At 43.7% G+C, this 70,986-nt stretch overlaps 5 protein-coding genes and 1 pseudogene across 6 annotated transcripts; 4 read left to right on the forward strand and 2 right to left on the reverse strand.

Moving 5' to 3' along the window:
* The first annotated feature begins 12,669 nt into the window (after positions 1–12,669).
* On the forward strand, positions 12,670–18,375 carry LOC124666605 (MADS-box transcription factor 5-like). Its single transcript, XM_047203947.1, has 8 exons — positions 12,670–12,854; positions 16,070–16,145; positions 16,657–16,718; positions 16,805–16,904; positions 17,109–17,150; positions 17,246–17,287; positions 17,802–17,941; positions 18,326–18,375. The coding sequence occupies exons 1-8, from the start codon at positions 12,670–12,672 to the stop codon at positions 18,363–18,365; spliced, it is 687 nt and encodes a 228-aa protein (XP_047059903.1). The 3' UTR covers positions 18,366–18,375.
* Positions 18,376–19,056: 681 nt separating this feature from the next.
* LOC124703506 (transcription factor MYB3R-4-like) lies at positions 19,057–21,162 on the reverse strand. Its single transcript, XM_047235717.1, has 3 exons — positions 20,756–21,162; positions 20,489–20,615; positions 19,057–19,794 (listed from the first exon to the last, which is right to left on the reverse strand). Exons 1-3 carry the CDS (start codon positions 21,160–21,162, stop codon positions 19,057–19,059), a joined length of 1,272 nt encoding a protein of 423 aa, XP_047091673.1.
* A 1,205-nt stretch (positions 21,163–22,367) lies between these two features.
* LOC124684856 (rRNA N6-adenosine-methyltransferase METTL5-like) lies at positions 22,368–27,498 on the forward strand. The gene is made up of 9 exons (XM_047219108.1): positions 22,368–22,434; positions 22,539–22,595; positions 23,032–23,129; positions 23,783–23,852; positions 25,781–25,829; positions 26,236–26,324; positions 26,413–26,460; positions 26,706–26,765; positions 26,917–27,498. Exons 1-9 carry the CDS (start codon positions 22,375–22,377, stop codon positions 27,025–27,027), a joined length of 642 nt encoding a protein of 213 aa, XP_047075064.1. The 5' UTR covers positions 22,368–22,374; the 3' UTR covers positions 27,028–27,498.
* A 1,216-nt stretch (positions 27,499–28,714) lies between these two features.
* On the forward strand, positions 28,715–40,881 carry LOC124703514 (annotated as a pseudogene).
* A 2,147-nt stretch (positions 40,882–43,028) lies between these two features.
* LOC124666613 (putative 12-oxophytodienoate reductase 4) lies at positions 43,029–44,513 on the forward strand. The gene is made up of 3 exons (XM_047203958.1): positions 43,029–43,191; positions 43,264–43,709; positions 43,930–44,513. The coding sequence occupies exons 1-3, from the start codon at positions 43,133–43,135 to the stop codon at positions 44,511–44,513; spliced, it is 1,089 nt and encodes a 362-aa protein (XP_047059914.1). The 5' UTR covers positions 43,029–43,132.
* An 827-nt stretch (positions 44,514–45,340) lies between these two features.
* Positions 45,341–47,960, reverse strand: LOC124666623 (jasmonate-induced oxygenase 4-like). Of its 2 annotated transcripts, XM_047203974.1 has the most exons (4): positions 47,491–47,960; positions 46,402–46,723; positions 45,541–45,801; positions 45,341–45,509 (listed from the first exon to the last, which is right to left on the reverse strand). In XM_047203974.1, the coding sequence occupies exons 1-3, from the start codon at positions 47,958–47,960 to the stop codon at positions 45,553–45,555; spliced, it is 1,041 nt and encodes a 346-aa protein (XP_047059930.1). In that variant the 3' UTR covers positions 45,341–45,509; positions 45,541–45,552. The 2 variants fall into 2 exon arrangements, with proteins under 2 accessions (XP_047059930.1, XP_047059922.1); XM_047203966.1 differs by having other exon boundaries at positions 45,341–45,801.
* Between the last annotated feature and the right edge of the window lie 23,026 nt (positions 47,961–70,986).

Here is a 70,986-nt window from a genome sequence, read left to right on the forward strand (position 1 = left end):
CATCGACACCAGACGTTAAGATTCCGCACCCGATTTGCAACGGTACGCAAATCAAGTTATCACACTGTTACATGCTACTGCATCATTACATGCATCTACTAGATTAGATCTTGGTGGTTTATTCGTTGTTGCGTAGGATTTTTTTATTTTCTATGCTACGAATCCCTACAACAACACCCTCAACATTTCATAAACAACCACATACAACATAGCATGAACAACACCTTTGAATTGGCATAAACAACAACTAGAACATATAAATCTAACACAGATTTCTGTATAAACAATAACATTCAACATAGCATAAACAAAACCTTCAACATGACATGAACAACAACTTCACATTAAGGTAAATAGACTAATGTAACATAGATTTTTTATGTAAACAACACATTCAACATGGCATGAACAATACCTTAACAATAGTATAAAGAACAACTTCACATAACCACGATATTCTTAAAGCAAAAAACAAAATAATGTAAGAGAGTTATGCTCCATGTTTGTTGGATGAAAACCACTACTTGGAAAAGGCGATGCTTTAGCATGCTTAAGAACTAGACAATGGACAAACGCTTCTCTAGGGCATACATAGAAGTCTAGGTAGGGCAACCAAGAAACTGAATTTCCTAGTAAGAAATCATGTTATATTTCAATGAGTATACAAGAGGGTAAACTATGATGAGCAGAGGAGGAGGGTATTGGCCGTGTTACTTCTTCTTCGTTGCTTCTTCACGTCATCATGATCGTCGCAGCCCTACCGAGAAGCCGCCCATCGCCAGCATTGCCATCGATAGAGATGGTAGAATGCGAGGGGACACGAAGAGAACGAGGTGGATTGCCGGGCCTCACTAGGCTAGCCCGATGTTTTGTTCGCTCGCGCACTGCGTAGACCCAGCGATTCCTTTGCCACCTAATCCATGTATGGCAAGTGGCCCAGGGTCCGATTTAGACCGGAATTTGTTTGTTTATGGTGCAAATGTTAGGGATTTCGAGAGGGAGGTTCAAATCACTAAATCTTTAGAAGTTTAGGGTTTAAAATGTACTTTTTATTTTTGTACCACTATGGTACACGTAGGATACACACGTTTTGTATTGCATGAGATTTTCTTGGCGACTGTTTGTTAATTGGTTGATGTTTGCTACTAAAACTTCCAGTACAGTGGGGCTCGAGTGATTCACAATCTAACATTTGGCACGGGCCCACCACCACGTGGTACTTTTTCCTTAATGAAATGAAGAAGGATGCCATTTTTCTTTTGGATGACAGCAAGAGGATGCGATTTTGACAAAAATAACCTAAAAGTGAAAGAAAAGCACAAACTGACCCTCTGGCCAAATTATTTCACCGGACTAACCCTTCTGTGTGGCGCCCTCCCCATCGGCGCCACACCTCACTATGTGGCGCCCATGCGAGCGGCGCCACACATCCATGCCGATGTGGCGTGGTCGACGCTGCGCGCCGTTGACCAGCCGACATGGCAGGATGTGTGGCGCCGCTCGCATGGGCCCCACACAGTTGTGGCGCCGATGCCATGGACACCACACAACTCAATTATATGTCAAAAACATACTGTAAGCCTAGATGCTTAGTCCTTAGCCGTTTTGGCGAGGCTGTTTGTGTGGCACCCATGGCATCGGCGCCGCATAGTGCAGTGTGGCGTCCATAGCATCGACGCCACACAAACAGCCTCGCCAAAACGTCTAAGGACTAAACGTCCGAAGCCCCTGGATGTTTTCGACATATAAGTTCAGTTGTGTGGCGCACATGGCATCGGCGCCACACAGTGAAGTGTGGCGCCTATGGCAAGGGCGCCACACATTAACTTGTGCTAAACCATGACAAGTCCTACCATATTTCAACAGTTTTGAATACAACATTGCACTCAACATCTATCAGACAACATAATGGTTCAGAGTACACATAAGATTCGATGACATCAAGGTTCGACAACATCAAGGTTCGAATTACAATAAGGTTCGATGACATCAAGGTTCGACAAGATCAAGGTTCATACAACATCAAGGTTCGACAACATGAAGGTTCGGCAACAAGAATCTAGCCAATTGGACATCACTGCATGGCGAAAGCTCCCTCCCCCTTCGCCTTCTTCTTCTTAGATTCTTCAGCCAGTTCTTCCTTCTCTCTTATGTCACGAACCAGCAGAACCACCTCGTCGAAGAAATGATGGCTCTCCTCCGTCTTTGAAACTTCCGCTTGAGCTCTTTCCTCCCTTATGCGCTCAGCCTCCTTAGCCACCTCCTCTAGGTGCATCCTATTGGTCCTTTCCCGTCTTAGTCGCGCAAGTAGCATGTTCTTCTGGAATTCGGCCCTCCATGCGCAGTCCCGTTCGGCCTGAAGCTTCTCATTCCTCTTCTTCTCGCGTCATAGGTATTGCTCATACTCCCTTTGCATACGGGCACGGTCGGCCATCTTCTTGTCATGCTCCTCCTTCTCCTTCCTCGCAACTTCTTCCTTCTCCCTCTTTCGCACCGTCCTCAAAGCCTCCTCCCAAACAGACTCCTCCTTGTCATTTCCCTCCCACGCCTCCTTCCCCTTGATGTGTTGAGTTACCATACCTGAAAACAAAAGTGAAAAAACCAAAGTGAGTCACGGAATTGGAAAATAGAAAGTACAATACAATTAATATATTGGAGACACATACGGAAAAGGCCCTGCTAGGTATCCTAGCATACTACCGACCCGACGTCCACCATGGCAACCTCTAGTAAGGCCTACATGAATCCTTGGTTGCCTTGGAGGTTGTCGCCATTGTGATTGATGACTTGGAGCTTGATGCCTTGGAGCTTGTTGCCTAGGACCATGTTGCCTTGGGGCTTGTTGGCTTGGAGCTTGTTGGCTTGGGGCTTGTTGGCTTGGAGCTTGTTGGCTTAGACCTTATTGCGAAGGAACTTGGCATCGACTTTCGTAGTTTGGAGTTTGTTGACTAGGACGTTGTTGGCTTGGAGGTTGATTTGAAGCTTGTTGGCTACTTGATTGTTGGCTTGTTCTAGCATCATTGCCCTTTGACTTCTTTCCGTTGGCTTCTTCTTGGTTCGTGGGTGGTGGACTCCTACCTTCAACGGGGGAGGAGCGCCAGTTAAGGTCAAGCTCCATATGAGCATCAACAGTCTTGGTTGCAAACAACTCCAAAGCCTTGTCTTGTGACTCGGCCACCGTCTCCTTGTAAACGGACCAACGTTGCTCGGAGTTGATACACCTTATCTTCCAACGGGTGTGCATTCCAAACCCCACATTGTGTCTTCCCTCTAGCTCAACACCATCATTTGGTTCATTCCAATTCAACTCAATCCTCACTTGTGCTACCACCTCGGCAAAGCTAGGGCTCTAGGTTTCCCTTCAAAAAAGCATCCTTGTCCACATGATGAACATGAACAATTCTTTCCACCCCCTAGTATAATGTGAACAACACATACATACATACATGTGTTCATTAGTTACCATAATCAACACAAATCAACCTAGGGTTTCTAGCCATACAACCTAGCCCTACAATTTCTCCTACTTCAACAAACCCTAAAATCCAACCAAATCTACATCCACCCTCAAATCAACCTAGGGTTTCACATCTAGGGTTTCACATGTAGATCCAACCAAATCCATCAATTCATTGGATGAAAAGAAGGGAAACAGAGGAGATTACCTCAAGGAATGGGTTGGGAACGATCTCCACAGACAGATCTGGAGAAATAGAAGAGATTTGGGGAGGGATTTGGTGGGTGATACGCGTACAGCACGCGTCCGTTGGGAACCCCAAGAGAAAGGTGTGATGCGTACAGCAGCAAGTTTTCCCTCAGAAAGAAACCAAGGTTTATCGAACCAGGAGGAGCCAAGAAGCACGTCGAAGGTTGATGGCGGCGGGATGTAGTGCGGCGCAACACCAGGGATTCCGGCGCCAACGTGGAACCCGCACAACACAACCAAAGTACTTTGCCCCAACGAAACAGTTGAGGTTGTCAATGTCACCGGCTTGTCGTAACAAAGGATTAGATGTATAGTGTGGATGATGATTGTTTGCAGTAAAACAGTAGAACAAGTATTGCAAGAGATTGTATTCAATGTAAAAGAATGGACCGGGGTCCACAGCTCACTAGAGGTGTCTCTCCCATAAGATAAATAGCATGTTGGGTGAACAAATTACAATCGGCAATTGACAAATAGAGAGAGCATGACAATGCACATACATGATATGATAAGTATTGTGAGATTTAATTGGGCATTACGACAAAGTACATAGACCGCTATCCAAGCATGCATCTATGCCTAAAAAGTCCACCTTCAGTGTTATCATCCGAACCCCTTCCAAGCATTAAGTTGCAAACAACATGACAATTGCATTAAGTATGGTGCGTAATGTAATCAATAACTACATCCTCGGACATAGCATCAATGTTTTATCCCTAGTGGCAACAAGACATCCACAACCTTAGAACTTTCTCGTCACCGTCCTGCATTAAATGGAGGCATGAACCCACTATCGAGCATAAATACTCCCTCTTGGAGTTAAGAGTAAAAACTTGGCCGTAGCCTCTACTAATAACGGAGAGCATGCAAGATCATAAACAACACATAGGTAATAGATTGCTAATCAACATAACATAGTATTCTCTATCCATCGGATCCCGACAAACACAACATATAGCATTACAGATAGATGATCTTGATCATGTTAGGCAGCTCACAAGATCCGACAATGAAGCACATAAGGAGAAGACGACCATCTAGCTACTGCTATGGACCCATAGTCCAGGGGTGAACTACTCACTCATCACTCCGGAGGCGACCATGGCGGTGAAGAGTCCTCCCGGGAGATGATTCCCCTCTCCGGCAGGGTGCCGGAGGCGATCTCCCGAATCCCCCGAGATGGGATTGGCGGCGGCGTCTCTGGAAGGTTTTCCGTATCGTGGCTCTCGGTACTGGGGGTTTCGCGACGAAGGCTTTAAGTAGGCGGAAGGGCAGCCTCGGGAGGGTCACGAGGGACCCACACAACAGGCCGGCGCGGCCAGGGCTTGGGCCGCGCCGCCCTGGTGTGTCGCCACCTCGTGGCCCCACTTCGTCTCTCCCTCGGACTTCTGGAAGCTTCGTGGCAAAATAGGCCCCCGGGCGTTGATTTCGTCCAATTCCGAGAATATTTCCTTACTAGGATTTCTGAAACCAAAAACAGCGTAAAACAAAGAACTCGGCTCTTCGGCATCTCGTTAATAGGTTAGTGCCGGAAAATGCATAAATATGACATAAAGTATGCATAAAACATCTAGATATCATCAATAATGTGGCATGGAACATAAGAAATTATCGATACGTCGGAGACGTATCAGCATCCCCAAGCTTAGTTCTCGCTCGTCCCGAGCAGTGTAAACGATAACAAAGATAATTTCTGGAGTGACATGCCATCATAACCTTGATCATACTATTGTAAGCATATGTAATGAATGCAGCGATCAAAACAATGGTAATGACATGAGTAAACAAATGAATCATAAAGCAAAGACTTTTCATGAATAGTACTTTCAAGACAAGCATCAATAAGTCTTGCATAAGAGTTAACTCATAAAGCAATAAATCAAAGTAAAGGTATTGAAGCAACACAAAGGAAGATTAAGTTTCAGCGGTTGCTTTCAACTTATAACATGTATATCTCATGGATATTGTCAATGTAAAGTAATATAACAAGTGCAATATGCAAGTATGTAGGAATCAATGCACAGCTCACACAAGTGTTTGCTTCTTGAGGTGGAGAGAAATAGGTGAACTGACTCAACATAAAAGTAAAAGAAAGGCCCTTCGCAGAGGGAAGCATTGATCGCTATATTTGTGCTAGAGCTTTGGTTTTGAAAACAAGAAACAATTTTGTCAACGGTAGTAATAAAGCATATGTATCATGTAAATTATATCTTACAAGTTGCAAGCCTCATGCATAGTATACTAATAGTGCCCGCACCTTGTCCTAATTAGCTTGGATTACCGGGATTATCGCAATACACATGTTTTAACCAAGTGTCACAACGGGGTACCTCTATGCCGCCTGTACAAAGGTCTAAGGAGAAAGTTCGCATTGGATTTCTCGCTTTTGATTATTCTCAACTTAGGCATCCATACCTGGACAACATAGACAACAGATAATGGACTCCTCTTTAATGCATAAGCATGTAGCAACAATTAATGTTCTCATATGAGATTGAGGATATATGTCCAAAACTGAAACTTCCACCATGATTCATGGCTTTAGTTAGCGGCCCAATGTTCTTCTCTAACATTATGCATGCTCTAACCATTAAATGAGTGGTAAATCTTCCTTACTTCAGACAAGACGAACATGCATAGCAACTCACATGATATTCAACAAAGAGTAGTTGATGGCGTCCCCAGAACATGGTTATCGCACAACAAGCAACTTAATAAGAGATAAAGTGCATAAGTACATATTCAATACCACAATAGTTTTTAAGCTATTTATCCCATGAGCTATATATTGCAAAGGTAAAGAATGTAAATTTTAAAGGTAGCACTCAAGCAATTTACTTTGGAATGGCGGAGAAATACCATGTAGTAGGTAGGTATGGTGGACACAAATGGCATGGTGGTTGGCTCAAGGATTTTGGATGCATGAGAAGTATTCCCTCTCGATACAAGGTTTAGGCCATAAAGGTTATTTGAAACAAACACAAGGATGAACCGGTGCAACAAAACTCACATAAAAGACATATTGTAAACATTATAAGACTCTACACCGTCTTCCTTGTTGTTCAAACTCAATACTAGAAATTATCTAGACTTTAGAGAGACCAAATATGCAAACCAAATTTTAGCAAGCTCTATGTATTTCTTCATTAATGGGTGCAAAGTATATGATGCAAGAGCTTAAACATGAGCACAACAATTTCCAAGTATCAAATTATTCAAGACATTTTAGAATTACTACATGTAGCATTTCCCGATTCCAACCATATAACAGCTTTAACGAAGAAGATTCAACCTTCGCTATGAATACTATGAGTAAAGCCTAAGGACATATTTGTCCATATGCAACAGCGGAGCGTGTCTCTCTCCCACACAATGAATGCTAGGATCCATTTTATTCAAACAAAACAAAAACAAAAACAAAAACAAACCGACGCTCCAAGCAAAGCACATAAGATGTGATGGAATAAAAATATAGTTTCAGGGGAGGAACCCGATAATGTTGTCGATGAAGAAGGGGATGCCTTGGGCATCCCCAAGCTTAGACGCTTGAGTCTTCTTAAAATATGCAGGGGTGAACCACCGGGCATCCCCAAGCTTAGAGCTTTCACTCTCCTTGATCATATTGTATCATCCTCCTCTCTTGATCCTTGAAAACTTCCTCCACACCAAACTCGAAACAACTCATTAGAGGGTTAGTGCATAATAAAAATTCACATGTTCAGATGTGACATAATCATTCTTAACACTTCTGGACATTGCACAAAGCTACTGGACATTAATGGAACAAAGAAATTCATCCATCATAGCAAAAGAGGCAATGCGAAATAAAAGGCAGAATCTGTCAAAACAGAACAGTCCGTAAAGATGGATTTTATTGAGGCACCAGACTTGCTCAAATGAAAATGCTCAAATTGAATGAAAGTTGCGTACATATCTGAGGATCACGCACGTAAATTTGCATAATTTTCTGAGCTACCTACAGAGAGGCAGGTCGAAATTCGTGACGAGCAAAGAAATCTGTTTCTCGCGCAAGCAATCCAAATCTAGTATGAACCTTAGTATCAACGACTTTACTTGGCACAACAATGCACAAAACTAAGATAAGGAGAGGTTGCTACAGTAGTAAACAACTTCTAAGACTCAAATATAAAATAAAAGTACTGTAGTAAAAACATGGGTTGTCTCCCATAAGCGTTTTTTTAACGCCTTCAGCCTAGGCGCGTAAAGTGTATATCAAGTGTTATCAAGAGACGAAGTATCAACATCATAACTTGCTCTAATAATAGAATCAAAAGGTAACTTCATTCTCTTTCTAGGGAAGTGTTCCATACCTTTCTTGAGAGGAAATTGATATTTAATATTACCTTCCTTCATATCAATAATAGCTCCAACAAGTCAAGAAAAGGTCTTCCCAATATAATGGGACAAGATGCATTGCATTCAATGTCCAAGACAACAAAATCAACGGGGACAAGGTTATTGTTAACGGTAATGCGAACATTATCAATTCTCCCCAAAGGTTTCTTTATAGCATTATCAACAAGATTAACATCCAAATAACAATTATTCAATGGTGGCAAGTCAAGCATATCATAAATTTTCTTAGGCATAACGGAAATACTTGCACCAAGATCACATAAAGCATTACAATCAAAGTCATTGACCTTCATCTTAATGATGGGCTCCCAACCATCCTCTAGCTTCCTAGTAATAGAAGCTTCACGTTCTAGTTTCTCTTCTCTAGCTTTTATGAGAGCATTTGTAATATGTTTTGTGAAAGCCAAATTTATAGCACTAGCATTAGGACTCTTAGCAAGTTTTTGTAAGAACTTTATAACTTCAGAGATGTGACAATCATCAAAATCCAAACCATTATAATCTACAGCAATGGGATCATCATCCCCAATGTTGGAAAAAATTTCAGCAGTTTTATCACACGCAGTTTCAGCAGTTTTAGCAGTTTCCGGCAGTTTTGCACGCTTTGCACTAGGAGTGAAAACTTTGCCAACACCAATTATTTTACCATTGATATTAGGAGGTGTAGAAACATGTGGAGCATTAACATTACTAGTGGTGGTAATAGTCCAAACTTTAGCTACATTATTCTCTTTAGCTAGTTTTTCATTTTCTTCTCTTTCCCACCTAGCATGCAATTCGGCCATCAATCTTATATTCTCATTAATTCTAACTTGGATGGCATTTGCTGTAGTAACAATTTTATTTTCAATATCCTTATTAGGCATAACTTTCGATTTCAAAAGATCAACATCGAGGCAAGACTATCAACCTTAGAAGCGAGAATATCAATTTTATTGAGCTTTTCCTCAACAGCATTTGTTAAAACCAGTTTGTGTACTAATAAATTCTTTAAGCATAGCTTCAAGTCCAGGGGGTGTGTTCCTATTATTGTTGTAAGAATTCCCATAAGAATTACCATAACCGTTACCATTATTATAAGGATATGGCCTATAGTTGTTACTAGAATTGTTCCGATAAGCATTGTTGTTGAAATTATTATTTTTAATGAAGTTTACATCAACATGTTCTTCTTGGGCAACCAATGAAGCTAAAGGAACATTATTAGGATCAACATTAGTCCTATCATTCACAAGCATAGACATAATAGCATCAATCTTATCACTCAAGGAAGAGGTTTCTTCGACAGAATTTACCTTCTTACCTTGTGGAGCTCTTTCCGTGTGCCATTCAGAGTAATTGATCATCATATTATCAAGAAGCTTTGTTGCCTCACCAAGAGTGATGGACATAAAGGTACCTCCAAGCAGCTGAATCCAATAGGTTCCGCGAAGAAAAGTTCAGTCCTGCATAAAAGGTTTGGATGATCATCCAAGTAGTCGATCCATGGGTTGGGCAATTTTTAACCAAAGATTTCATTCTTTCCCAAGATTGAGCAACATGTTCATTATCTAATTGTTTAAAATTCATTATGCTACTCCTCAAAGATATAATTTTAGCAGGGGGATAATATCTACCAATAAAAGCATCCTTGCATTTAGTCCATGAATCAATACTATTCTTAGGCAGAGAGAGCAACCAATCTTTAGCTCTTCCTCTTAAGGAGAAAGGAAACAATTTTAATTTTATAATGTCACCATCTACATCTTTATACTTTTGCATTTCACACAATTCAACAAAATTATTGAGATGGGCAGCAGCATCATCGTAACTAAGACTGAAAAATTGCTCTCGCATAACAAGATTCAAGAAAGCAGGTTTAATTTCAAAGAATTCTGCTGTAGTAGCAGGTGGAGCAATAGGTGTGCATAAGAAATCATTATTGTTTGTGGTTGTGAAGTCACACTACTTAGTATTTTCAGGAGTACCCATTTTAGCAGTAGTAAATAAAGCAAACTAAATAAAATAAATGCAAGTAACTAATTTTTTTTGTGTTTTTAATATAGAGAACAAGACAGTAAATAAAGTAAAACTAGCAACTAATTTTTTTGTGTTTTGATATAATGCAGCAAACAAACTAGTAAATAAAATAAAGCAAGACAAAAACAAAGTAAAGAGATTGAATTGTGGAGACTCCCCTTGCAGCGTATCTTGATCTCCCCGGCAACGGCGCCAGAAAAAGAGCTTGATACGCGTACAGCACGCGTCCGTTGGGAACCCCAAGAGGAAGGTGTGATGCGTACAGCAGCAAGTTTTCCCTCAGAAAGAAACCAAGGTTTATCGAACCAGGAGGAGCCAAGAAGCACGTCGAAGGTTGATGGCGGCGGGATGTAGCGCGGCGCAACACCAGGGATTCCGGCGCCAACGTGGAACCTGCACAACACAACCAAAGTACTTTGCCCCAACGAAACAGTGAGGTTGTCAATCTCACCGGCTTGCTGTAACAAAGGATTAGATGTATAGTGTGGATGATGATTGTTTGCGTAAAACAAGAGAACAAGTATTGCAAGAGATTGTATTCAATGTAAAAGAATGGACCGGGGTCCACAGTTCACTAGAGGTGTCTCTCCCATAAGATAAATAGCATGTTGGGTGAACAAATTACAGTCGGGCAATTGACAAATAGAGAGAGCATGACAATGCACATACATGATATGATAAGTATTGTGAGATTTAATTGGGCATTACGACAAAGTACATAGACCGCTATCCAAGCATGCATCTATGCCTAAAAAGTCCACCTTCAGAGTTATCATCCGAACCCCTTCCAGTATTAAGTTGCAAACAACGTGACAATTGCATTAAGTATGGTGCGTAATGTAATCAATAACTACATCCTCGGACATAGCATCAATGTTTTATCCCTAGTGGCAACAAGACATCCACAACCTTAGAACTTTCGTCACATCGTCCCAGATTAAATGGAGGCATGAACCCACTATCGAGCATAAATACTCCCTCTTGGAGTTAAGAGTAAAAACTTGGCCAGAGCCTCTACTAATAACGGAGAGCATGCAAGATCATAAACAACACATAGGTAATAGATTGATAATCAACATAACATAGTATTCTCTATCCATCGGATCCCGACAAACACAACATATAGCATTACAGATAGATGATTTCGTCCAATTTCGAGAATATTTCCTTACTAGGATTTCTGAAACCAAAAACAGCAGAAAACAGCAACTGGCTCTTCGGCATCTCGTTAATAGGTTAGTGCCGGAAAATGCATAAATATGACATAAAGTATGCATAAAACATGTATATATCATCAATAATGTGGCATGGAACATAAGAAATTATCGATACGTCGGAGACGTATCAGTGGGGGAGAGAGAGGAACCGCCGGCCTTGTTCTTGAGGGAAGAAGAAACAAAGAGGAGAATGGTTGGGTCGGGCTAGGGCGGGAGCGGGCGGTTCACTTAAGTGGATGAGTGGCGCCCTTGACGTCCATGCGAGCGGCACCACGCATCCTGCCACGTCGGCTGGTCAATGGCGCGCAGCGTCGACCACACCACGTTGGCATGGATGTGTGGCGCCACTCGCATGGGCGCCATACAGTGAGGTGTGGCGCCGATGGGGAGGGCTCCACACAAAAGGGTTAGTCTGGTGAAATAGTTTGGCCAGAGGGTCAGTCTGTGCTTTTCTTTCACTTTTAGGTTATTTTTGTCAAAATCGCCGCAAGAGGAGTCTGGTTTGCTAAATGAGATAGGGAAATCCAACTCGGCCCACATGTGCATACACTTATTTTATAATATTTTTAAATGTTAAAAATTTCCGCAATAAATTTTTGCATATATCTAGATATTCTATGTTCGAACATAAGTTTTTTGGGAAAAAAAGTATCCTATGTTCTGTGTAAAAAAGATAAGTTTTGATGTTCCAACATGGCTAGTTATGGAACATTTTTTGTACACAGGTCGCATAAAATGTTCTCTTTCCACTAAATATTGTGTAGGAGTATAGAATGTACGAATGTACATGCGGTTTTTTTAATTCTTTTTACATTTTTGAATTTTATTTTGCTTAATTTTTTTAATAATTGGTTTATATGCATGTATGACCCAAAACACCACCTCCAAAAACGTAGTATCTTTTTTATTTAACTTATACTTCAAGCGTATGTATACGGTCTAATCTGCAAAATAAGGGCCGAAGTGTAACAAAAAATAAAATGCAGGTCAAATTGTTGGCTCAAACTCATATACGTAGACTTTTTTTTCGTTCCTCACTTGGGAAATCAAACGGCTACACAAAATCTTAGAGCATCTACGTACCCCAAGACACAGGTGAAAGGGAAGGAGCAACCCCAAGACAGATAGACGTACCGTACGTGCATGTGTAGGGTAGCAACCACACAAAGTTACATCCATCTACTCATCCATCCATCTTAGCATATCATAAAGAGAGGGAAAGTAGCGCTGCTAGTCCTCGGCTTGGTAGTGCTATCTGAGTAGGGAGAAGGAGCAGGAGAAGAAGAGAGAGATCTAGAGAGAGACTAGGTCAGGCGAAAGGGCTGGCCGGCAAGCAGCTAGGAAGGAAGGATGGGTCGTGGTAAGGTTGAGCTCAAGCGGATCGACAACAAGATCAGCCGGCAGGTGACGTTTGCCAAGCGCCGGAACGGGCTGCTCAAGAAGGCGTACGAGCTGTCGGTGCTCTGTGACGCCGAGGTCGCCCTCATCATCTTCTCCACCCGCGGCCGCCTCTTTGAGTTCTCTACCTCATCATGGTAAATACCTATATCCCCGGCCCTGTAAATTAGTTTCGGGCCAGCTAGTTTCAATGCACATTTTTGCCCTAACAATGTCCGATTCAAGTTCCGTTAATTGCAAGTTTCTTTTGTCACTAGTATGTTGGTACTGATTTATGCAGATTTTTTTATCTGAAGCATTTCTTCTTTGGGGATTTGTTTTTGTTTGTTTCGGGAAGATCGATTTCTTGCATGTGGCGTTGCAATTGCATGCATCTGCAGAGGCTAGCTACTACCTAGATGTTAGCTCCTCTTATCTCTTTTGCTGTTTTGGGGAAGATTTGTTGGGTCTTTCCGTCATACATCGGCTGGGAGTGGTTTGCCTTTCCTCTTTTGGTGTTTATTATGTGAGTTTCAGTCGCTATAAGATGCAGTAGATAATATCCAAGTTCCTATATCTGTAGGCTAGAGGACTCTGGATTATTTTCTCTCTCTGTGTTGTTAACAGCATGTGCATAGATCAGAGCAATACGAAACTCTCTACTACTCCATACAAACTAATTTCCATTAATTCAACCAAGTCGGAGCCTTAATTTTGCGGATCTAATCTTGCGCTCTTCAGATCTGCACTAAACAATCCACCTAAGGAGAAGATCCGCACAAACAGAAACATTTTTTTCTCTCTTCTGGGGGAATCGAGCAAGTACTTTGGGAGTTCAGTTGCATCTTTATGCTTGAAGCAATACTAATTTTTTTTTTGTAAGCAAAATCTTAGCAAAGCACTACCGGTTATGCATTGATTACTGATTTACTGCTCCATTGGGAATCGAGTTCTTGATAGATCTAGTATCTGTCTGTCCAAGCTACATGGTATGTGTTGTTTCACTAGATTCTACTGTTCCATTGGGAACTAGCCATTCCCCCCTATTCTACTGTTCCATTGAGGCCTCTCTCTAGTCTCCAAACTCTTTCTCTCTCTACCTCTTGGCTGGGTTGCCAAGCAGGCACCGTACGTGCACGCGGCCACGGCAGAGGGGAGCCAGCTACTAGTACTACTGGGGAGAGGAAAATAATTGAAAAAACGTTATGCATCGATGTGCTCGTCATGGGTTATCCTGTCATCCCATGTTGTTCTTCGCATGTGAGTCCACCGATAGCCGTAGACATTTGACAGACAGCTCAAGTACTGGAGTAGCATCGACCGTCCAGTCCACCGGCCAATTTAGAGGCAACAGCAGGAAGCAAACGTGAAATGCGTTGAGAGGCTGCTGCTGCTGCTTTGCGTTGTACACCGCGTAGTACGTACGTACCGTGGTAGAGTGATGTCCTCCGGGATGTTGGGCTTTAGTGCTTTGAGCATGCATGCGTCATCATGTCATAATCGTATGCAAGAACAAGGACATGGATCGAGTCGGTCAGAGCGGGTTAATTGGATTCACCAGGCTGGAAAATATACCCCCTACAAGATGCCATGCGGCTAAATGCAAGAGGCAAAAAAATAAAAATACTCTAGTGTCAAATTTAAGTTCTGTTCTCAAAATGGTTCCCATTTTGTGAGTACTCTGTCCATTTAGGTGCAGTTTTATTCAAAATGTAACGTTTTACCACTGACATCCTTGGAAATGATTTAATTGATGTGTGAAGTTCATATATATGCTTAGATTTCTTAAAATACTTTCATAATATTAGGCTTGGAACATATTTGAAGGTAAACTTATATGCAACCGAACTTATCTAACTTTGGCTAGATACAATAATAGCTACTCCCTCCATTCCATAATTCTTAATAATATCATCAGGTTTGCTATGAAAAATATTTTCGTATTTTAAGATCTCATATTTTTCTAATTACCATGGTACTACAAAAACTAATGGCTAAAGATGCATTGGCGGTCGTAACACCATCTTTTATGAACTAGATGCTAGTTGAAGTAAAATATATATCATTACCTAAACAATTGTTCAAGATTAAGGAGAGAACCCTCCCTGCTGAAAGAAAAACATGTAAAGAACCTTTATGATATTTATATACCAGGCACTTTCGAAATGGGTATTCCTACCTTTATGATCCCGAACATTGACCATTTAACAAATTGATAATTAGTTGCATATTAATACATTATATCCAACTTTAGTCTAGAAATGGTACAGTTGGGTAGTTGCGCGCTTCTAGACCTAGGCCTCTTTGATACAGGAGGAGCATAAAACAAAGGAATAAGAAAATGTAGGATTTTGATTTCAGGATTTCGAAAACTAAAAATTCAAACAGGGCAAGCTCTTGGAATACTTCATCGGAAATTTGCGTATGAAGAGAGATTATGTGCAGGTTCATGTGCGAAAGGCAAATAAAATTCCCGTTGAAGTCTAAGTTTTTTTTCGAGAAAACGCAAAAACTTTGCATTTTGATTCATGATTGAAAGATTATGATACAAGCCGACATAGGCAACACTTGGGTACAACACCTACACACTAAGCCAGGGGGAGCAGCGCCGCTAGACCTGAAGCTCTGGCTGTTGCCCACAACTTGGCCTCCGCTTTTGTCATGTCGATCAAGCCACTGAGATCAGGCTGCCTTCCGTAACCACCAAGCTGCAAGCATAATCGCCAAGAAAGTGCCCTTGCGTGAGGTCGCTGGGAAGCACGGATAGTCGTGTCCCACCAATCCGCGAACTTGACCCCAGCTGCAGGGTGAAGTTCTTGCTAGTGTAACCTCTTGGTACAAATCTAATGGAATTGTTGTAGAAACGGACATCACAAAATGATCCAATTCTAAAAAAGATTGCTAAAAAACCCACTTCAGTGTTTCAAAAGTCAATACGATATTATTTTCTTTTGCATAAAAAGATATAGATGATAAACTAGGTGCTTGTAAAATTTCATGATGAAATATGTTAATATGCGCGCTACCCAAATTGACAACTACGTGGATCTATAATAGATGCACTTGTTGCTGTTATAGATACACACATTTGCTTTCTGTGCATAGACAAATGAAAATATTCATCGATGTATTTTACAAGTATGTAGACCACATTTTGATCTCATTACTTTTGCATAATAGTTCTCTGCAGAAAAAATCCTATGGATAGAAAGCCTGCATAATTCCTATGGGGAAGATACACACACACACACAGAGAGAGAGAGAGAGTACAGCCATAAATAAACTGCACGATGTGTAGGTTACATATTTTCCAGATTTTGTTTTATTGCTAAAATCCATTACATAATCATTTTTTCTTGTGTTGTGCCAACAGCATGTATAAGACGCTTGAGAGGTACCGCAGTTGCAACTACAACTCCAAAGCAACAGCAACTCCGGAGACTGAATTAGTACGTAATACCTCTTCAACGCTATTATTTCGTACACATTTCATGTACAGTATGAAGCTTTGCAGATTTTTTAGAGAAAATAACAAATAAAGGGGGTGATCTAAAATACATTATGAACTATGGGGGCTTGGTTGTACTTTCATTTCATGGTCAGGATTGATGATGGTAATCTGGTGATAGAAATATTCTTAATCTAATCTCATGGGTCGTGGTGAATCAAGTATGAATAGACAAACACAGTTCTATCAAATTGGATATGTGTGGATGGAAACTGCAGTATCTTACTACGGTATGCCTTGCTGTAAAAGAATACTATAGTATGACCAAAAAAAAGAATACTATAGTATGACATGCCCACTTATTTCCAGTGTTACTTACTGTCTCCTAGCAAGTTACAATAACCTTATAAACACTTACATATATACCTTTTGTGTATAATGTAGCTCTATAGTATAATCATGATTTCCCTTGATTAATCAGTGTACTGTTCATATTCTCTTATTAAAACTAGAGCAATTACCAAGAGTATTTAAAGATGAAGACAAGAGTTGAGTTCCTACAGACAACTCAGAGGTATGTAGTCTCTAACAAACTAAACAAAATGTTGGGTAAACTATGCCATTAATTAGTTACCAGGAGTGCCTAATTGGTCGCTACAGAAATCTTCTTGGTGAAGACTTGGGCCCACTTAGCATTAAGGAGCTTGAGCAACTTGAGAACCAAATTGAGATATCTCTCAAAAATATAAGGTCGACAAAGGTAAGATGTAACGAAGTTTATTGACCATATATATATATGTATAAACTGTGTGGTTATGACCTTCACACTTCAAAGGGTCCGGAATATATACAGATATATGCACTATATAATAGTGGAGTATATATAAATGTTAAAGCTATAACATCTTACATACAAATATGGTCGTAAGTTTCTGACTGTCAATTTCTGTCTACATATGTACAGAGCCAGCAGGCACTTGATCAGCTCTTTGAGCTCAAGCGTAAGGTAACACCTGCATCTTTTTAATTTGCCTTGCTTTGGTGTTTGCATCTTTCGTCAAATATGTAGAAGCCAGAATAATTAACCAAAAAATTGTGCAGGAACAACAACTGCAAGATGTTAACAAAGACTTAAGAAGGAAGGTAACACAGTATTATGTGCCATTCATACACATATTCGTTCGGCTAATCCTCATTTGGGCATTTCCAGTAGTTCCATACAAAATATGTAGAAGCTTCAATCGATGAAAAATAGAAAAAAAAAATATAGCGAAAGTTAGCACTGGCTGGTATATTTTATTCAGTTAGCTCTATTAATTGTTAATTAGCTAGTTTCTCTTGACTATCTTAAGAAGATAGTACAAATAAAAATATGTTATAAATAGTAATTTATTTTCCTACAGAGACAGTGCATAATTAGTATAATGGCTTTCCCTTTCAACAGATATTTGAATCTGTGTATATGCTTGTTAATGCTAATGCACTAATTAAGGCTGAACCACGAAAAGTAGCAGAATAGTTAAAAGAAGGAATATATTTGTTCTGAAAATATAGTTTTTTGGAAACCGTAAATTAATGGCTAAGGTCGCTATATGTTCAAAGAAAGGGTGAGCTATATATGTGTGTTTTCAACTTTTATATCTTCTTTTTTTACCAGATACAAGAAACTAGTGCAGAAAATGTGCTGCATATGTCTTGCCAGGATGTTGGACCTAGTGGGTCTAGTGGACAGGCTAATCAAGCGAACGAGCAGGAACTATTTCACTCTGCAGTTTGTGACCCGACTCTGCATATAGGGTACTGTACTTGTTTCTCTCAAAATACTAATATACAACTATACAAGTATGATATAGTGGTACTTAGTAGAATTTAATGTGAACCAGTATTTCTTGTTTATTTAATACTTAATGTATGCCTTTTTTAGCAATGTTAGAAAAATATGAAGTGCATATAAAAATATATTTTTGAACAGAATACAGTATATTTGAACTGGATCGTCAACATGCAAAAGAGTAAATTAATAGAATTCGATTTCAGTATTATCAGCAAAGATCGAAGACTGCCACCCACGTACTAAACCTAGCTAGCTTGTACATAACTTAATTAATTGAAGGAAACCATACCCTTTTAAAGTACCGGCTATTGAACTTTTGTGTAATTAGCTATTACAATCTTTTGCAGGTTTCATCAATCTTACGTGGATCAACTGAACAATAACTGAGTGAATGGTTTAGGTGACTCCTTAGCGGGGACATCTAGCTTATATTAGCCTATTGTGTACTAATCAAGAGGTCAAGTTGTATGCTATTATGAACTGTAAGAGAACTATCTAAGTGTGCCGGATGCTAAATGAACACAGCTTCTCAGTTTTAATTAACTATCTACTGAAAAGTGCACCGTGTTACTCACCTCTTGAGGCACTGACCAGTGGCCAGCATGTTACGAGATGATGCATATGTTTGTAGAGTAATTTTCATCCTGAATAGACATATGTGCATTTTGTAACTCCATCTGATTTATTTGATGTTTATAATTATTGTCCATATAAATTAAGATTAGTTGATGAGAACACATATAAGAATAGCATTGATTTACTCCACTTTCATATTGAAAATATTAGAGGGCTAATATGTCTTTACAAAATGAGAAACACATATTTAGGACATTTATGCAATATAGAATCAAACACTTAACTTCAAAAACCATATACATACACATGATCTTACCACTTTTATTGTAAATATATATATATTCCTGTTATACATTGAAAGGTCGTCATATTATCTATAAAATATCCAGAAGGTCGTCATATTATCTATAAATAGCATGTCCCATAATACATTCAAAAGGTCGTCATATTAACTATAAATAGCATGCATATATAATAATATTGCTGTTTTTTTTCTTGTCCACTAGCTGCAAGCTTGTGTATGCTTGACCAGCTCAATGAGATCCATCTCCTCCTTCACATGCACGGTCTTGATTTCTGCTGGACCAAACGCTGTCACCAATGGTGATAATGCAGAGTCAGTGCTTACGAGTGCGTCATCATCCCATGTCATCTCCATATCTAACTCATGGTCAACCTTAATGGCGTAATCAATATGGTTGAAGATGTAGTCCATGTCAACATCATCATCTATGCTGTAAACTTGGTACTGTGCCTCCTCCTTTGTGTCAAATAGTCCATCACACATGTCAATGGAAAAATCATCACAGGTAGGAACTAGAATTTCTTCGCAAGAGTGAGTTTGTCCGTCATCTGTGCTGAATATTCCTTCAGTAACCATTGTGTTGGACGGGTTGGATTCTGCCCAGTTATCATTCACCTGTACCATATTTTGTGTTGGAGGTGCTGTTGAAGATGGTGACAATGGAGGTTCTTTTGGATCTACAGGAGCAATGACCTTGCTAGAGCCAATTCCAAGGCTTTTGATGTAATTCTGCAGAAGGGTGCCAGATTTGGGATTCTTGGCACTAGTGCGGGTCCGCCTCCGTGCAAACTGCCTTCTCTTTGTTGCATTCCAATGATTTTTTATGGAGTTTTCTGTTCTCCCAGGGAGGCGCTTAGCTATCTCAGCCCATTTGTTGCCAACCTCCTTGTGTGTTTGTATTAGAACCATGTCTTCTTCCTCACTCCAAGTATCTTTCTGCATTTGTTTTTCCATTCATTAAAAGTTCATTCCACAAGCATAAATATCATATACACGTGTAGGATATTTTCACGCCTATTGTTTTCAGGGAAAAGCTTATCATAAATCATGTTTAATTATGAAAATATGACATTTTTTTTGGTTCACAATGATATTTAGCCATTTAAAAACTTCAAGATACTTGAGTTAACTGGTACAAAGGATACATAAATTGTCTAACTCTGGTCAACCAGATGGTTTCAATTTGCTTTGTTTCTGCTTATTCGAAGGATTGTTGTTTTCCTTCTGTTTTATTCCCTTTTGGACAGTTGGTCTACTAAACAGTGAAGAGACAATCAAAATATAAACTTTTAATTTTAGGGTGGATGACAGGAAAGTAGAAAATAAACTGAAGTTTGCGTGTTTACTCATTCTGATTGATAAACGAGCATTATTTCAGCAAAAAAAAGATCAACTTGCATTCTAATACTAAACAATATTTCGTGTATCTAAGCTCCCAAAAATTTGTGCACCCATAATGAATTGCATGTGATCCTAGTGACTTCGAAATCTCACTGAATGTGTTCAAATTAGTTTACTATTTCATTAAACATGGTCAAAGTAAATATATAACTGTCAGCATGTCATTATAGACTAGAAGACATCAAAGAGATTTGACTCCGCGGGTCAAGCAGAAGTTATGGAGATAAACCTTGATGTTAGGTCTCAAATGGTTGTGCCATCTTTCTCTGCATTGCTTTCCCACTCTTCCAGGCAGCATTTGTGCAATCTGAGACCACTTCCTCAGTCCAAACTGTTCCACTAACTTTACCAACTTCCTGTTAAAATTTACAAGAATGAACTCAGTGAGAACCTTGCAAATGAAGCAACTCATAACTTCAACTTACAGTACGGCCAGAGTTTTACTTTTGGATGGAGAAAATACTGAACAAAGCATGCATCAAGAAATCCAATTTACCTGTCTTCCTCCAGTGTCCATTGCCCTTTGACAACATTAGCCTTCTTGAGAGCCTTACTCGATGCCTTCTTTCTTGGAAGAAACCTGCGGCTCATCTCATAAGCCTTGTATGATCCAAGGCGGCCTCCTCCTATGAGATGTGAAACCTCCAGTTTTGGCGTCAACAGAGGCAAGAAAGGTCCAGAATTATGAACGATCGATGAAGCGTCGTCGAGGAGAGCCTTCTGCACTGCGCCTTGTGGATAGTAGTCCTGATAGAAGGCTGTGAACGGAACGATCGATCCACCGGTAGGTTCGAATGAACCATCAACAGGCTGGAGGTCGTAGTGAGCATTTTGCTGCACATGGAAATCAAGCGGCATGTCATCACAGCTCCCTGCATGGGGCTGGAAGTAACCGAAATCCATGGATGGGTTTCAGAAGCTAGCTAGCTAGGGGGAGATCTACAGAGACAGGATGCTGGCTTCCTGTTTACCTGCATCTCTCGGAGGAGGAGACATTGGCATAGCATGTCACATTATATCTAGACAAGAACCTATGGCCCTTAAAGACCACAAGTTAAGGGAGTTTTATGGTTTTATTAATTGGCATTGTTAATGGGACATTTAACTTTCATAAATAGATTACTTCATGCAAGAGAGACCTAGTTAATTAAGCAAGCATTATTCCCCCAAACGTGGCACACACACCACCCATGGCAACATGTTTGGTCATGAAGATATTTTAACATCGGAGTGCATGGCCCTGTGATGATATTAGTCGTTTCGTTTTCTTTATGTGATCTGAAGTAAAGCACAAGTATTTATTTAGGAAGTAAATAAATTATGCAAAATTAAACATATGTACGCGAGTTTATGCAAACATTATCTAGTATGGAACTGTGCCTAAGTGCGACCAAGAATACCTTTTCATGTCTGAGCACTTGTAGTATCATTAGCAGATGACGAAGACATTTGGTTCTGGCTGGGGCATGTATGCGACCAATTTGAACTGAATATTTTTCAGAGAAGGATAGTTGATTAGTCTCATAAGAGACTCGTCTCGTAATTAAACTGTAGAATCGGTCGAGATGAAGGAAACTACGAGAAATATTATCACCCAGGCAAACAAAATGGAACCCCTTTTTATGAACCAAGTGGAACAAACCTAGCTGACAAGGAGAATGCTGCTTGCTCAAGCACAACGGTAGTACGGGGACGAGGACGAGCGGCGCATACCTTCTACGCACGCCGCAAACGGGTAGCGCCCGTCTCTCCTGGCCGCGGAAACGGAGCGGCAAGCAACCGGCGGCGATGGCGACGGCCGGTTTGGGTTACACTGGCCGCCGCGCCGGACGAGAAGGAAGAAGAAAGAAGACCATGCGCCATCAAAGGCTTCTCCACGTTTGCCTCGTATTGGGCTCGTTTTCGGTCGGTGTCTGATGGGCTCTTGGGCTGGTACTGAGTGGTCAACGTGGGCCGGTCCGGCCCGGTTGTCTGGCCCGTCCAGCGCCGGCCCTAAGAAAAAGTCTGCCCTCTCGCCGTCGGAGGCGCCAGTGGCTCGCCGGCAGCAATTGAGAATCGAATCCCCAACTCGACGGCGCTTCTCGCGTGCTCCGCCACGGCGACGGCGACGGCGAGATGAAGCTGAAGCAGCTCGAGGGCCTCCTGGGAGGCCTGACCCAGTTCGCCGACCCCAAGGTACTCTCTCCGCCACCATCTCCCGGTTCAACTCCAGAACAAGGAGGGAAATGAGACGACGAATTTATATGAATTTTTACCGCCGCCGCCGCTGGTGGGTGCAGGTGGAGCTGGAGCAGTACGCGACGGGCCCCCACATAGCGTCACGGATGCTCTACACGGTAGTACCCTCTCCCGATTCTGATGCCTTGTTGCTTTATGCGAGCTGCATGTGGATGCGATTCCGCTCTCTGTTGTAGAATTTGGAGGCCAAGTGAATCTGTAGCCTCGGTTCCATGCCCAAACTAACAAGCTACTTCCGCGGCAGGCTCGCATATATGTACTCCTTTTTCCGAATTTAATTTCTTAGGTCTGTGAGCTACCACCTGGTCAGTACAAAATTTGGAATATTCGAGTTTTAGCTGGTTGCAACCTATACTTCGATTTTGGGAATGTCTCACTTGGCTATTTATCTCAAGAATGTATGCGAAACCATCAGGTAGAAAAACAGTAGAGTAGGCTTGTCAGGTGTGGGTGCTGACCAGATGCTAAAATTCTAGTGACTCGTGATCTTCCCTCTGTTTTATCTTTCTCATGGTGATTTGGTACATCCATCAGGCTGAGAACAGTTTCGATGACATCTCTGGCAAAGTGGTAGCTGACTTTGGGTGTGGCTGTGGTACCCTGGCTATCGCGAGTGCTCTGCTGGATGCTGAGTGAGTATGTTTAAACTCTTAATATATTGGGGATTGTGTTCTGGAGTTCTTTTCTACAGTTGTTTCTCTAGACTGATATCATCAGAGGTCTACACCCTTTAACCGTGCAAAAGCTTGTCACTATTATAGCTCCGGTCCCGTCATTTGCACGCTTACTTTAACACTCCTCGATCTCAACGAGGAACTGAAGAGTGGCCACCTCTTCCATGATATGCTGATTAATTGTGCAGAATAGGGAGGAAACTAAGGTTTTCTTTTGTGGGCAGTGCTGATTTAACATTACTTACGAAACCCTAGTGCCTCATATGTAACTTAATTACTCATAGTGAAGAGCTAAGCAAATAAAACTGTTTATACTATTATTTACTAATTTACCGCATTTTATTTGAAATTTCTGTATTAATGGTAAAAAATATGTTGCATATTAGAATTCCATAGTTTTATCTACCTGACCATGTTACACTATCATTCCAATGGCAAGGAACAAACTCATGTACGCATATTGGATAATAACATAGTATACTTTAATTGGTTATCCATCAGTATCATGAACTAGAAATCCGCGTGTTTGTGTGCCTTAGGATCTTATGATTTTGTTGTAATTCTGTTTTTAATAATTCTTAATCTTATTCACAATTGTTGCGGAATGACAGGCATGTGACTGGTATTGATATTGACCTGCAGTCCCTTGAACTTGCTCAAGAAAATGCTACTGATCTGGAGGTATGCTGTTGCTTTAGTTTCCACTATAACAATTCATTCCCCTCTTTTTTCACCTGTGGAAATTCTGCATGATATTGGAGTAGTTTTGGTTATAATTCTCATGTATATGTAGTTTGAGCAAATCGCTAATCAACACCTCTGTGAAAGGTTTTACTCCAAAGGGGCAGCCCCGGCCACTGCATCAATCGATGCATACAGCCTCTTATTTGATTATTAAAAGTATATGGTTTACTCCAGCATACTTAAGTAAGCTGTTTTTGCAACTCTTTTGCATAGTGACCAGCTTGATCTATTATCTCAGTAGTATGTGGCATAACTAATTGACTGCCTACTACAGTTGATCAAAGGATGACAACTTGCAAGTTCAGTTAGCAGCATTGTGTTTCTTTTCATTGCAAAGGAGAGTTTGTTACAAGGTCACACCTCCGGGGAGGGTGATGGGCCTTAGCATATACCAAATGCAATTCCAAATAGTTCCTTTTTTGCGCTAGAAGAATGTAATTCTGTAGTTGACCAAGCTGTTGGGTAAGCTTGTAGAAATCGAAGTTTGGGTCATTTAAATATAGTATCTACACAAGAGATAGGTGCACTACCTCTTGCCTGGAACTCCAATGCCGGTTGAGAAACACACCCCTCAACTCTGAGAACCTTTCACTTCAGTTTTGTTGCATTTACTACACCATGGATGTGCTACTCTATCCCGTCAGAGCATCTCTAGCAGAGCCCGTATATCGCGGAACCGAAAACTACGGGTTCGGTCTCCCGAACTGTGGGAAATTGTTGGATTTAGTCACGGCGCAGAACAGAAACCGAACTCGTGAACCGAAAACGCGGAAATCAAACGTCGCGGGAAATTGAAACTCGCGATTGAACTCGATTTGCTCCGATCAAGGTGAATTCGTTGATAATTTACAATAAGGCAGGCAAAATACATGCATCTTCGACCTACATTCGATACTAGGGGCCTAATTTAGACTAGATTTATTCCCCGGAGTGACTATACTATCACCGGGGCGCTTCACTATGCCGGCAAAGGCTTTTTGGTCGTCGTCGATTCCTAGGCGACGATGAGCGCCGCCACCTCGAAGGCCGCCGCCTCGGAGGTGCTCCCGCAGGCTAGAGGCCGCCCGTTGGCGTCGTTGCCGCGCGGGGGCAGCGCTGGCAGCGGCGGGCTGCACGAGCCGGCAGCGGGGGGCGCCTCCGCTTCTCCTTCCTCAGTCGTCGCCTCGCGCGCTTGACGGCGCGCCATAAGTTCCGGCCACTTCCGCCCGGCCCGCTTCCATGCGCCGTCGGAGTGCGCTCCGCCTCCGCCCGTACACCCGGCGGACGCCGAGGTGATTTTCCGCCGCCGATTCGGCCACCTCCCCTACCCACGCGTCTTAAACGCCCCATTTCGGACGGAGGGGTGGTGGCCGAAGCGGCGGAGTGGCGTCGGAGGAGGCGGAATCGCTCGGCGGAGAGGAGGCAGGCGGCGGCGGAGGGGAGTAGGGTTTACGAACCGAACTCCCCTCCGCGGCCCCTTTTAATACAGGGCGTCCGCTTGATTTCTCGGGGGCCCGAACTCGTTTTACGGGAAAGGTCGTGAGTTCAGGCTCCGTTCTAGCCCATCTCCGAACCGAACCCCTATTCTCGCCGGACTTTTTCAGTTTCGGCCGCGAGTTCGGGCTCTGTTAGAGATGCTCTCATATCCCTATATTCACTGCCTTTTGTCCACATCAACAATCTCTGTGTTGTTGGCTCATATTTTGGTCTTCTTGCATGATTTTTACTCTTTTGGTACCAGTGATCAAACTTGCATGATCAAGTACGTGGTGATGTAGAGTTGAAAGTAGTATGTGAGAGAATTGACACAGTAATTGATATTTCTAGATCTGTTATATTATCATGGGAATGACATGTTTCTTTTTATTACATGTTTGGTTATGCAGCTGGATATCGACTTAATTCAGTGTGACATAAAGAACTTAAATTTAACAGGTATTTTTTTAAAGTGGCAACCTATTGTGCAGGCTCAGTGCAACTTCAATGTTCTTCTGGTTATAATACACCATTGTCTTTTATCATTATTATGGAAGCTCTTTTCAACATCGTCCTTCTCAACTGCCCCTTTTGTATTTTTAATCCGTAAGTAAATAATGTCTAGAATGGATTTACTATCCTAGCTGAACATGCTCTACAAGTTGGCTAGGTTACTTCCCACTCTCCAGTATATCATGTCGCTTCGCAGGTTAAAATAGTAGATGAAATAGAATCTCGTCTAGCAAATGAACTACTTGCAAAACGTAGTTCTTGAAATAAATCATGTTTGCACACAAATATAGATGTTTTCAATGTTGAAAAACGTCCATAACCATTTTGGTGCCTACTAAGAGATATGGTGCAGGCCTTCTTGTTGATACTGTTGTCATGAACCCTCCCTTTGGGACAAAAAGAAAAGGAGCTGACATGGATTTCCTTTCTATGGGCTTGAAGGTGGTCAAAGCAGTAGTTTGCTATAATACCAATTCATTAACGATGACATTTATGTTGCAATTTTTTAATATCTATTTATTATTCACAGGTTGCCTCTCAAGCTGTCTATTCTCTACACAAGACTTCCACGAGAGAAGTAAGTTTTTCCTTCAGAGTTACAGCTGTGGTTTATCCAACCCTGCTTTCTGATCTAATGTGATTCTTCTATGTAAATATTTCGATCTCTTTTCCACAGAGACTATTGTACCGGCAAAAGGAATTAATCAACTGTATACATGATAAACCTAGCAATTGTCGATAGTTTTCTGTTTTCATTTTGTACATTGATTGAAGCAAATGTTGATAGATTCCCCGCTTATGTTTTTGTGTTTTGATCTTTAGTACATCAAGAAGGCAGCCATCCGTAATTGCAATGCCATCAGTGCTGAAGTTCTGTGTGAGGTAATGTTATTTGAAACATTCTAGCATCTCTTATTTTTCTCAAAAACAGGAAAAAGAAAGGTTATTCTGCATTGAGGATTTCAGGTCCAAATCATGTCTTGTGTTCCACACCTGCTGTGATAATTTATATCCTCTCTTTCTCTTGTCACAGCTGCGCTATGCTCTACCGCAGACCTACAAGTTCCACAATAAAAAGGAGGTCGACGTTGCAGTTGATCTGTGGCGCTTCGTTCCACGAGCTCGAGACGAAAGAGCAAGCTAGCACAATGCGGCCACACAAGAAGGCCTGGACAATGACACTTCCCGAACCACCGTCTGATGGCTGGAATTGCTAGAGGAAGAAAAATACATGGGCATTCACACATTTTCCTCCCCTTGTAAGCGTCAAACCCCAATAGTTTAGCTACTTTAGCCATCCGTCAGCTTTGCGTGGAGCAGTGTGTACAATGTGCAGCATCTCTTCATTTTGATCTCGTTTTTGTTGTGCTGGGGACAAAATCAGCGTCTTCGCAGAAAATTCGTAGTTAAAACCTGTGGCCTCAGCAAGGCCCCTGGGAACTGATATAGTAGCCGAAGCTCCAGTACTGAACACCATGCACACCATTATTATTGAGATGAACACAGTTAAGAGAGTATGCTCGCAAGATTTGTCCAGAAACCTACATGTCTTGATGGCACAGAAAATTGTTGACTGAAGCAAGTTATAGACATACATACACCATTGTTTTCCTCATCTTTACTGGTCAAGTTTTGATGGCACCAAGCATGTAGCACAATTTTGCAGCACCCTATAAGGACCTCGCCCAGTGTCCAGTCTGTAGAGAAGAAGCCTCTGGCTTTTATTGCTCGAGAGAAGCTAGCCATGTGGCTCATAAACTTGCTAGCGGAGCCAGGTTTACTCCGGTGTGTTTGTTGACAGGATGAGCCACCGGAGTTCCCGATGCATATCTTGACCAAGGATATAACTAATGAATAAATATAGCACCGATGTTGATGTATAAAAAGAGAAATTACATTGTACAATCAGCACAACATATAAATTGAAATATGTCTACTCACTGTGAAGATTACTTTTACAGCACATTTCCATGAACCGAAAATCCTGTAGACATTGTATTGATTTGCAAGGTCCTCGTTATTTCTTTTTTTAGAATTCGGCAGGTGAGTTGCACGATATATTAATAGAAAAAGATTTGGCTCATTTAATCAGGGAAACCGGGCCCAAAAACCATACAGAGCGGCCGAGTTTATGAGGAAAACCGGCCTAAAAACCGCACAAATATCAGAGCCTCATCGCCCACACGATACCAGACCGCCGACGACCAAACACACACCACCAAATCCGGAGCCGCTGCTCCGACGTCCCCTGCTTGGAGGCGAGCCGCACGGCATGGACGTCTTGTAGCCCAAACTACGAAGGCGACCACCCGCAGATCACGAACGCCGCGCCAAAAGATCCGGGGCCGCCGCCCCGACATGCCAGCCACACCGACCGCCCCGTCGTGTAGGCCGGGCCGATGAGCTCGCTACCCACGTAGCACCAACACGCCACCCATGCCTTGCTAGACCATGACCACACTCCATGGATTCATCGCTGCAAGACCATCCGAGGCCGCCGCCTCGGCGCACGTCAACCGTCCGGGGCCGCCTAAACCTCGTTTTCTGACTTCGTTTAAATTGCCATCTGACCAAAACGGAAATCCGGGGACATATAAGAAAGTGTTTGAATTGTTACTATGTTAACATGGTACTGTACATGATTCAAATATGCATGATTTTGACATAAATGGATAGAGGATGTTTTTCTGAATATTTTGATACCTTATACGCATTTTTTTGACATCATATATGAATTAGTTATGATTTTTACAAAATTAGAGAAATTTTAAAAATGGTCTACGCCGATGGTGGCCGTCGGCATAGCCCTGTCTACGCGTAGGACCAAAGATATGCCGAGGGCTGCTCTCGGCGTAGATCTCACTACGCCGACGGTAATGCTACGCCGAAGGTCGGACGGACAGGTTGCCTGACCGGGTCATACGCCAACGACCCCGACTTTTGACCATCGGCGTATAAAAGATCATCGGTGTATCGCTGACATTCCTGTAGTGCAAGGGCGCCTTGATCTTGTGCCAGATTTGGCACTGCGGCCGCCCTCTGTCACACTACGAGCTCCAGCCCGGCGGGGAGGCGCCCGTGTCCAGCACGGACAAGGGGGTGGGACCGCAGATGAGCTTCAATGGGAGGCTCCAGGAGTTCTCGCAGCCGAGGAGGCTCACGGTGGAGGAGATTCCCGTGATTGTGGAGGACTTCAGGAAGGCTGCCAAGAATGCCACGACGCCGGTACGTTGCATCACCAGGGGTAGAACTGCAAGGTGGTTGTTAGCTTCAACCAAGAGTCATACCACGAGCGCACTGGTGGAAAAAGGGGCTTTGGTCGCGGTTGGCAACTGCCATTAGTCGCGGTGGCCCAACCGCGACCAAAGTAGCGCGACTAAAGGCCCCCCCCTTTAGTCGCGGTTCCTCACGAACCGCGACTAAAGGCCCATCCACGTGGGCCGCAGGCGAGCGCCGAGGCGGAGGACCTTTCGTCGCGGTTCTTCGGCCAACCGCGACTAAAGGCCTCCGCGGGGTTTAGGGTTTAGCCCCCCCCTCCCCCTAAATCTGGTTTCTTTTTAATTTGTATTATTTTATTTCTTTTGGGTTTTAATTTTGAAGGAGTTTCACATATTCTACGGTACTCGTATACATACATGCATATGAATGTACAATTTCAAACAAATTTGAAATTAGAACCAAAAAAGAATTCAAGAGTAATATACAATATATATTCAATATCGGATGACCATATACAATATATATTCAATATCGGATGACCATATACAATTTTGAACAAGTTAGTTACAAATTCCGGTGCGTATAAAGATCTACGTCATCGTAATAGTGTTCTCCTCTAGGATCGATGACTTCCTCGCCAACCATCCAGCTAGTTCCTCTTGAAGTGGTCGGAAGCGAGCTTCTGGACTAAGCGTCTTCCGGAGGTTATTCCTCGGGATGTTGTTCTCACACGTCCGGTCCCGCTCATTGCAGTATCTCCGGATCCTCTCACAAACATAGTATCCACATAGATTGGTCCCCGGTGGCCGAGTATCCCCGGCACGTCGGCACTGCCATTTTAAAATGTAGCTCTTTTTTGAATTCACCGACCTTGGTATCTACGAACCGTCTCCAAACCCTACGAGGCAAAGAAAATTAAATAAACAAGAGAGTTATTAATTAGTTACTTGATATAAGGAAATGATGAACGAAATAGGCCGATCGATATAGAGCGCAAATGAATGAAAATAATTACTTTTGCATCATTTTTCTCATGTCGCCCCAAAGCGCCGGATCCATATTCAGAGAGTCGTGGACGAGAACCGAGGAGGTCTGAACTTTAATTACCATAAGAATCCGAGTGGAACCTGCGGACACGATACATGCACAGATCATGCATAACTCATCGATTAGCCACATACCATGCATGGAGTAAACAAAAGAGAATGTGCTCAAGACAGAAACACTCACCCAAAATGGTAAGGAAATAGAATATCACTTTTCTCTTGCTGTTTTCTAATAAACCGCCACGAGTCTTCCTCCACGTCGGCGGGGTGGTATTCTAACACATATGAATTAACGATGTGTGGGTCAATGAACCCAACATCATGGATGTTCCTTATTCGCATTTCCCGCTTCTTCATTCCGCATAATATATAGCGTACACAACAAGATAGTTAGGACAATATATATATATATAGTGCGGGCAATGAACGAGATGGGGTAGAAATTAATAAATCACTTACGTAACGTAGCAACTGATGATAGATTTGTCGAGCTCGCGCAGATTGAACAGCTGGAACAATTCACTCGCGAGGAATTTGTACCCGGTAACGTTTGAAGTGATGCACATATTTAACTTCCGCATAGATATAGTCTTTGGCGTTTTCATGTTTTATGTAAGCCTTGTACCAATTTAGCAGACCTTTCATTTGTCGAGGTAGATCCTCTTCCTGCGCGAGGCTCGATGAGAGGGCCATTCTTCACATATGAAAATACTACGTCCTTCATTGGCGCCTCATCAAGGCCTAACACTCGCACGAAGAGTGATACCTAAGTCGGCCGCTTGTTTTCCGGCACTTTCTACGGTCAATCCATGTGCTGCCGCAGCTGCTATGATATCGGGGGCATCCGGACCGGCGGCTTGCACTATGAGCGGGGCGATCGATTGTTTACTTTGTTCCCCGAGCTGGGCAACTTCTTTCCCCCTTTCTAATTTTGACTCGGCCTCGTCCTTCAAGGCTTTCTTCTCCGCCAACTCTTTCCTGGTCTTCAACGCGAGTGCTTGCCTACGAAGTTCACGTAAATAGTCGTCAGGCGGATTCTTCGCGGCTTGGGACGGTGTGTTCAAAAATGACTTAGCCCACTCGCTTTTCCTTGTCGAATATACTCGGCTTGGGCTCGCCCTCTATTTTCTTCTTGACGTTCGCCTTCCATTTCTCTAAATCAGCAGCCGCGCCGCCTCGACTTCCTCGGCACTACTTTCCCAAGGCCTCGTGGGGAGAGGCTTCGGTGATACCTCCGGTACCTTTGTTTTCTTAGGTACGTAAGGGTCCGGGTTAATAACCCAGGATCAGCTTCGCTTCTTCGCCGGAGGTGGATTGGGGGGCGGTACCGGTGTCTGATCACCCGCCGGACGAGGACTGGGGGGGCGGCGTCGGCTGACGTGAATGAGGTGTATTAGGTGAAGCACCACCGCCACCGTCACCGCCACCGCCACCGTCACCGCCACCGCCACCGTCACCGCCACCGCCACCACCACCACCGTACGGGGTGGACTTGTTGGCGCCTCGCCCGGAAACTTGATAAATTTCTTCCGCCATAGAATGAACTGGCGCTTGACATCTCCAAGTCTTTTCACCCCTTCGGGTGTAGCAATGTCAATGTCCAGGTCCTCAAACCCTTGGACTATCTCCTCCACCGTCACACGAGCATAGCCATCTTGAATGGGGTTGTTGTGGTGGAGTGCTCCGGTGGTAAAGCATCGCCGATGGCTACCTTCATGGACATGTTCCCGATAGGATAATACGGATGACATGCTTTCATCTCCTTTATATCGTCCACGGGGTAGCGAGGAGGCTCCGGTGCAGTAATTTCGACCACCGGAGGCTCCGGTGCGGTAATTTCTATCGTCGGTGCACCAGCCGGTGAGGCCTCCGTGGAAGCCACGCTGCTTCTTCTCCGCTCGCTGGCTTCCGAGATCCATTGGATGATCTTCAGCATGCTGCGCCCGAGATGCATCTCTTTCGGCGACTAGTACACTCACGGTTTTCTTCATCACATCCATTTCAGTTACCAACTTCGCCACAACATCTGCATCCCGATCCATCTTTCTCTTACGGCTTCTGTAACCGTACGGGTCATCTTTCTGGGGGAACCCTAGTTTCCACGAAATGTCCCCGGGCATGCCTCGTACACGTCCTCCGTGTTCGGGATTCCCGAGGGCTTTTGTCGTGGCGTCGTTCTCTCCGTTGAACCCGATCCTCCCCTCTTGAGCATCCCTCATTGCCTCAATAAGCTTTTGGGTGGGTGTAATTATTTTGCCCCGATAAACACACTCCCCTGTCTCCGGGTTCAGCGATCCCCCATGCCCGTACCACCAGCTTTTGGCCCTTGGGTCCCATCCCTCCGTACCTGGACGGATTCCTCGCGCCCTCGGCTCGTTCTCCATCTTCTCCCACTTAGGCTGCCAAAAGCGATACCCTCCCGGCCCCATTTTATGATTGTACTCCTTCTTGGCCGCATTTTCCTTATTTTTTTCGATAGTTCAAGGAACTGCTCCGATTTCTTTTGCTTCACAAATTCTGGCCAATCATGTTGCGGTTTCTCATATTGTCCTTTGAAATCCGGAGTCTTGCCCTGGTTGACAAAGTCATGGGCTAGATTTTGCTTGTATTTCCGGAATGCGTTGGCCATCCTAGAAAGAGCGAACTGTTTGACTAGCTTGCGCCTCTTCTTGTTTTCCGCAATCTTGTTACCCTCCTCATCGTATTTGCGGTATTCCGGAGGTAGAACGAAATGTTCCATAAGCTTGTTGAAGCAATCTTTTTTTCTCTCTCGTTCGACAAAAGTGAAACCAACACGTGCCTTCTTTGGCTCATTCCACTCCTGGCGGGTGATCGAGACGTTGTCTCTAACAACGGCTCCGCATTGGCCGACAAACTTGGTGGCGTTCTTGCTGGGCTCCAGCGGCTCTGCCGGTTTCTTCGTCGACAACATCGATGGTGCATGTTTCTCCTGCTTTCATCGTCTTGGTTGCGCCACGCTTTGACGACGACGTACTCGATTTTTCGACGATCCGGCCGAGGGCTAAAATAAGAAAGAGAGTCGCGCGCGTTAGTACACACACATTTATTCAAATCAGTTAGTTGTATCACCGGACGCTCAATATGTATATATATATATATACCTCGGCGCCGGAGGTGGTTGCTACTTCCAACTCGAAGATCGTCGTTTATCGACGTTTCTTCCGCACCATCTTGCCGACGGCGCCCTTCATCTTCACCCTCAAGGTTCAGATAAGAAGAGATATCATCTTCTTCTTCTCCGGTCGGCACATATATAACATCGCCTTTTATGATGCCGAAGATATGTTCTTCAGCGTCCGGATCATAGTTGTCCAGAATCGGGTCAGCTCTATCGTTCGCCATATGTCAGTCCTGAAAACATGTAGTCAAAACAAATTAATTGTGTATATGCATTATCACATCTCTTCTCTACATATAAACAGAGAGGGCGACGAGGGATGCGAGAGGGGCGACGCAGTGACCGCGTGACCGAGAGACCGGTGGCGGTGGCGAAATGGCGGTGGCGAAAGGGCGGTGGCGGTGCCGAGGACACATAACCCTCGCGGTGGCGGTGCCCCCTCCGAGAGACCGGTGGCGGTGGTGAAATAGCGGTGGAAAAATGAGGGGCGAGGAAGGGGTGGGAGAGGGTGTCGCGGAAGAGGGAGGCGAGGACGAGCGCGTTGGCGTTGGCGCGTTGACGGCGTTTGCGTTGGCGCGTTGAATAGAGGCGCGCGGTAGCGTTGACGGCGTTACATTTTTATGAATAGAGGTAGCGTTGGCGCGTTGACGGCGTTGGCGACGTGCACGGCGGCGTTACAATTTTAGTTCATTTTTTATTAAGTCAAAATTTTAGTTCATTTTTTATTAAGTCAATTTTTATTAAGTCAAAATTTTAGTTCATTTTTGTTAAGTCAAAATTTTAGTTCATTTTTTTGACACAATCTTTTTAAGTCAAAGTTCATAATTTGCATATCAAAAAATTAGGAAAAAAAAGAAAAAAAACCGCCGGGGCGCACCCGGCCGCCTCTCTCTCTCTCTCTCGATCTGTAACCGCGCGCGCGCAAGTCTGGCCGGCGGCGCGGCGGCGCGGCGCGCAAGTCTGGCCGGCGGCGGCGCGCGCGCGCAAGAGTCCGGCGGCCGCGGCGGCGGCCGCGGCGTGCACAGGGCCGGGGTTCGGTCCGGCGCGCGCGGCGCGGCGCGGGCGACGAGAGAGGGCGGCGACCCGCGAGGAGAAGAAGAAGGGCGCGCGCGGCGGCGACGTACGGGCGACGAGGGCGGCGACGGAAGAAGGAGGCGGCGGCGCGACGAGGGCGGCGACGGCGGCGACGAGGGCGGCGACGGCGAGCAACGAGGGCGGCGCGGCGGAGGCGAGGTCGACGAAGAGGCGCGCAGCGAGGAAGGAGAAGTGCGATCCTCGCGCCGCCCGCGAGGTATTTATACCGTCGGCGCTTTAGTCGCGGTTGGGGTCACCAACCGCGACTAAGGGTGCCTTTAGTCGCGGTTGGTGACCCCAACCGCGACTAAAGCATTTTTGCCCCATTTTCGGGTTCCCGCGGAAAACGACATTTAGTCGCGGTTGGCCGGGCCAACCGCGACTAAAGGCCTTTTTCAAAATTATTTTCATTTTCTAAATGTGAAAATAAAACTAATTCAATTCAAAATCTTAAAAATACAAATAATATATCAAAAAATTCATAAAAATAAAACTAATTCAATTCAAAATCTTAAAAATACAAATTATCAAAAATTCATAAAAATAAAACTAATTCAATTCAAAAGTTCGTTGGCCCCCTCTACCCGCCTCTTTCCGCCGACCCCTCTTCCCTCCTCGTCTTCCCGCCATTTCTTCCCCGTCTTCCCGCCTCTTTCTTCCCGCCAATTGTTTCCCGCCAATTTCTTCCGGCCTCTTTCTTCCCGCCAATTTTTTCCCGCCAATTTCTTCCCGCCACTTTCTCCCGCCTCTTTCTTCCCGCCTCCTGTCTTCCCGCTCCCATTTTTCCCGCCATTTGTCACTACATATAGGTAGCCCGCCTTGGCCAGCATCACATCTCTACAATCTCTCATCACTCTCTCATGGCTTCCACCGCACCCACTCTAACCTACCGGCAGGTGGAGGAGCTTTGCGCCTCGAACTACCCTTGCCCTCCGGGCTACCGCGTCCCCGCCGGCCTGGAGCCTAAGCGCCGGCGGCGTGCCGGTCCCTCCCGTCCCTCGTGGTACCGCGCGCCGGGCGGCCATCACGAACCACTACTACCTCGACCTCACGCCGGAGCAGCGGATGAATCCCCGCCGGCATCCCGATAACCAGCATACTTGGGACGCCTTCTTCATCAATCGGCGTGAGAGGGCGCTCGCCGGGTATGAGGAGGACGGTCCGCCTCCCGGAAACTTCCACGAGGCCGGCCGTCGGCTATGGTGGTACGGCCGGACTCCGCAGAGCGTCATGGAGTACATCACGGCCGGCGATATCCCCCGCCTGCGCTACCCTCGGTTCGAGCCACGAGCGCCGCCCGACGACGGCGACGACAAGCAGCGACGATGACGCCGGCAACTTAGAAGGCGACGACTACCAGTACAATGGCGGCGGCTATGAAGACTACGAGTATGCATATTATACGCCTAGGCAGGAGTATGACTAAATCACTCCAAATTTCATGTATGTAGGAGTATGACTTAGTCACTCCAAATTTCATGTATGCAGGAGTATGACTTAGTCACTCCAAATTTCATGTATCATCAGTGTTATCTCGAGTCAATTGAATCATTCGAAAATGGACACCAAACACATCACGGGTAATATAATTCACATGATTCATTCAACAAAGTTTGGTACAATAAATTATTACACATCATTTCTTCCCTTGTGTCCCCGCTTGCTTACGATTGTGCCGTATCCATGGAGCATCCTCATCATTTAACTTAATGCTTGGGTCGGTGTTCACTTTGAAGGGCGGAATTTCAGCAAACATATTATAATCTTCCGACATGTCCGTCTTGTCCTCCACTCCCACGATGTTTCTTTTCCCCGAAAGAACAATGTGGCGCTTTGGATCATCGCATGATGTACTGATCGTTTTCTTATCTTTCCGTTTCCTCGGTTTGCTACTCATGTCCTTCACATAGAAAACCCGAGCGACATCTTTCGCTAGGACGAATGGTTCGTCAAGGTAACCAAGATTGTTGAAATCCACCATTGTCATTCCGTATTGCTGGTCCACCTTTACCCCACCTCCCGTTAGCTTGAACCATTTGCACCGGAACAAAGGGACCCTAAAGGAGGGTCCATAGTCAAGTTCCCATATCTCCTCTATGTAACCATAATATGTGACCTTTTGCCCATTCTCGGTTGCTCGCATCAAAGCGGACACCACTGTTTTGGTTGGTGCTCTTTTTATCTTGGGCGATCGTGTAAAATGTATTCCCATTTATCTCGTACCCTTGGAAAGTCGTTATAGTCGAAGATGGTGTCTTGGCCAACATGTACAGCTGATCTAAAACCTTATTGTCACTCATTAAATGTTTTCTCAACCAACTCGCCGAAAGTCTCCATGTGGGCCTTCCTAATCCAGGATTCGAGCTTCCCAGTGGTTGTCCGAGCGTAAAATATTCTTGTGTTTCTCAAAGTACGGAGCCACCAAGCTGGAATTGGTCGAACCGTGTGGTGTGCTTCAGTCGGAGAATGGCCGTCCATACATATCATTGATTTCCTTCCGATCGTGCCTTTTCCACTTAGTCTCCCCTCGTGCCGCGATTGAGGAAGACCAATCGGCTTAAGGTCGTGAACAAAGTCAACACAAAACTCAATTACCTCCTCATTTCCATAGCCCTTGGCGATGCTTCCTTCCGGCCTAGCACGGTTACTGAACATATTTCTTTAATACTCCCATGAACCTCTCGAAGGGGAACATATTGTGTAGAAATACGGGACCGAGAATGGAAATCTCATCGACTAGGTGAACCAGGAGGTGCGTCATAATATTGAAGAAGGATGGCGGGAACACCAACTCGAAACCGACAAGACATTGGATCACATCGTTCCGTAACCGTGGTAGAACTTCCGGATTGATTACCTTCTCGAGAGATTGCATTGAGGAATGCACATAGCTTCACAATGGCTACTCGAACATTTTCCGGCAGAGCCCCCTCAAAGCAATCGGAAGCAATTGCGTCATAATCACGTGGCGGTCGTGAGACTTCGGGTTTTGGAACTTTTTCTCCGCCATGTTTATTATTCCCTTTATATTGGACGAGAATCTCGACGGGACCTTCATACTGCTCGGGCATTCAAAAAAGATGACCTTCTCTTCTTTGGTCGGAGCGTAGCCGGCACGACCTTGAAACCGTTCCGGATGCTTGTCATCAGGGTCTTTCAAACTTTGCTGGTCCTGCCGTGCTTCCTTTGTATCATTTGACTTCCCATACACGCCCAAGAAGCTTAGGATGTTCACGCAAATATTCTTCGTAACGTGCATCACGTCGATTGAAGAGCGGACTTCTAGGACTTTCCAATATTCTAGCTCCCGAATATAGATTTCTTCTTCCACATGGCTACGTGCCCGTCGGCTCCCTTCGGAACCGATTGTCCGCCAGGACCCTTTCCAAAGATGACTTTCAAACCCTTGACCATATCAAATACCTCGAAGCACCAAGTGTGTTCCGCGAGCTTCGGCCGGTGATCTGCCTTGCCGTTGTAATGCTTGCCTTTCTTTCTTATCGGATGACCTTTCGGAAGAAATCGACGATGCCCAAGGTACACGTTCTTCTTACAATTTGGCAAATGTACACTTTCGGTCTCATGTAAGCAGTGCGTGCATGCATTGTATCCCTTATTTGACAGTCCCGAAAGGTTACTAAGAGCAGGCCAATCGTTGATGGTTACGAAAAGCAACGCTCGTAGGTCAAATTCCTCTTCTTTGTGCTCATCCCACACACGGACACCGGGTCTGCCCCACAGTCTGTAAAAGCTCATCAACTAATGGCCTTAGGTACACATCGATGTCGTTGCCGGGTTGCTTCGGACCTTGGATGAGCACCGGCATCATAATGAACTTCCGCTTCATGCACAACCAAGGAGGAAGGTTGTAGATGCATAGAGTCACGGGCCAGGTGCTATGGCTGGAGCTCTGCTCGCCAAAAGGATTCATGCCATCCGTACTTAGACCAAATCTTATGTTCCTTGCGTCGACTGCAAAATCTTTGAACTCTCTCGTCGATCTTTCTCCATTGCGTTCCATCCGCGGGGTGTCTCAACTCCCCGTCCGACTTACGGTCCTCTTTGTGCCATCGCAACAACTTGGCATGCTCTTTGTTCCCGAACGGACGTTTCAACCGTGGTATTATAGGAGCATACCACATCACCTTGGCGGGAACCCTCTTCCCGGGTTTCCGGCCCTCAACATCGTCACCGGGGTCATCGCCTCGATCTTATAACGCAATGCGGTGCATACCGGGCATTCATTCAAATTCTCGTATTCACCGCGGTAGAGGATGCGATCGTTGATGCATGCATGTATCTTCGTAACCTCTAAACCTAGAGGGCGGACAACCTTCTTTGCTTCGTACGTAGTGGCGGGCAGCTCGTTATTCTTTGGAAACATATTCTTCAACATTTTCAAGCAAGTTTTCAAATGCCGAGTCAGCTACACCTGCCTGTGCCTTCCATCTCAAGCAAATCCAGTGTGCAGCCCAGCTTTTTCAGACCATCGTCGCATCCGGGGTACAGCGCCTTCCTGTGATCCTCTAACATGCGATCCAAATTCTCCCTCTCTTTTTCAGTTTCGCAGCGTCTCCGTGCATCAGCAATGGTCCGACCAAGATCATCAACGGGATCATCACGTGTGTCTTCTTCACCTTCCCCTTCACCTTCAGCATCCTCCATGAAAGTATCACCGAAATGAGAAAGATAGCTTTCATCATTGAAATCATCCCCTTCTTCATCTTCTTCCATTATAACCCCTCTTTCTCCATGCTTGGTCCAACAATTATAGCTTGGCATGAAACCGTGCCGAAGCAGGTGCATGTGAACATCTCTTGAGGAAGAGTAACCCTTCGATTCTTACACTTAACACATGGACAGATAACAAAACCCCCCGCTTGTTCGCATTAGCCACTACGAGGAAATCTTTCAAACCCGTATCGAACTCGCCGGAGAGTCGGTTACCGTACATCCATTGCCGATTCATCTGCATTATTATAATATAAAATATATAATTAACCATCATGCATTTGTTAAACTAACTAGCTACAAACAATATAAATTAAACAATTAATGAACTACACACACATGCATATTTTATCAATGACACATATCAAAGGTTCAAGTTGCTAACCGCGATCGAGGAGGAAAAAATAAATGAGAAAGCTCAAGTGTGACTCCAACACTTCATATCATGTTTGTTTCATGCTCTTGGGGCATTTCATCAAACACCTTATGTGCATAAGAGGAACCAAAAGCAAACCTAACACTCACTTGTGAAGAGAATGGCTCCAAATGGCTAAGTGTTGGCTGCTGGATGGGTATATATAGGGGAGGGGCTTTAGTCCCGGTTGGCCCGGCCAACCGCGACTAAAGGCCTTCGGGCACCTTTAGTCGCGGTTGGGCTGGCCAACCGCGACTAAAGCCCCCACGTGCACCAGCTGGCCACCGTGCGCCCGGGCCCAGGCCTTTGGTCGCGGTTCGCCACACGAACCGCGACTAAAGACCCCATTAGTCGCGGTTCCTTTACCTTCGCGACTTATGGGGCTTCCCGGAAGCCTGTTTTTCCACCAGTGGCGTTGATGATATGGTGTACTGATCCGTAGTTTTTTGAAGGAAATGTTCAGTCAAACATCTCCATTTTTTAAGTCAGCCATACACTCCTTTCTTGAACAACTTAGTTAAACAGAATAGTTGAGTTAAAAACAGTTCATATGAAGAAATTTTTGTACCATTGGAATTTTCATATGAAATAGTTTCAAAAAATAGAATTGTTTATAGTAAAAAAAGCAATTCTTACCACCATTTTCTAACAATTATGTGTATTATTTATCAAAAAACAATTATGTGTACAAAATAGAACAACAACCAAAGGCCTCAAAGACCATGTCCATACCTAAGCGGTCATGTATTTCGAGAATGATAGAGCAATATGGCAGGTTTTAATGGTGTGGAGATCCATGGCGCTAGCGGGTACATCATCGAGCAGTTCCTCAAGGATAGTGTCAACGACTGCATCGACGAGTACGGCGGCAGCCTCGAGAAGTGGTGCCGCTTCGCTCTCGAGGTGGTCGATGCCATCGTCAAGGAGATCGGTGGCCACCGTGTCGGCATCCGCTTCTCCCCCTTCACCGACTACATGGAGTCGCACGACTCAGACCCTCACTCCCCCGCGCTCTACATCTCCACCAAGCTCAACAACCACGACATCATCTACATGCACATGATCGAGTCGAGGCTGGCCATGGTGGAGGGACGACGGGTGGTGCCCAAGTAGTTGCTGCCATACAGGGAGGCATTCATGGGGACCTTCATCACCAATGTTGAATTTGACTATGAGGAAGGGAACAAGGTGGTCACATAAGGGTATGCTGACATGGTGGCCTTCGGGCGGTTGTTCCTGGCCAACTCGGACCTGCCGAAGAGGTTCGAGGTTGGCGCAGCGCTAAAAAACTACGACATGATGACCTTCTACACCTCAGACCCTGTCATCGGCTACACCGACTACTTGTTCCACGAACAATCACTGATGACGTAGCTTGTTTCTTTGACACGGTCAATCGTATTGTGCTTTTAATAAAATTAGTGGTTTCAAAAGATTAGATTAGGGTTTTGGAGCTGTCTTTGTTTTCGCCTCCATGTCAATGGAGATCGCATCGTCTACAATAAACAATCTTATTCTCTTCGTTCGACGAAGAGATCTCCTTCGTGACATCGACAATGGTGTTGGAAGATTAAAGTTTCATAGGTATGGTCTTCCAGATCTTGCTTCGCCGGATTGGTTTTGGATTTTCTATCAAGGTTGTCAAGCGGAAGATGGTCCTCACAACTTTTTTCCTGGATGGCACGTCTTTCGACAATGGTGGTTCATATAATCATCTCCCCAATGACATTGGCAACGCAATTCGGTTATTCCCTGAAGTATTGTCGTTGGTACTCGTGCCGATGTTGGTTGATTACTTTAATGGTTGCGCGCGTGCACGTAGCATTAGCATTGCAGTTAAAAAAATTATGGGAGAACATTCATTGATATCTACAGGTCTGTTTGGTTTCTACGTTTTGGCTGCTTTCAGAAAATACAAGATTGCGTATGAAAGAAAAAAAGACTTTGAAGACCTCGAAGATTTGGTAGTTTTTTTCAGCTTTATTTTATAATCGTTGAAGACAACTCATATATCTCTATCATGTACTATTTACTACTATAAATATATATAGTATTGATTGTAAAAATAAAGGTTAGTACTACAATTACCATAAGTTGTCGCGTTGTAGAGACTGGGTCTACTTTACACCAGCTTGATATCAATTAGTTGTCATTTACGCCAAAACAATCGAGCACTTGGTGGTTGTCTCTCTCAGTCTTAGCTCATAAACTAAGACGGGAAAGGAAAAAAAAAACGTAACTTGATGTCTCCTTGTCAACTGTGATAGTAGAGTACTAATTGCTGCTGCATCCTGATCGGTGCACAATCCATTACAATGTGAAATGCCATTTTGTCTTTCATGCTTACCCCGCCTACGGGCAGAGATTGGCTGACTTTGCAAGCCCCCAAGTCAGCTGACTTTGAGTTACTGACAAGTGAGATCCACATGATGTAGTCCAAAGTCACCATAAAGTCAGCGGGGCAAAGTTAGCGAATCTCAACGGCCGGCCTACGGTGTTTGTCATCAACAAATTAAATTAAGGCGGCTTAGCAATCTCTTGAGTCAGTGGCCACTAAGGTGAAATCCCACTCTCAGTACATCACCTTTCATATTCATATTCATATTAGTATAATAACCCCTTACAGTATCATATCATCAACCTCACACAATTCCATATCATCTACTCCCTCCGTCTCACAAAACATGTTAAAGGTTTATTAGAATTTAGATATATCTAGACACTAAATAATATAGATACATTTAAATTTTAACAAAACTTCAACATGTCTAGTGGGACAGAGAGAGTTGTATAAATAAGGGTCACACTTTTATCCACGGATATTCGGTCCAATAGACACGGGAATGGAGGGCTGATTATGCCCACGGATTTCATGGGGCGGATATCCGATAACTCATGGGACGGGCATGGATAGAGATTTTGCTTCATAGATATCCAATAGATATTCGGCTGACGTGTGGGTCCCACATGTCACTAAGACATGGATTTCACCTAGACCTAGCTGCCTCTACCTTGAGATCAAAATCAGTGATTCTAATACATAACCACCGATTACAACTTCTTTCATGGCCTCCCACTCTGACTCCCTCGCACAGTGTGAGAGAGGGCTTGGCCGGTGGCCCTCTCTTCCACCTTTCCAGTAGTTCGTCTCTCCTCCGCTTAGGAGACGCATGGGCAAGCAGTGGGCTTGCTCTCATCCCGTCGTCCTTTCTCCTCATATTCATTGCCTACATAACTATTGCTAAAATGCTACGAAAATATTGTCGAAATGTTGCTAAAATTTTGATGTTACGCTTAAATATGTTATTTTCATGCATATAGTGCATAAACACATGGATATTCATAGATATCCGGATATCCGCTAGATTTGCATTTGGAGCGACATCCACGCCCGTGCATATTTTTGTGAACGGGACAGAGCAAGGCCGGTGGATTTTGGCATGAATCTGATTTTGGTATATCCGTCCAAACCGTCATCCTTATAAGTATAAATGGATGTGCTGCCTCATGATAACCTTCATTCCACCACCCCACTCACCTTCTTCCTCCTGCAGCCCACTCAAGCTAGCTAGCAGCTGACATTGATCAGAGCTCAAGCTCAAGAAGCTAGTGCGAGTGTGCGACAATGGAGCCCATCCCTCTCCTGACGCCATACAAGATGGGCCAGTTCGAGCTCTCCCACAGGTAACGATCCAATTTCAGTCCACTTCCCCGCCACCTGCGTAACAACTCAAATTTCGCTGACATGAAATGCAGAGTCGTGCTGCCCCCACTCACCCGCCAGCGCTCCTACGGCAACGTCCCGCAGCCGCACGCCGCCGTGTACTACGCGCAGCGGGCAACCGCTGGCGGCCTCCTGATCACGGAGGCCACGGGCATCTCCGACACGGCGCAGGGGTTCCGCGACACCCCAGGTATCTGGACGCCGGAGCACGTCGAGGCGTGGAAGCCCATCGTCGCCGCCGTCCATGCTAAGGGCGCCGTGATCTTCTGCCAGATTTGGCACTGCGGCCGCGTGTCAAGCTGCGAGCTCCAGCCCGGCGGGAAGGCGCCCGTGTCCAGCACGGACAAGGGGGTGAGCCCGCAGATAAGATTCGATGACAGGATCGAGGAGTTCTCGCCGCCGAGGAGGCTCACGGTGGAGGAGATACCCGTGATCGTTGATGACTTCAGGAAGGCCGCCAGGAACGCCATCGACGCCGGTACGTACCACGCACGCTGATGATATATTTCAAGATGCGAGTTTTTCTGAAAGAAATGTTCAGTCAAGCATCACTTTCTTGAACAACTTTTTGTTAACAACTATGTGTACAAAATACAATAACGGTCAAAGCATGTCCTCAAAGACCATACCCACATCTAAAAGGTCATGTATTCTCGAACATGATAGAGCAAATTCATTTGCTTTGCTGGGTGTGGCAGGTTTTGATGGCGTGGAGATTCACGGCGCCAACGGGTACATCATCGAGCAGTTCCTCAAGGACGGCGTCAACGACCGCACCGACGAGTACGGCGGCAGCCTCGAGAACCGGTGTCGCTTTGCGCTCGAGGTGGTTGATGCCATAGTGAAGGAGATCGGTGGCCACCGTGTCGGCATCCGCTTCTCCCCCTTCACCGATTACATGGAGTCACACGACTCGGACCCGCACTCCCTCGCGCTCTACATCTCCACCAAGCTCAACGACCACGGCATCCTCTACATCCACATGATCGAGCCAAGGTTGGCCATGGCGGAGGGACGGCGGGTGGTGCCGAAGCGGTTGCTGCCGTATAGGGAGGCGTTCAAGGGGACCTTCATCGCCAATGGTGGGTTTGAATATGCGGAAGGGAACAAGGTGGTCACCGAGGGGTATGCTGACCTGGTGGCATTCGGGCGGCTGTTCCTGGCAAACCCGGACCTGCCGAAGAGGTTTGAGGCTGGGGCAGAGCTGAACAACTACGACAGGATGACCTTCTACATCTCGGACCCCGTCGTCGGCTACACCGACTACCCCTTCCTCGAATAATCATTGGTGTAGCTTTTGTCTTTGGCACGATCAGTTGTATTGTGTGTCAATAGAATGAAGTATGTGTGAGTTTTTTATATCCTCCAAAAATAAACAAAAGTATGATTGCCGCTTCAAATGATTAAATCAGTGAAATCATGTTGACAGTTAGGGGTCCTGCTAGCGTTGAAAGAAATACGTTGGGAGTGGTTTAGGAGCTCACCTGGACTTGTTCTTACTGGTAGCTTGTAGCTGCATTTCATTTTTAGTAATTTTGCTCGCTATGGTGCTATTTGTGAAATAACTTGCTATATCACGCTAAAACTTCATAGTGTTAGCGCACAATTTTTTCAAGCTAAGTTGTTTTCACTTTTTCGTGGTGATGAACTGCAATCTCTTGGTTCCTCTTCTAGATTAGAACATAATATTGATAATGCTAATGATTCTTAATAAATAATTTAAACTATGTTGTTGCCTTCTGGAATGCTGATGTTAGCCTTCTGGAATGCTGATGTTAGCCTTCTGAAAAATTGGAGATCTATTTGTTGTAGTGGTTAAGTATGTATGATTCAGTCATTTCTGACTAAATATCCAACCTTTTTAGGGAAATCCTTTAATTTTAGGCTATATTTGGTATTTTTTTCAAAACTCTATTTGAAATATAGCACGCAATTATCAGGATATAGCGTCCATAGCGTTTGAAGGAGGCTAACGCTATTTCATTTAGCATGCTATTTTAAACCTTGGCATGGTTTGACGAGGATTAAATTCCACCTAAGGCCTCGTTCGTTTAATCCCATGGAGGTATGGATCGGTCTGGATTAATTCCTGAGCAACCGAACGAGGCCTAAGTCAAAATTCTCTCCAATCCCTTCCAAGTGCATTGACTGAACAAGGCCTTAGGTTTTTCTCATCTGATTGTGAGAAAGTCTGGAATGAAGTTTCACACTGCAACAAATCACATTATGTACAACATTTGTTTTTCTTCTCTTTATTGATCAAGTTTATCAGCGCCCAGCATGTATTACTACGAGCTTTGCAGCGCTCATCAATGGCCTGTTTATTGCTCCATCAGGAGGGCGTCAATGTTGCGCTTGCCCTCTGGCCCTTTCCTGTACCAGGATGAGACATAGTCACCATAAATCACGTCCCGATACTTTTGTGGATGGTCCTTGCTAACAAGTTGGGGAGCGGCACATATTTTCTGAGATTTAGGTGGATCATAGAATGTCGCTACCGACAAGCGGGCATGCTCGGCATTCACAACAGCTCGATGCACAACGCTCTTGTATTTTCCGTTAGTCATGATCTGACAAAGGGTAATAAAAATGAGTAACATGTTCAGGAGGAAATTTCAGATTTTGAATGAATTCCTTGTTCACAGACCTAGTCAATATAGTGATAAGATAACAAAATGTGTATATAAAAGAACTGTGGCCATATGATGAGATTTGCGCTTATTCAACAAAACAGTGGACACGAAGCATCGGTAAAGAAACTCGAAACTATTTAGGGCATCTAACCAGAAGAAGGAAACTTTATCATGATTCCGAATCATTAGATTATGTGGTGACAAGCCACAATTGAGGTGATTGGTGTACTGGAGTTAACTGACAAATCGTTTCTGATAATTTACTAAGTTTTGACTAATGTAATACCAAGCAGCACATTGTAAGTTCGTAACTAGTTGGTTTTATTCCTACTAGTATTATAACAACTGCAGATTTCATCAGATTCATACAAGCTGGTCTAGATCTGGTAAAGCAGTTGTAACATAAACGAGAATACTAAATTGAGTCTTCCAGAATAGAACAAGAAATTATCAAGAAATTGTAAATATATGTTAGTCGGATTTTAGAAGGCATATAACTTAAGTAACAAACACATGAAGGATGTGAAGGTATATTACCTCTGTCTGGTCAGACAAAATCACAAGGATTGCATCAGGCAAAGGAGGCACAGGTATCCACATCCCATCCTTCAATACCTCGAGCCCACCCACATCATCTTGTATTAGAAGTGTTATTACACCAAAGTCAGAATGAGATTGCAATCCGAGAGCAAGATCTGGTTGTGGACAAGGGGAATAGTAGCTAATGGTGATGTTCTGATAAGCTTCTCCCACCGCCTCTTGTAGATAAGAGGGTGGCAAGTTTAGACTCTTGGATATTATGCACAGCAATCTTTCGGCTAAGGCTTTCATGTTGTTGCTATATTCAACAACAGTGTCCCTGTAGACATTGCAGATATATCAGGTTATTTGTTCTAGCAAAGATAGCTCATGTGGTAGGGCTGATAGAAATAAGTTGTACTATAAAATAAGTATTTCGGCTCTACGCTGCAATAATGACAGGTACTGTTGCATTGGAAAATAAAAAAAATTTAGCAGATTCAGTGGGAGTCATTCTCTGAAAGAGCATTTATACGTAATTAGAAAGTCACATGGTCATTTCTACATGGTAGGTTGAATTAAGTCGCGGATTGTGCAAAATTCTGGTCCACTATACGCTTCCCAAGATTAAGGTGTGTGTGTGGACCTGAACATGAATCTACAACAGATGGATCATTATGTGCTTCCTTACACAATTTCTACGTACGTATCCCTGTATAAGAGCATACAATTGTACTTTCTCTTATCTACCAAGGTGCTTATGAACTGGCAAGATTATTCAAAAGTCTTGAAAAATATTTGGAGCATGCAAATTTTATATAGGAATTCATCGGAGATGGCTAGGTAATACTAAAAACGGAGAAAGTTAAATCTTAGGACTACACAATTTTCGTGAAATACTGGTCCACTGCACAACTAGCAAGACATGCTTGGACCTGAACATGGATCTACAGCATGCAGGATCAGTATGTCATGTGTTGTCAATTTTTACTAATCCCTGAATCTGAATGTATATTTCTTAGAGTGCTCATAAACTGGTCAAAGGAACTCATCCAGAGAAGAGTCGATACTGAAGATGGGGAAATATTTGGGTGTCAGGCCAAGCACCTGTATCCGGGGACGAAGTCGGGCCACCGGGCGGGGTCCCGGCGGGAATCGGGGAGGGTGTGGTGGTCGAAGTAGTCGCGCCAGTCGAGCACGGAGTCGTCGTTGGCGAGCATCCGGCTGCCATACCCCTCGGTGGCGGCGCCCCTGGCCGGGTCGCATCCGAACCGGAGCTTCTCGGCCATGGGCGCGCGGAAGAAGGCAAGCCCCGCGCCCCGTATCGCGTCGAGCAGACCCGGGGGGACGCCGTGGTTGACGACGTGGAAGGCACCCCAGTCGGCGCACGCGCGGCGGACGGCGTCGGTTGTTGTGGCGGCGGTGGAGAGGTCCACGACCGGGACGGAGAGGGAGAGGGACGGGGGCCGGTGCGAGGGGTCCGCGCGGAGGTCGGGCGGCTGGATGTACTGCGTCGGGAGGTGGGGCACGCCGGCGTCGGCGAGCGCCTGGACGCGAGGCGCCGCGGCAGTATCCATGGAAGGAGGCGAGTTGAGCCGAGCGACTAGGCGGTGACGTGGTGGTGAGTGCTACTGACCAAGGCCATTTCTATACCTAATCTCCAACGCGGCGAACCCAGCCCGCGCCCGGACAGTGCTTCGGTGACGTTGCAAGTGAGGTCAAGTGGGGCTCATATAGTGAAGGGTTCACATGTCAGTCACCTAAGGGCATCTTCAGCAGCGCGACGCAAATGGTCGCTCAGCGACCGTTTTCGTCTGCCGTGACCGGAAATGCGTCTGGCACCCTCTCCAACGGGGCGACGCAAAGTGATCGGGCCGTCCGCGGAGACGCAAACCTGGCCCAAATATGCACCTCGGATATGTCTCTGCGGACACTGCGCGGACGCCGAAAGTGTCCGCTCGTATCCGGCGGACGTTTCGTCGGGCCCGCCTGGCAGCGACCCTGCGTCGATGCGTCTTCTCAAACGCGCCAGCGACTGGCGCCGCTGCGTCGCTTCGGCAGTCTGCGCCACGTTAATGGCGATGCCTCGGCTGCCGAGCGGCCGCAGCCCACCTCCGCCAACCACGTTAATGGCGTCGCCACGCGTCCGCGGCCACCGCATCCCTCCGGCCTATATAAAGGGGCCGCGCCTTTTTCTTCCTCATCCACTCCTCCATAGAAACCCTAGCCGCCACAAAGCTCCAGCGTTCCGCCGCCTAGGTGTTCTCGCGATGCGGCCCAGGCCCGCGAGGAAGACCATGGCGGGTCCTGGTGGCCGGCGAGGCGGTCGAGGCTGCGGCCCTGGGCGCCCCCGGGGACGGGGCAGGGGCCGCCGTGGTGGAGCAGCTACGGCCCCACACTCGTCGTCGCCTGCGCCCTCTTCGTCTTCCTCCGATGTGGAGGGACGCTGCTTCGAGTACCTCCTCCGCATCGACGACGACCCGCTCGGCATCAAGCATCTCCCGGACAAGTTCGCCGAGTTCGTCGATGGCGTCGAGCCGGCGCATTTGCAGCTACGGGAGGCTAGCTGCAACTTCTGCCGCTGGACCGTGGAGGTCCTGTTCGACGGGCAGGGCAAGATGTACCTGCACACCGGGTGGGGCAAGTTCGCCCGTGACCTGGCGCTCGAGCCCGGCTGCCGGCTCACCTTCCTCTACGAGGGAGACGGTGAGATGGTCGTCAAGGTCTTCGACGACACGGCCTGCCGCAGGCACTACCACACCGGCGAATCCGAGTCGGACTCCGATAGTTAGAACGTAGAGTGTTCTTTCTTTGCAGCGAATCTGGCTATGGGCCAGACGAAGCCAGTAGTGGAAGGTTTCTGTCTGTTCTTCCTCGGTAGAACCAACAAGCGCACCGTCGATCCTCCCGCTGGATTTTCTAGTTTGGGTGACTGGGTGTGCCCTCGAATGTTCTTTCTTGGCAACGAACACACGGAAATCAACACAACTGGTTTCTATTTTTAAAATATTTATATTTGTGTCCACCATGGTACAAACTATGTATTAGTTTGTGTAAACCATGTTCCAAACTATGTATTAGTTTGTGTAAAATAATCTTCCAATTTGTAATATTTGGAACTATGTGATGACCCACAAGTATAGGGGATCGCAACAGTCTTCGAGGGAAGTATTACCCAATTTATTGATTCGACACAAGGGGAGACAAAGAATACTTGTAAGCCTTAACAGCGGAGTTGTCAATTCAGCTGCACTCGGAAACGAGACTTGCTCGCAAGAGTTTATCAGTAGCAACAGTTTTATAGCAGTATGAATAGTGAAATAACAGCAGCGGTAAAATAAAGACAGCAATAATGATTATAGTAAACAGCAGGATTAAAATACTGTAGGCACAGGGACGGATGAACGGGCGTTGCAGGGATGAGAGAATTCATGTAACAATCATGGTAGGGCATTTGCAGGTAATAATAAAGCGGTATCCAAGTACTAATCAATCAATAGGCATGTGTTCCATATATAGTCGTACGTGCTCGCAATGAGAAACTTGCACAACATCTTTTGTCCTACCAGCCGGTGGCAGCAGGGCCTCTAGGGAAACTACTCGGAAATTAAGGTACTCCTTTTAATAGAGTACCGGAGCAAAGCATTAACACTCCGTGAACACATGTGATCCTCACATCACCGCCTTCCCTCCCGGTTGTCCCAATTTCTGTCACTTTGGGGCCTCGGGTTCCGGACAGCAACGTGTGTATACAACTTGCAGGTAAGATCATAAAACAATGCATATCATGATGAAACAATAACATGTTCAGATCTGAGATCATGGCACTCGGGCCCTAGTGACAAGCATTAAGCATAACAAGTTGCAACAATATCATAAAAGTAACATCTACGGATACTAGGCACCATGCCCTAACAATCTTGTGACTATTACATAATCAATCTCATCCAATCCCTACCATCCCCTTCAGCCTACAGCGGGGGAATTACTCACACATGGATGGGTGAAACATGGCTGGTCGATGGAGAGGCGTCGGTGGTGATGGCGGTGATGATCCCCTCTAATTCCCCGTCCCGACGGAGTGCCAGAACGGAGTTTCTGGTCCCGAGGCGGAGTTTCGCGATGGCGGCGGCGTACTGGATGGTCTCTGGAAATATGGTCGAACCCCCTGGCGTTTTTAGGTCGAAAGACATATGTAGTCCAAAGGAGAGCGTCGGGGGGCCGCCGAGGCGCCCACACAACAAGGCGGCGCGCCCTCCTCCGGGCCGCGCCGGCCTAGTGTGTGGGGGCCTCGGGCCCCCACCTGGCTTGCCCTTCTGGCTCCGTCAATATTCCGGGAAAATAGGACCTTTCGCATAAATTCCGAGAATTTTCCCGAAAGTTGGATTTCGCACAAAAACGAGACACCAGAGCAATTCTGCTGAAAACAGCGTTAGTCCGCGTTAGTTGCATCCAAAATACACAAATTAGAGGCAAAACAATAGCAAAAGTGTTCGGGAAAGTAGATACGTTTTGGACGTATCACTATGTTCAAATGAAAAATAGAAAAACAAAAAAAACAAAAAATGCGTCGGGCCGCTGGAGCCAACCCCAGACGCAAACGGACACACGGACGAAAACGGTCATTTGAGCGTCCGCTGCGCGACGCAAACGGATGCGCGTGGACAATAAAATGCGTCACGCCGCTGGAGATGCCCTAAAGTCACGGCAAAGTCACCGAAGCTCCATCCCCCACGCCCTCGCCTGTCCGGATCGCTGACCGCTCTCGTCCGCCCCTTGTCTGCCCCTGGCCCAAATGTCATAGGGAGATAGCTTCATTTTTCATTAAAATTAGACATTACATTTTTCTTAATACTACCTACTACTAGTCTAGCTACGTGCGGGGCCGGCGGCCTCGCTGGCGACTCACCGCCGTGTCGCCGCCAGGGCCGTGGATTTCACTCGACGCGGGCGGCCTATACGCGTGAGGATTCCACTCCAGCTTACCAGCTGGGTGGCTCGGTGGCTGATAACGCGTGAAGCACACGTCCGTCGGGAACCCCAAGTGGAAGGTGTGATGCGTATAGCAGCAAGTTTTCCTCAGTATGAAACCAAGGTTTATCGAACCAGTAGGAGATGAAGGCCACGTGAAGGTTGTTGGTGAAGGAGTGTAGTGCGGCGCAACACCAGGGATTCCGGCGCCAAAGTGGAACCTACACAACACAATCAAGATACTTTGCCCCAACGTAACAGTGAGGTTGTCAAACTCACCGGCTTGCTGAAAACAAATGATTAAACGTATGGTGTGGAGAATGATGTTTGTTTGCGAAGAACAACAGAGAACAGAGATTGCAGTAGATTGTATTTCAGATGTAAAATAATGGACCGGGGTCCACAGTTCACTAGTGGTGTCTCTCCAATAAGATAAATAGCATGCTGGGTGAACAAATTACAGGTGGGAAATTGACAAATAAAGATTCATATACATATCATGATGATCACTATGAGATTTAATCAGGGCATTACGACAAAGAACATAGACCGCCATCCAGCATGCATCTATGCCTAAAAAGTCAACATTCGGGTTAGCATCCGCACCCCTTCCAGTATTAAGTTGCAAACAACAGACAATTGCATTAAGTATGGTGTGTAATGTAATCAACACAAATATCCTTAGACAAAGCATTGATGTTTTATCCCTAGTGGCAACAAGCACATCCACAACCTTAGAACTTTCCGTCACCGTCCCGGATTCAATGGAGGCATGAACCCACTATCGAGCATAAATACTCCCTCTTGGAGTTACAAGTATCAACTTGGCCAGAGCCTCTACTAGCAACGGAGAGCATGCAAGAACATAAACAACACATATATGATAGATCAATAATCAACTTGACATAGTATTCCATATTCATCGGATCCCACCAAACACAACATGTAGCATTACAAATATATGATCTTGATCATGTTAGGCAGCTCACAAGATCTAAACATGATAGCACAAGAGGAGAAGACAACCATCTAGCTACTGCTATGGACCCATAGTTGATGCGCGTAGATGTACATGTCCGTTGGGAACCCCAAGAGGAAGGTGTGATGCGCACAGCAGCAAGTTTTCCCTCAGTAAGAAACCAAGGTTATCGAACCAGTAGGAGCCAAGAAGCACGTGAAGGTTGTTGGTGGAGGAATGTAGTGCGGCGCAACACCGGTGAAACCGGCGCCAACGTGGAACCCGCACAACACAACCAAAGTACTTTGCCCCAACGTAATGGTGAGGTTGTCAATCTCACCGGCTTGCTGAAAACAAAGGATTAAGCGTATCGAGTGGAAGATGATGTTTGTTTGCAAAGAACAAGTAAAAGCAGATAGAATGTATTCAGATGTAAAAGAATGGACCGGGGTCCACAGTTCACTAGTGGTGTCTCTCCAATAAGATAACTAACATGGTGGGTGAACAAATTACAGGCGGGCAATTGACAAATAAAGATTCAATACATATCAATGATGATTACTATGTGATTTAATCAGGGCATTACGACAAAGTACATAGACCGCTATCCAGCATGCATCTATGCCTAAATAATCCACCTTCAGGTTATCATCCGAACCCCTTCCGATATTAAGTTGTAAACAACAGATAATTGCATTAAGTATGGTGCGTAATGTAATCAACCAAATATCCTTAGACAAAGCATCAATGTTTTATCCCTAGTAGCAACAACACATCCACAACCTTAGAACTTTCTGTCACCTGTCCCGCATTAAATGGAGGCATGAACCCACTATCGAGCATAATTACTCCCTCTTGGAGTTACAAGTATCAACTTGGCCGAGCCTCTACTAGCAACGGAGAGCATGCAAAAACATAAACAACACATATATGATAGATTGATAATCAACTTAACATAATATTCTATATTCATCGGATCCCGCCAAACACAACATGTAGCATTACAAATAGATGATCTTGATCATGTTAGGCAGCTCACAAGATCTATAACAATGATAGCACAAGCGGAGAAGACAACCATCTAGCTACTGCTATGGACCCATAGTCCAAGGATGAACTACTCACACATCAATCCGGAGGCGGGCATGATGATGTAGAGCCCCTCCGATGATGATTCCCCTCTCCGGCAGGGTGCCGGAGGCGATCTCCTCGAATCCCCCGAGATGGGATTCGCGACGGCGGCGTCTCCGGAAGGTTTTCCGTATCGTGGCTCTCGGTACGGGGGTTTCGCGACGGAGGCTTTAAGTAGGCGGAAGGGTAGGTCGGGGGCGACGCGAGGGCCCCACACAACAGGCCGGCGCGGCCGGGGCTTGGGCCGCGCCGCCCTGGTGTGTGGCCCCTCGTGGCCCCACTTCGTCTCCCTTTCGGTCTTCCGGAAGCTTCGTGTAAAAATAGGCCCTCGGGCGTTGATTTCGTCCAATTCCGAGAATATTTCCTTACTAGGATTTCGAAACCAAAAACAGCGTGAAAACAAGAACGGCACTTCGGCATCTTGTTAATAGGTTAGTGCCGGAAAATGTATAATAATGTTGTAAAGTATGTATAAAACATTCAAGTATTGTAATAAAAGTAGCATGGAACATAAGAAATTATAGATACGTTTGCGACATATCAAGCATCCCCAAGCTTAGTTCCTACTCGTCCTCGAGTAGGTAAACGATAACACAAATAATTTCTGAAGTGACATGCTACCAACATAATCTTGATCAACATCATTGTAAAGCATATGAGATGAATGGAGTGATCTGAACAAAAGATTGCTAACAAAGATAATGACTAAACAAATGAATCATATAGCAAAACTTTTCATGAATAGTACTTTCAAGACAAGTATCAATAAGACTTGCATAAGAGCTAACTCATAAGCAATAAATTCTAAGTAGAATGCATTGAAGCAACACAAAGGATGTTTAAGTTTCAGCGAATGCTTTCAACTTGTAACATGTATATCTCATGGATATTTGTCAACATAGAGTAATATAACAAGTGCAATAAGTAAACATGTAAGAATCAATGCACACAGTTAACACAAGTGTTTGCTTCTAAGATAGAAAGAAGTGGGTAAACTGACTCAAAAATAAAGTAAAAGAATGGCCCTTCGCAGAGGGAAGCATGGATTACTATTTTTGTTTTGACATTAGTACGTGGACGACGAAAGATATGTATAAGCCATTCCCGCAGCCCTGTGAGGCCACTGCTCCTTGACTTAGTGTGTGTATCGATGGGACACATCGTGTGTGGGACATAAACTGTAAGTACTATCTTCATCAGTTTGTGTGTATCGATGGACGTCATCGTGTGTGCGTGTGCGTCGCAAACTTAACTTACCTAGCTCTAAACGGTCGTTGTTGTTGTCTTTGACTTTACTATATGATGTGGTCGTTGTTCTCTGATTGTCATCGATGTTATCTATTAGGTTTGTGAATGATTTGCTCTAATATTTATTAACATATATGCATGATGTACTAATATGATATACTAATATGCCTTGTCAATTAATAGAGATGCCGACGTACGTTGTGTACAAGGGTCGGGTTCTAGGTGTCTACGAGGAGTGGTAGGACTGTCACCAACAGGTGCATAAGTTCAGCGGGAACAACTACAAGGGATACACGACTAGAGAGGAGGCGGTAGCACAGTGGAGGAGACACGTGAGGAAGAAGACGAACCAACTGAAGTTCTTGGTCCCCCTCTGCGGTGACCCAGCATACCACTGCATGGTGTAGTACGCAAGTCATTGACATAACACAAGTGAAACACCATTCCACTCATATTACATCCCTCAGAGTGGTACAACAGAAACATATGCGAGTCCAAGGTATGTCTATAGAAGGATATACGAACTGTTTACAAAAGATCAACATAGCCTCCTACTTTACAGTGAGGTAAAACTTCAAATAAAGCCCCAAAAGAATAACTCGTAGTCTAACTCATTGCTAACTCTAGTTCTAGAGCTACTTGGCTTGCTATAGAACTCTAGCTACTTAGGTGCTAGGATTAGGGAAAAGGTTCTCTTCTATTACTAGTCTAGGTTTCCACTCTAACTGATGCAGAAGTTGGCTTCATTGACTTCATTGATTTGGTTCTCCATCTTGTTGCAGTTGACTCCTTTGTCTTCGAGTTCCACAGTAGTTTCTCCTTCGGTGACTTTGATCTAAGAAGGGGGTTCAAAAGGGAGGGAATGAGTACGAGCGTACTCAACAAGTTCATTATAGGAAATAGGTGTATCATGCACTAGCTACAACCACAACTAGAAAGTCATAGGCGAATGCAAGTTTTCGTAATCATTTCTTCCAAAGGTTTATTTTATTCTGAAAACTATGCCCGTCATTCTTCACAGGTTGACCAGAATTTCATGGAGTTCCTTTCCTGCCGTGTTTGTAGTTCCCTTCCCGGAACAGGGAGTGATGGTCACAATTCAATAGGTGCGTTACTTTTCCCATAAGAGAACTTATCCTTGTTGCCAACCGGGCAGCTTATTCCCGTCTACACTTCCTTGGTGTGGGGCCAGTATAAGAAGCAAGCCAATTGATACGTCTCCAACGTATCGATAATTTCTTATGTTCCATGCTACTTTATTGATGATACCTACATGTTTTATGCACATTATATGTCATATTTATGCATTTTCTGGAACTAACCTATTAACAAGATGCCGAAGAGCCGATTCGTTGTTTTCTGCTGTTTTTGGTTTCAGAAATCCTAGTAAGGAAATATTCTCGGAATTGGACGAAACTTTCGCCCGGGGTCCTATTTTTGCACGAAGCTTCCGGAAGACCGAAGAGGTAACGAAGTGGGGCCACGAGGCAGCCGGGGGACAGGGCGGCGCGGCCCGGGCCCCGGCCGCGCGGCCCTACCCCCGGGCACCTCGTGTGGCCCCCGCGTTGCCCTTCCGCCTACTTAAAGTCTCCGTCGCGAAACCCCCGCATCGAGAGCCACGATACGGAAAACCTTCCGGAGACGCCGCCGCCGCGAATCCCATCTCGGGGGATTCAGGAGATCGCCTCCGGCACCCTGCCGGAGAGGGGATTCATCTCCCGGAGGACTCTTCATCGCCATGATCGCCTCCGGAGTGATGAGTGAGTAGTTCACCCCTGGACCATGGGTCCATAGCGAGTAGCTAGATGGTCGTCTTCTCCTTGTTGTGCTTCATTGTTGGATCTTGTGAGCTGCCTAACATGATCAAGATCATCTATCCGTAATACTATATGTTGTGTTTGTCGGGATCCGATGGATAGAGAGTACTATGATTATGGTGATTATCAATCTATTGTTTATGTGTTGTTTATGATCTTGCATGCTCTCCGTTATTAGTAGAGGCTCGGCCAAGTTTTTGCTCTTAACTCCAAGAGGGAGTATTTATGCTCGATAGTGGGTTCATGCCTTCATTGACACCTGGGATCGTGACAGAAGGTTCTAAGGTTGTGATGTGCTGTTGCCACTAGGGATAAAACATTGATGCTATGTCTAAGGATGTAGTTGTTGATTACATTACGCACCATACTTAATGCAATTGTCTGTTGCTTAGCAACTTAATACCGAATGGGGTTCGGATGATAACTCGAAGGTGGACTTTTTAGGCATAGATGCGGTTGGATGGCGGTCTATGTACTTTGTCGTAATGCCCAATTAAATCTCACTATATTTATCATATCATGTATATGCATTGTTATGCCTTTCTCTATTTGTCAATTGCCCGACTGTAATTTGTTCACCCAACATGCTTTTATCTTATGGGAGAGACACCTCTAGTGAACTGTGGACCCCGGTCCTATTCTTTACATAGCATACAATCTACTGCAATTGTGTTTACTGTTTTCTTGCAAACAAACATCTTCCACTCGATACGCTTAATCCTTTGTTACAGCAAGCCGGTGAGATTGACAACCTCACTGTTTCGTTGGGGCAAAGTACTTGGGTTGTGTTGTGCAGGTTCCGCGTTGGCGCCGGAATCCTCGGTGTTGCGCCGCATCACATTTCGCGACCATCAACCTTCAACGTGCTTCTTGGCTCCTACTCGGTTCGATTAAACCTTGGTTTCTTTCCGAGGGAAAACTTGCTACTGTGCGCATCATACCTTCCTCTTGGGGTTCCCAACGAACGTGTGAGTTACACGCCATCAAGCTCTTTTTCGGCGCCGTTGCCGGGAGATCAAGACACGCTGCAAGGGGAGTCTCCACTTCTCAATCTCTTTACTTTGTTTTTGTCTTGCTTTATTTTATTTACTACTTTGTTTGCTGCACTAAACAAAACACAAAAAAATTAGTCGCTAGTCTTACTTTATTTACTGTCTTGCTCTCTATATCAAAAACACAAAAAATTAGTTACTTGCATTTACTTTATCTAGTTTGTTTTATTTACCGTTGCTAAAATGAATACTCCTGAAAATACTAAGTTGTGTGACTTCACAAATGCAAATAATAATGATTTCCTATGCACACCTATTGCTCCACCTGCTACTACAGCAGAATTCTTTGAAATTAAACCCGCTTTCTTGAACTTGGTTATGAGAGATCAATTTTCTCGGTGTTAGTTCGATGATGCTCGCTGCCCATCTCAATAATTTTGTTGAACTTTGTGAAATGCAAAAGTATAAGGATGTAGATGGTGATATTATTAAATTGAAAGTGTTTCCTTTCTCATTAAGAGGAAGAGCTAAAGATTGGTTGCTATCTTTGCCTAAGAATAGTATTGATTCATGGACTAAATGCAAGGATGCTTTTATTGGTAGATATTATCCTCCCGCTAAAATTATATCTTTGAGAAGTAGCATAATGAATTTTAAGCAATTAGATACTGAACATGTTGCTCAAGCATGGGAGAGAATGAAAACTTTGGTAAAGAATTGCCCAACCCATGGACTGACTACTTGGATGATCATCCAAACCTTCTATGCAGGACTAAATTTTTCTTCGCGGAATTTATTGGATTCAGCTGCTGGAGGTACCTTTATGTCCATCACTTTGGGGGCGGCTACAAAACTTCTTGATGATATGATGATAAATTACTCCGAATGGCACACGGAAAGAGCTCCACAAGGTAAGAAGGTAAATTCTGTTGAAGAAACCTCTTCCTTGAGTGATAAGATTGATGTGATTATGTCTATGCTTGTGAATGGTAGATCTAATGTTGATCCAAATAATGTTCTTTTAGCTTCATTGGTTGCTCAAGAAGAAAATGTTGATGTGAGTTTCATTAAAAATAATAATTTCAACAACAATGCTTATAGGAACAACTCTGGTAATAACTATAGGCCATATCCTGCTAGTGGTAATGATTATGGTAATACTTATGGTAGATATGAGGAAAGGATGCTAGAAATTGAAATATCCACTAAAAACTTTATGCAATCGCAATATGAGCAAAATCAATTGTTTACTAAAACTATGAATGAACAATCTACCTTGTTGAAAAATATAGGAAATCAACTTGAAAACTTGAATAGGGAGATTTCTGGTTTGCAAACTAAAATTTCAAATGCTGAAACCCGAATCTCATACATGTCCACATCACAATCCTCTTTAATTAATAAAATGGCTGCTAAACCTGATGATATTGATAATAAGATTACTACTACAGCAAATGCCATCCAAGTTAGAATTAATGAGAATATAAGATTAATGGCTGAACTGCGTGCTAGGTGGGATAGAGAAGAAAATGAAAAACTAGCTAAAGAGAATAATGTAGCTAAAGTTTGGACTATTACCACCACTAGTAATGCTAATTCTTCACATGTTGCTGCACCTCCTACTATCAATGGTAAAATAATTGGTGTTGGCAATGTTTCTACTCCTAGTGCAAAGCGTTCAAAACTGCCTGAAATTGCTAAAACTACTGAAACTGCTTGTGATAAAACTGCTGAAATTTTTTCCAACCTTGGGAACAATGATCCCATTGCTGTAGCTCATAATGATTTAGATTTTGATGATTGCCACATCTCTGAAGTTATAAAGTTCTTACAAAAACTTGCTAAAAGTCCTAATGCTAGTGCTATAAATTTAGCCTTTACAAAACATATTACAAATGCTCTCATAAAAGCTAGAGAAGAGAAACTAAAACTTGAAACTTCTATTCCTAGAAAGTTAGAAGATGGTTGGGAGCCCATCATTAAAATGAAATTCAATGACTTTGAATGTAATGCTTTATGTGATCTTGGTACAAGTATTTCTGTTATGCCTAAAAAGATTTATGATATGCTTGACTTGCCACCATTGAAGAATTGTTATTTGGATGTTAATCTTGCCGATAATGTTAAAAAGAAACCTTTGGGGAGGATTGATAATGTGCACATTACGGTTAACAATAACCTTGTCCCCGTTGATTTTGTTGTCTTGGATATCGAATGCAATGCATATTGTCCTATTGTGTTGGGAAGACCTTTTCTTCGAACTGTTGGTGCTTGTTATTGATATGAGGGAAGGTAATATTAAATATCAATTTCCTCTCAAGAAAGGTATGGAACACTTCCCTAGAAAGAGAATTAAGTTGCCTTTTGATTCTATTATTAGAACAAGCTATGATGTTGATGCTTCTACTCTCGATGTTACTTGATTTGCACTTTCTGCGCCTAGCTGAAAGGCGTTAAAGAAAAGCGCTTATGGGAGACAACCCATGTTTTTACTACAGCAATTTTTTGTTTTGTTGAGTCTTGGAAATGTTTACTACTATAGAAACCTCTCCTTATCATGTTTTTGTGCCAAGTAAAGTTTCTATGTCGAAGTTGATGTTATATTTGGGATCGCTGCGCAGAAACAGCATTGCTGTCTGTCACGAATCTGGGCACAGGCCTCTGTAGAAAATTCGAAAAAATCTGCCAATTTACGAGCGTGATCCACAGATATGTACGCAACTTTTATTAGTTTTGAGTTTTTCCATTTGAGCAAGTCTGGTGCCAGCTTTAAATTCGTCTTTACGGACTGTTCTGTTTTTGACAGATTCTGCCTTTTATTTCGCATTGCCTCTTTTGCTATATTGGATTTATTTCTTTAATCCATTAATGTCCAGTAGCATTATGCAATGTCCAGAAGTGAAAATAATGATTGTGTCACCTCTGAATGTGTGAATTATTAATTGTGCACTAACCCTCTAATGAGTTTGCTTGAAGTTTGGTGTGAAGGAAGTTTTCAAGGGTCAAGAGAGGAGAATGATATACTATGATCAAGAGGAGTGAAAGCTCTAAGCTTGGGGATGCCCCCGTGGTTCACCCCTGCATATTTTAAGAAGACTCAAGCGTCTAAGCTTGGGGATGCCCAAGGCATCCCCTTCTTCATCAACAACATCATCGAGTTCCTCCCCGAAACTATATTTTTATTCGAGTCACATCTTGTGTTCTTTACTTGGAGCGTCGGTTTGTTTTTGTTTGAATAAAATGGATCCTAGCATTCACTTTGTGGGAGAGAGACACGCTCCGTTGTTGCATATGGACACATGTGTCCTTAGGCTTTACTCATAATGTTCAAGGCGAAGTTTCTTCTTCGTTAAATTGTTATATGGTTGGAATTGGAAAATGCTACATGTAGTAATTCTAAAATGTCTTGGATAATGTGATACTTGGCAATTGTTGTGCTCATGTTTAAGCTCTTGCATCATATGCTTTGTACCCATTAATGAAGAAATACATAGAGCTTGCTAAAATTTGATTTGCATATTTGGTCTCTCTAAGGTCTAGATAATATCTAGTATTGAGTTTTGAACAACAAGGAAGACGGTGTAGAGTCTTATAATGTTTACAATATGTCTTTTATGTGAGTCTTGCTGCACCGTTTCATCCTTGAGTTTGCTTCAAATAACCTTGCTAGCCTAAACCTTGTATCGAGAGGGAATACTTCTCATGCATCCAAAATCCTTGAGCCAATCACTATGCCATTTGTGTCCACCATACCTACCTACTACATGGTATTTATCCGCCATTCCAAAGTAAATTGCTTGAGTGCTACCTTTAAAATTCCATCATTCACCTTTGCAATATATAGCTCATGGGACAAAATAGCCTTAAAAACTATCGTAGTATTGAATATGTACTTATGCACTTTATATTTTATTACGTTGCTTGTTGTGCGATAACCATGCTTACGGGAACGCCATCAACTATTGTTGAATATCATGTGAGTTGCTATGCATGTCCGTCTTGTACGAAGGTCTATCATTTTAGTGGTTGGAGCATGCAAAATTGTTAGAGAAGAACATTGGGCCGCTAACTAAAGCCATGAATCATGGTTGAAGTTTCAGTTTTGGACATATATCCTCAATCTCATATGAGAACAATAATCATTGCTACATGCTTATGCATTTAAGAGGAGTCCATTATCTCGTTGTCCATGTTGTCCCGGTATGGATGTCTAAGTTGAGAATAATCAAAAGCGAGAAATCCAAAATGCGAGCATTCTCCTTAGACCTTTGTACGAGCGGCATGGAGGTACCCCTTTGTGACACTTGGTTGAAACATGGCATGCAAAGATCCGGTAGTCCAAGCTAAGTAAGACGAGGTGCGGGCACTATTAGTATACTATGCATGAGGCTTGCAACTTGTAAGATATAATTTACATAACTCATATGCTTTATTACTACCATTGACAAAATTGTTTCATGGTTTTAAAATAAAAGCTCTAGCACAAATACAAGCAATCGATGCTTTCCTCTTTGAAGGACCATTCTTTTTATTTCATTGTTGAGTCAGTTTACCTATCTCCCTCCACCTTAAGAAGCAAACACTTGTGTGAACTGTGCATTGATTCCTACATACTTGCATATTGCACTTGTTATATTACTTTATGTTGACAATATCCATGAGATATACATGTTATAAGTTGAAAGCAACTGCTGAAACTTAATCTTCCTTTGTGTTGCTTCAACACCTTTACTTTGATTTATTGCTTTATGAGTTAACTCTTATGCAAGACTTATTGATGCTTGTCTTGAAGTACTATTCATGAAAAGTCTTTGCTATATGATTCACTTGTTTACTCATGTCATTACTTTTGTTTTGATCGCTGCATTCATTACATATGTTTACAAATAGTATGATCAAGATTATGATGGCATGTCACTTCGAAATTATCTTTGTTATCGTTTTACCCGCTCGGGACGAGCGAGAACTAAGCTTGGGGATGCTGATACGTCTCCAACGTATCGATAATTTCTTATGTTCCATGCTACTTTATTGATGATACCTACATGTTTTATGCACATTATATGTCATATTTATGCATTTTCCGGAACTAACCTATTAACAAGATGCCGAAGAGCCGATTCGTTGTTCTACGTGTTTTTGGTTTCAGAAATCCTAGTAAGGAAATATTCTCGGAATTGGACGAAACTTTCGCCCAGGGTCCTATTTTTGCACGAAGCTTCCAGAAGACCGAAGAGGTAACGAAGTGGGGCCACGAGGCAGCCAGGGGACAGGGCGGCGCGGCCCAGGCCCTGGCCGCGCGGCCCTACCCCCTGGGCACCTCGTGTGGCCCCCCCGTTGCCCTTCCGCCTACTTAAAGTCTCCGTCGCGAAACCCCCGGTCATCGAGAGCCACGATACGGAAAACCTTCCAGAGACGCCGCCGCCGCGAATCCCATCTCGAGGGATTCGGGAGATCGCCTCCGGCACCCTGCCGGAGAGGGGATTCATCTCCCGGAGGACTCTTCATCGCCATGATCGCCTCCGGAGTGATGAGTGAGTAGTTCACCCCTGGACCATGGGTCCATAGCGGTAGCTAGATGGTCGTCTTCTCCTTGTTGTGCTTCATTGTTGGATCTTGTGAGCTGCCTAACATGATCAAGATCATCTATACGTAATACTATATGTTGTATTTGTCGGGATCCGATGGATAGAGAGTACTATGATTATGGTGATTATCAATCTATTGTTTATGTGTTGTTTATGATCTTGCATGCTCTCCGTTATTAGTAGAGGCTCGGCCAAGTTTTTGCTCTTAACTCCAAGAGGGAGTATTTATGCTCGATAGTGGGTTCATGCCTTCATTGACACCTGGGATCGTGACGAGAAGGTTCTAAGGTTGTGATGTGCTTGTTGCCACTAGGGATAAAACATTGATGCTATGTCTAAGGATGTAGTTGTTGATTACATTACGCACCATACTTAATGCAATTGTCTCGTTGCTTAGCAACTTAATACTGAATGGGGTTCGGATGATAACTCTGAAGGTGGACTTTTTAGGCATAGATGCGATTGGATGGCGGTCTATGTACTTTGTCGTAATGCCCAATTAAATCTCACTATATTTATCATATCATGTATATGCATTGTTATGCCTTTCTCTATTTGTCAATTGCCCGACTGTAATTTGTTCACCCAACATGCTTTTATCTTATGGGAGAGACACCTCTAGTGAGCTGTGGACCCCGGTCCTATTCTTTACATAGCATACAATCTACCGCAATTGTTTTTTACTTGTTTTCTTGCAAACAAACATCTTCCACTCGATACGTTTAATCCTTTGTTACAGCAAGCCGGTGAGATTGACAACCTCACCTGTTTCGTTGGGACAAAGTACTTTGGTTGTGTTGTGCGGGTTCCGCGTTGGCGCCGGAATCCCTGGTGTTGCGCCGCATCACATTTCGCGACCATCAACCTTCAACGTGCTTCTTGGCTCCTACTTGGTTCGATTAAACCTTGGTTTCTTTCGAGGGAAAACTTGCTATCGTGCGCATCATACCTTCCTCTTGGGGTTCCCAACGAACGTGTGAGTTACACGCCATCAAGCTCTTTTTACGGCGCCGTTGCCGGGGAGATCAAGACACGCTTGCAAGGGAGTCTCCACTTCTCAATCTCTTTACTTTGTTTTTGTCTTGCTTTATTTTATTTACTACTTTGTTTGCTGCACTAAACAAAACACAAAAAAATTAGTCGCTAGTCTTACTTTATTTACTGTCTTGCTCTCTATATCAAAAACACAAAAAATTAGTTACTTGCATTTACTTTATCTAGTTTGTTTTATTTACCGTTGCTAAAATGAATACTCCTGAAAATACTAAGTTGTGTGACTTCACAAATGCAAATAATAATGATTTCCTATGCACACCTATTGCTCCACCTGCTACTACAGCAGAATTCTTTGAAATTAAACCCGCTTTCTTGAACTTGGTTATGAGAGATCAATTTTCCGGTGTTAGTTCCGATGATGCTGCTTGCCCATCTCAATAATTTTGTTGAACTTTGTGAAATGCAAAAGTATAAGGATGTAGATGGTGATATTATTAAATTGAAAGTGTTTCCTTTCTCATTAAGAGGAAGAGCTAAAGATTGGTTGCTATCTTTGCCTAAGAATAGTATTGATTCATGGACTAAATGCAAGGATGCTTTTATTGGTAGATATTATCCTCCCGCTAAAATTATATCTTTGAGAAGTAGCATAATGAATTTTAAGCAATTAGATACTGAACATGTTGCTCAAGCATGGGAGAGAATGAAAACTTTGGTAAAGAATTGCCCAACCCATGGATCGACTACTTGGATGATCATCCAAACCTTCTATGCAGGACTAAATTTTTCTTCGCGGAATTTATTGGATTCAGCTCGCTGGAGGTACCTTTATGTCCATCACTTTGGGGGCGGCTACAAAACTTCTTGATGATATGATGATAAATTACTCCGAATGGCACACGGAAAGAGCTCCACAAGGTAAGAAGGTAAATTCTGTTGAAGAAACCTCTTCCTTGAGTGATAAGATTGATGTGATTATGTCTATGCTTGTGAATGGTAGATCTAATGTTGATCCAAATAATGTTCCTTTAGCTTCATTGGTTGCTCAAGAAGAAAATGTTGATGTGAATTTCATTAAAAATAATAATTTCAACAACAATGCTTATAGGAACAACTACGGTAATAACTATAGGCCATATCCTGCTAGTGGTAATGATTATGGTAATACTTATGGTAGATATGAGGAAAGGATGCTAGAAATTGAAAGATCCACTAAAAACTTTATGCAATCGCAATATGAGCAAAATCAATTGTTTACTAAAACTATGAATGAACAATCTACCTTGTTGAAAAATATAGGAAATCAACTTGAAAACTTGAATAGGGAGATTTCTGGTTTGCAAACTAAAATTTCAAATGCTGAAACCCGAATCTCATACATGTCCACATCACAATCCTCTTTAATTAATAAAATGGCTGCTAAACCTGATGATATTGATAATAAGATTACTACTACAGCAAATGCCATCCAAGTTAGAATTAATGAGAATATAAGATTAATGGCTGAAGCTGCGTGCTAGGTGGGATAGAGAAGAAAATGAAAAACTAGCTAAAGAGAATAATGTAGCTAAAGTTTGGACTATTACCACCACTAGTAATGCTAATTCTTCACATGTTGCTGCACCTCCTACTATCAATGGTAAAATAATTGGTGTTGGCAATGTTTCTACTCCTAGTGCAAAGCGTTCAAAACTGCCTGAAATTGCTAAAACTGCTGAAACTGCTTGTGATAAAACTGCTGAAATTTTTTCCAACCTTGGGAACAATGATCCCATTGCTGTAGCTCATAATGATTTAGATTTTGATGATTGCCACATCTCTGAAGTTATAAAGTTCTTACAAAAACTTGCTAAAAGTTCTAATGCTAGTGCTATAAATTTAGCCTTTACAAAACATATTACAAATGCTCTCATAAAAGCTAGAGAAGAGAAACTAAAACTTGAAACTTCTATTCCTAGAAAGTTAGAAGATGGTTGGGAGCCCATCATTAAAATGAAATTCAATGACTTTGAATGTAATGCTTTATGTGATCTTGGTGCAAGTATTTCTGTTATGCCTAAAAAGATTTATGATATGCTTGACTTGCCACCATTGAAGAATTGTTATTTGGATGTTAATCTTGCCGATAATGTTAAAAAGAAACCTTTGGGGAGGATTGATAATGTGCACATTACGGTTAACAATAACCTTGTCCCCGTTGATTTTGTTGTCTTGGATATCGAATGCAATGCATATTGTCCTATTGTGTTGGGAAGACCTTTTCTTCGAACTGTTGGTGCTTGTTATTGATATGAGGGAAGGTAATATTAAATATCAATTTCCTCTCAAGAAAGGTATGGAACACTTCCCTAGAAAGAGAATGAAGTTGCCTTTTGATTCTATTATTAGAACAAGCTATGATGTTGATGCTTCTACTCTCGATGTTACTTGATTTGCACTTTCTGCGCCTAGCTGAAAGGCGTAAAAGAAAAGCGCTTATGGGAGACAACCCATGTTTTTACTACAGCAATTTTTTGTTTTGTTGAGTTTTGGAAGTTGTTTACTACTGTAGAAACCTCTCCTTATCATGTTTTTGTGCCAAGTAAAGTTTCTATGTCGAAGTTGATGTTATATTTGGGATCGCTGCGCAGAAACAGCATTGCTGTCTGTCACGAATCTGGGCACAGGCCTCTGTAGAAAATTCGAAAAAATCTGCCAATTTACGAGCGTGATCCACAGATATGTACGCAACTTTTATTAGTTTTGAGTTTTTCCATTTGAGCAAGTCTGGTGCCAGCTTTAAATTCGTCTTTACGGACTGTTCTGTTTTTGACAGATTCTGCCTTTTATTTCGCATTGCCTCTTTTGCTATATTGGATTTATTTCTTTAATCCATTAATGTCCAGTAGCATTATGCAATGTCCAGAAGTGAAAATAATGATTGTGTCACCTCTGAATGTGTGAATTATTAATTGTGCACTAACCCTCTAATGAGTTTGCTTGAAGTTTGGTGTGAAGGAAGTTTTCAAGGGTCAAGAGAGGAGAATGATATACTATGATCAAGAGGAGTGAAAGCTCTAAGCTTGGGGATGCCCCCGTGGTTCACCCCTGCATATTTTAAGAAGACTCAAGCGTCTAAGCTTGGGGATGCCCAAGGCATCCCCTTCTTCATCAACAACATCATCAGGTTCCTCCCCTGAAACTATATTTTTATTCAGTCACATCTTGTGTTCTTTACTTGGAGCGTCGGTTTGTTTTTGTTTGAATAAAATGGATCCTAGCATTCACTTTGTGGGAGAGAGACACGCTCCGCTGTTGCATATGGACACATGTGTCCTTAGGCTTTACTCATAATGTTCAAGGCGAAGTTTCTTCTTCGTTAAATTGTTATATGGTTGGAATTGGAAAATGCTACATGTAGTAATTCTAAAATGTCTTGGATAATGTGATACTTGGCAATTGTTGTGCTCATGTTTAAGCTCTTGCATCATATGCTTTGTACCCATTAATGAAGAAATACATAGAGCTTGCTAAAATTTGATTTGCATATTTGGTCTCTCTAAGGTCTAGATAATATCTAGTATTGAGTTTTGAACAACAAGGAAGACGGTGTAGAGTCTTATAATGTTTACAATATGTCTTTTATGTGAGTCTTGCTGCACCGTTTCATCCTTGAGTTTGCTTCAAATAACCTTGCTAGCCTAAACCTTGTATCGAGAGGGAATACTTCTCATGCATCCAAAATCCTTGAGCCAATCACTATGCCATTTGTGTCCACCATACCTACCTACTACATGGTATTTATCCGCCATTCCAAAGTAAATTGCTTGAGTGCTACCTTTAAAATTCCATCATTCACCTTTGCAATATATAGCTCATGGGACAAAATAGCCTTAAAAACTATCGTAGTATTGAATATGTACTTATGCACTTTATATTTTATTAAGTTGCTTGTTGTGCGATAACCATGCTTACGGGGAACGCCATCAACTATTGTTGAATATCATGTGAGTTGCTATGCATGTCCGTCTTGTCCGAAGGTCTATCATTTTAGTGGTTGGAGCATGCAAAATTGTTAGAGAAGAACATTGGGCCGCTAACTAAAGCCATGAATCATGGTTGAAGTTTCAGTTTTGGACATATATCCTCAATCTCATATGAGAACAATAATCATTGCTACATGCTTATGCATTTAAGAGGAGTCCATTATCCGTTGTCCATGTTGTCCCGGTATGGATGTCTAAGTTGAGAATAATCAAAAGCGAGAAATCCAAAATGCGAGCATTCTCCTTAGACCTTTGTACGAGCGGCATGGAGGTACCCCTTTGTGACACTTGGTTGAAACATGGCATGCAAAGATCCGGTAGTCCAAGCTAAGTAAGACGAGGTGCGGGCACTATTAGTATACTATGCATGAGGCTTGCAACTTGTAAGATATAATTTACATAACTCATATGCTTTATTACTACCATTGACAAAATTGTTTCATGGTTTTAAAATAAAAGCTCTAGCACAAATACAGCAATCGATGCTTTCCTCTTTGAAGGACCATTCTTTTTATTTCATTGTTGAGTCAGTTTACCTATCTCCCTCCACCTTAAGAAGCAAACACTTGTGTGAACTGTGCATTGATTCCTACATACTTGCATATTGCACTTGTTATATTACTTTATGTTGACAATATCCATGAGATATACATGTTATAAGTTGAAAGCAACTCGCTGAAACTTAATCTTCCTTTGTGTTGTTTCAACACCTTTACTTTGATTTATTGCTTTATGAGTTAACTCTTATGCAAGACTTATTGATGCTTGTCTTGAAGTACTATTCATGAAAAGTCTTTGCTATATGATTCACTTGTTTACTCATGTCATTACTTTTGTTTTGATCGCTGCATTCATTACATATGTTTACAAATAGTATGATCAAGATTATGATGGCATGTCACTTCAGAAATTATCTTTGTTATCGTTTTACCTGCTCGGGACGAGCGAAACTAAGCTTGGGGATGCTGATACGTCTCCAACGTATCGATAATTTCTTATGTTCCATGCTACTTTATTGATGATACCTACATGTTTTATGCACATTATATGTCATATTTATGCATTTTCCGGAACTAACCTATTAACAAGATGCCGAAGAGCCGGTTCGTTGTTTTCCGCTGTTTTTGGTTTCGAAATCCTAGTAAGGAAATATTCTCGGAATTGGACGAAACTTTCGCCCGGGGTCCTATTTTTGCACGAAGCTTCCGGAAGACCGAAGAGGTAACGAAGTGGGGCCACGAGGCAGCCGGGGGACAGGGCGGCGCGGCCCGGGCCCCGGCCGCGCGGCCCTACCCCTGGGCACCTCGTGTGGCCCCCGCGTTGCCCTTCCGCCTACTTAAAGTCTCCGTCGCGAAACCCCCGATACCGAGAGCCACGATACGGAAAACCTTCCGGAGACGCCGCCGCCGCGAATCCCATCTCGGGGGATTCGGGAGATCGCCTCCGGCACCCTGCCGGAGAGGGGATTCATCTCCCGGAGGACTCTTCATCGCCATGATCGCCTCCGGAGTGATGAGTGAGTAGTTCACCCCTGGACCATGGGTCCATAGCAGTAGCTAGATGGTCGTCTTCTCCTTGTTGTGCTTCATTGTTGGATCTTGTGAGCTGCCTAACATGATCAAGATCATCTATCCGTAATACTATATGTTGTGTTTGTCGGGATCCGATGGATAGAGAGTACTATGATTATGGTGATTATCAATCTATTGTTTATGTGTTGTTTATGATCTTGCATGCTCTCCGTTATTAGTAGAGGCTCTGGCCAAGTTTTTGCTCTTAACTCCAAGAGGGAGTATTTATGCTCGATAGTGGGTTCATGCCTTCATTGACACTCGGGATCGTGACGGAAGGTTCTAAGGTTGTGATGTCTCTGTTGCCACTAGGGATAAAACATTGATGCTATGTCTAAGGATGTAGTTGTTGATTACATTACGCACCATACTTAATGCAATTGTCTGTTGCTTAGCAATTTAATACTGAATGGGGTTCGGATGATAACCTGAAGGTGGACTTTTTAGGCATAGATGCAGTTGGATGGCGGTCTATGTACTTTGTCGTAATGCCCAATTAAATCTCACTATATTTATCATATCATGTATATGCATTGTTATGCCTTTCTCTATTTGTCAATTGCCCAACTGTAATTTGTTCACCCAACATGCTTTTATCTTATGGGAGAGACACCTCTAGTGAACTGTGGACCCCGGTCCTATTCTTTACATAGCATACAATCTACTGCAATTGTGTTTTACTGTTTTCTTGCAAACAAACATCTTCCACTCGATACGTTTAATCCTTTGTTACAGCAAGCCGGTGAGATTGACAACCTCACTGTTTCGTTGGGACAAAGTACTTTGGTTGTGTTGTGCAGGTTCCGCGTTGGCGCCGGAATCCCTGGTGTTGCGCCGCATCACATTTCGCGACCATCAACCTTCAACGTGCTTCTTGGCTCCTACTGGTTCGATTAAACCTTGGTTTCTTTCTGAGGGAAAACTTGCTACTGTGCGCATCATACCTTCCTCTTGGGGTTCCCAACGAACGTGTGAGTTACACGCCATCACCAATCACTGCCTTCTCCGCGACCCCGCATACCCACCCTTTTGTAAGTCTGTCATGTCCTTTATCTATAGATAGACTCACCCAGGCATTTGTTCTCACCTTTACCATTACGGTAGACTGTTCCGAACATTTCACATGCCATGTCCTATACACTATAGATAGACTAACCCTGAAAACCCTTACAATCCATCATAGACCTTTAACAAGTCTGCCCTCTCCTATACCTATTGGTAGACTGTTACGGACCGATGTCCTCACCTTTACCAATAGATAGACTGATACATGCAACCCTTATCACTGATCCATTGATATGCGAGA

This window comes from Lolium rigidum, chromosome 1 (genome assembly GCF_022539505.1).
Source record: "Lolium rigidum isolate FL_2022 chromosome 1, APGP_CSIRO_Lrig_0.1, whole genome shotgun sequence".
NCBI lineage: Eukaryota > Viridiplantae > Streptophyta > Magnoliopsida > Poales > Poaceae > Lolium > Lolium rigidum.

What these genes read in the sequence shown, in the direction of transcription:
- LOC124666605 (XM_047203947.1), top strand. Translation starts at nt 12,670, where the DNA reads ATGGGTCGTGGTAAGGTTGAGCTCAAGCGGATCGACAACAAGATCAGC. An exon ending in TTCCTACAGACAACTCAGAG is followed by an intron (nt 16,719 to 16,804) that starts GTATGTAGTCTC and finishes TGGTCGCTACAG; the next exon opens with AAATCTTCTTGGTGAAGACT. An exon ending in ACAAAGACTTAAGAAGGAAG is followed by an intron (nt 17,288 to 17,801) that starts GTAACACAGTAT and finishes TTTTTTTACCAG; the next exon opens with ATACAAGAAACTAGTGCAGA.
- LOC124703506 (XM_047235717.1), bottom strand. Translation starts at nt 21,162, where the DNA reads ATGGATTTCGGTTACTTCCAGCCCCATGCAGGGAGCTGTGATGACATG. An exon ending in TGGACACTGGAGGAAGACAG is followed by an intron (nt 20,616 to 20,755) that starts GTAAATTGGATT and finishes AAATTTTAACAG; the next exon opens with GAAGTTGGTAAAGTTAGTGG. An exon ending in ATTTGAGACCTAACATCAAG is followed by an intron (nt 19,795 to 20,488) that starts GTTTATCTCCAT and finishes AAACAAATGCAG; the next exon opens with AAAGATACTTGGAGTGAGGA.
- LOC124684856 (XM_047219108.1), top strand. Translation starts at nt 22,375, where the DNA reads ATGAAGCTGAAGCAGCTCGAGGGCCTCCTGGGAGGCCTGACCCAGTTC. An exon ending in CCCAGTTCGCCGACCCCAAG is followed by an intron (nt 22,435 to 22,538) that starts GTACTCTCTCCG and finishes TGGTGGGTGCAG; the next exon opens with GTGGAGCTGGAGCAGTACGC. An exon ending in AAAGAACTTAAATTTAACAG is followed by an intron (nt 25,830 to 26,235) that starts GTATTTTTTTAA and finishes GATATGGTGCAG; the next exon opens with GCCTTCTTGTTGATACTGTT.
- LOC124666613 (XM_047203958.1), top strand. Translation starts at nt 43,133, where the DNA reads ATGGAGCCCATCCCTCTCCTGACGCCATACAAGATGGGCCAGTTCGAG. An exon ending in CAGTTCGAGCTCTCCCACAG is followed by an intron (nt 43,192 to 43,263) that starts GTAACGATCCAA and finishes CATGAAATGCAG; the next exon opens with AGTCGTGCTGCCCCCACTCA. An exon ending in CAGGAACGCCATCGACGCCG is followed by an intron (nt 43,710 to 43,929) that starts GTACGTACCACG and finishes TGGGTGTGGCAG; the next exon opens with GTTTTGATGGCGTGGAGATT.
- LOC124666623 (XM_047203974.1), bottom strand. Translation starts at nt 47,960, where the DNA reads ATGGATACTGCCGCGGCGCCTCGCGTCCAGGCGCTCGCCGACGCCGGC. An exon ending in GACTTCGTCCCCGGATACAG is followed by an intron (nt 46,724 to 47,490) that starts GTGCTTGGCCTG and finishes CAATGTCTACAG; the next exon opens with GGACACTGTTGTTGAATATA. An exon ending in TTTTGTCTGACCAGACAGAG is followed by an intron (nt 45,802 to 46,401) that starts GTAATATACCTT and finishes ACCCTTTGTCAG; the next exon opens with ATCATGACTAACGGAAAATA.